Source organism: Ictidomys tridecemlineatus, chromosome X (genome assembly GCF_052094955.1).
Source record: "Ictidomys tridecemlineatus isolate mIctTri1 chromosome X, mIctTri1.hap1, whole genome shotgun sequence".
NCBI classification, from domain to species: Eukaryota; Metazoa; Chordata; class Mammalia; order Rodentia; family Sciuridae; genus Ictidomys; species Ictidomys tridecemlineatus.
The window spans coordinates 4865465-4926412 of record NC_135493.1 but is presented as its reverse complement, the minus strand read 5'-3'; the positions used below and the strand labels follow the sequence as shown (position 1 = coordinate 4926412).

The 60948-nt window shown below is 37.3% G+C and overlaps 1 long non-coding RNA gene across 1 annotated transcript; it reads left to right on the top strand.

Annotated features, from left to right (window-relative positions):
- Window positions 1-1234: 1234 nt before the first annotated feature.
- On the top strand, window positions 1235-10933 carry LOC144371677 (uncharacterized). Its single transcript, XR_013431642.1, has 3 exons — window positions 1235-9697; window positions 10270-10499; window positions 10766-10933. It is a non-coding gene; the product is annotated as an uncharacterized LOC144371677 (long non-coding RNA).
- Window positions 10934-60948: the final 50015 nt, after the last annotated feature.

Genomic DNA, 60948 nt, shown 5'->3' with positions numbered 1-60948 from the left:
CTTGTTATTAACTCTTGTGCTATGGGTGTCCTATTGAGGAATTTGGAGCCCAACCCCACAATATGTAGATCGGAGCCAACTTTTTCTTCTATCAGATGCCGTGTCTCTGATTTGATATCTAGCTCCTTGATCCATTTTGAGTTAACTTTTGTGCATGGCAAGAGAAGGTGATTCAGTTTCATTTTGTTGCATATGGATTTCCAGTTTTCCCAGCACCATTTGTTGAAGATGCTATCCTTCCTCCATTGCATGCTTTTAGCCCCTTTATTAAATATAAGAAAGTTGTAATTTTGTGGATTGGTCTCTGTGTCCTTTATTCTGTACCATTGGTCCACTTGCCTGTTTTGGTACCAGTACCATGCTGTTTTTGTTACTATTGCTCTGTAGTATAGTTTGAAATCTGGTATTGCTATGCCGCCTGATTTACACTTCCTGCTTAGAGTTGCTTTTGCTATTCTGGGTCTTTTATTTTTCCATATGAATTTCATGATTGCTTTATCTATTTCTACAAGAAATGCCATTGAGTTTTGATTGGCATTGCATTGAACCTATAGAGAACTTTTGGTAATATCGCCATTTTGGTGATGTTAGTTATGCCTATCCATGAACAGGGTATATTTTTCCATCTTCTAAGATCTTCTTCTATTTCTCTCTTTAGTGTTCTGTAGTTTTCATTGTATAAATCTTTCACCTCTTTTTTAGGTTGATTCCCAAGTATTTTATTTTTTTTGAGGAGATTGTGAATGGGATATTTTTCCTCATTTCCGTTTCAGAAGTTTTGTCGCTGATATACAGAAATGCCTTTGATTTATGCATGTTGATTTTATATCCTGCCACTTTGCTGAATTCATTTATTAGTTCTAGTAGTTTCTTTGTAGACCCTTTTGGGTCTTCTAGGTATAGAATCATGTCATCTGCAAATAGTGATAATTTAAGTTCTTATTTTCCTATTTTTATGCCTTTAATTTATTTCATCTGTCTAATTGCTCTGGCCAGTGTTTCGAGAACTATATTGAATAGAAGTGGTGAGAGAGGGCATCCCTGTCTTGTTCCAGATTTTATAGAGAATGCCTTCAATTTTTCTCCATTCAGAATGATGCTAGCCTGAATCTTAGCATAGATAGCTTTTACAATGTTGAGGTAAGTTCCTGTTATCCCTAGTTTTTCTAATATTTTGAACATAAAGGGATGCTGTACTTTGTCGAATGCTTTTTCTGCATCTATCGAGATGATCATATTGTTCTTATCTTTAAGTCTATTGATGTGGTGAATAACATTTATTGATTTCTGTATATTGAACCATCCTTGCATCCCAGGGATGAATTCTACTTGATCATGGTGCACAATTTTTTTGATGTGTTTTTGTATCCGATTTGCCAGAATTCTATTGAGGATTTTTGAATCTAGGTTCATTAGAGATATTGGTCTGTAGTTTTCTTTCTTTGAGGTGTTTTTGTCTGGTTTCAGAATCAGGGTAATGTTGGTCTCATAGAATGAATTTGGAAGAGCTCCCTCTTTTTCTATTCCCTGAAATAACTAGAAAAGTATTGGTATTAATTCTTCTCTAAAGGTTTTGTAAAACTCCACTGTATATCTATCCGGTCCTGGGCTTTTCTTGGTTGGTAGTCTTTTGATTGCTTCTTCTATTTCATCCATTGATATTGGTCTGTTCAAATTGTGTGTATCCTCCTGACTCAGTCTGGGCAGATCATATGACTTAAGAAATTTATCGATGTCTTCACTATCTTCTATTTTATTGGAATATAGGTTTTCAAAATAATTTCTAATTGTCTTCTGTATTTCTGTAGCATCTGTTGTGATATTGCCTTTTTCATCCCGTATGTTAGTAATTTCAGTTCTCTCTCTTCTTCTCTTCGTTGGCATGGCTAAGGGTGTGTCGATGATCTTATTTATTTTTTCGAAGAACCAACTTTTAGTTTTGTCAATTTTTTCAATATTTTCTTTTGTTTCAATTTCGTTGATTTCCGTTCTGATTTTAATTATTTCTTGCCTTCTGCTACATTTGCTGTTGTTTTGCTCTTCCTTTTCTAGGGCTTTGAGATGAAGTGTGAGCTCATTTATTTGTTAGTTTTTTTTCTTTTTTTGAGGAATGACCTCCAGGCGATGAATTCTCTCTTAAAACTGCTTTCATTGTGATCCATAGATTCCGATATGTTGTGTCTGTATTTTCATTTATCTCTAAGAATTTTTTGATTTCCTCCTTTATGTCTTCTGTAACCCATTGATCATTCAGTAACATATTGTTCTTTTTCCATGTGATGTAGGATTTTCCCTTCCTTCTTTTATCATTGATTTCCAGTTTCATTCCATTATTATCAGATAAAATGCATGGTATTATCTCCACCCCTTTATATTTACTGAGGGTTGCCCTATGGCATAATATATGGTCTATTTTTGAGAAGGATCCATGTGCTACTGAGAAAAAAGTATATCCATTTTATGATGGTTGATATATTCTATATATGTCAGTTAATTCTAGGTTATTGATTGTGTCATTGACTTCTATAGTTTCTTTATTCAACTTTTCTTTGGAGGATCTGTCCAATGGTGAGAGAGGTGTGTTGAAGTCACTCATACTTATTGTGTTGTAGTCTATTTGATTCTTGAACTTGAGGAGAGTTTGTTTTATGAACGTTGCAGCACCCTTATTTGGTGCATAAATATTGATAATTGTTATGTCTTGTTGGTGAATGGTTCCTTTTAACAGTATATAATGTCCTTCCTTATCCCTTTTGATTAACTTAGCCTTGAAGTCGATTTTATTTGATATGAGGATGGCCTCCCCTGCTTGCTTACGAGGACCATGTGCATGGTATATTTTTTCCCAACCTTTCACCTTCAGCCTGTATATGTCTTTTCCAATCAGATGTTTCTCCTGGAGGCAGCATATTGTTGGATTTGTTTTTTTTTAATCCATGTTACCAGCCTATGTCGCTTTATTGGAGAGTTTAAGCCATTAACGTTTAGAGTTACTATTGATATATGGTTTGTACTTCCAGCCATATTTGATTATTTATCTTTTTTTTTAATTTGGTTTGTTTCTCCATGATTAGCTTTCCCCCCACCCTCTGGCTTTACTAAGGTACTTCCCACTGTTGGTTATGGTTATTGTTTTTCATTTCTTCCTCGTGTAGTGTTTTGCTCAAGACAGTTTGCAATGCTGGTTTTCTGGCTGCAAATTCTTTTAACTTTTGTTTATCATGAAAGATTTTTATTTCGTTGTCATACCTGAAGCTTAATTTTGCTGGATTCAGAATTCTTGGTTGGCATCCATTGTCTTTCAGTGTTTGAAATATGTTGTTCCAGGATCTTCTTGCTTTCAGCGTCTGTGATGAAAAATCCGTTGTTAACCTTATTGGTTTACCCCTGAGTGTAATCTGCCTCCTTTCTCTTGTAGCTTTTAATATTTTCACTTTGTTCTGAATATTGGATATCTTCATAACAATGTGTCTTGGCATTGGTCTACTGTGATTTTGTATGCTCAGTGTCCTGTATGCATCTACAATTTTTACATCCATTTCCTTTTTTATTTCTGGAAAGTTTTCTATAATTATTTCATTCAGCAGGTTGCTCATTCCCTTGGTTTGAACCTCTATACCTTCCTCTATCCCGATGACTCTTAAGTTTGTTTTTTTATGTTATCCCATATCTCTTGGATGTTTTTCTCGTGATTTTTTTACCAGCCTTTCTGAGTTGGCTAGACTCTTTTCAAGATGATATATTTTGTCTTCATTATCTGACGTTCTGGCTTCTACTTGCTCCACTCTGTTAATGATACTCTCATTTGAGTTTTTAATTTGGTTTATAGTTTCCTTCATTTTTACAATTATTGTTTGATTTTTTTAATAATCTCTATCTCCTGATAAAGATGCTTATTTGCTTCTTTTACCTGTTTATGTAATTCATTTTCAATGTGTTCTTTCATTGTTTGAATTTGCTGTCTCATATCCTCTTTAAGATTCCATTCCATCTGTCTAAGGTGTTCCTTGAGTTCTTTATATGACAATTTTTCTGATGCCTCTAGGTCCTCCTGAATATTTATGCTGTCCTGCATTGTTTGTACTCCTTTTCTTCCTTGCTTTTTGAAGCTGCTCATGTTACTTCTTGTTCTGTTTGGCTGCTGAGTTACTGTTTACTCCTATAAATTTATTTGATAGTTGGGAGGAAAGGTATTAGAAGGGAAGGGAAGAAGTCACTAAAGAGAATGAGAGTAAATGGGTAGAATTCAAGGAAGGGCGAATAAGGACATTGAAAAGAAATGAAAAGACAAAAGAAAAAGAATAGAAAATAAAAAAAGAAAAAAATTTTTAAAAATAATCAAAAAAGTAAAAATAAAAAATAAAATTTTTTTAAAAAAATTTAAAAAATTCAAAAAGCAAAAAAATTTAAAAAAATGAAAATGAAAAAAAAACCCAAATAAAAAATAATTTAATAAATGCAGTCTTAGAGTTCGATTAACTTCTCTTCTAGCAGGTGGAGTTGTGCCAACTGGGCCAAGCTTCTCCTCTTAATATGCAGGAACCAATCACTGTGCAGCAGCTCCTCCTCCCAGACGGGGCGGATCTCCAATCCTGAGTGCCTAGGGCCTTTTCTTGTGTCTAGTCACTTCCCCAGTTTTCCTCAAGCCAGGCCCCGCTCACCAGTGACGCTCACCACAATACTGGCTACACGCCAGGTCTGCTGCTCATAGGAGCCCTGTTGTCATGAAGACTTGGCACACTCTCCCTTCTTGCCCTTCCCTCAGACCCTAAGTTTGTGGAGCTTGGGGCTGAGAACCCTCAGCGTATTTTGCTTGCCCTCCGGTAGCCACGCCTCTGGTAGCTGGTGCAAGAGACCTCAGTTGTCAGCACTGGTGGAAGCAGTAGCCGGGAGTTCCGCTCTACGGGTCCTGTGCCACTCCTGATTCCCTCAGTCTGGCTATCATGCTCACGGGAGAGCTGGGAGGGGCCCTTATGGGAGAGCTGGGAGGGGCCCTTAAGGTTTCCCCACTGTGTGGAGAGGGAAGGCTAGGGGGTTACACACCTGTCGCCGCGGGTTTCAATGAAGTTGTCTCCTCTGCCGCATTCTGGTGACGTCAGTTCTCTGCCATGATGGTATCCCATGCAAATGGCGACAGTTCGTTCCCTTTGCTGGGTGACCAATGCAACGGGTGGGTCCTGACTGGCTCTCCCAAGCCCCGTCTCAATCCTGTGGCCACTGCCTATGAAGGCTCAGTTGGTATTAACCTCCGCAGGTTCAGAAAGGCCGACCAGTTGTTTCAGCGGGATCGTTTAGTGCTGAGTCACAGCAGTTTGTCTGCGAGATGCAGGTGAACGGGAGCTTGAATTCAGCCGATCTGGGCTTGGTGTGTGTTCTGAGAGGCACAGACTGTTCGCCCCAGATCCACATCAGCTCAGCATTGCCTAGTGATCCTGAGCAAACAGCATTTCGACGGTTTAAGACTCCCTATGCTCGTGTAGCTGAAGGGATCAGAGACTTGATATCTCCGCGCCTGCCGCCATGTTGGATCTCAGAGGAATGTCTTTTTGACCATGGTCTTTAGGTCTTCTCTTTATACTCTGCTTCTTAAGTATTCTTCCTTTCTTCCCTTCCAAGCATATTCTTGCTACTTGAAGTTGTTTATTTAATCTTATGGGAATTGGGAGCATGACATTTTCTGCTTAATCTCTAGTCTTAGTTATTATACACTGGATGTTAGAGGTATGGAGTGATTATCTTTTGCCTCTCTCCTTATGTAGTTCTGGGCCCAGTGTATATTTCTGCACTCCTTCTAAGAGTAATATTTTTCTTGTTTCCTTCCCCCAGGTGCAGTGAGTTTCCACTGGCATCCTAAGAGTTACAAAGTTTGCTTCCTTTCTCTCACAGAATGAGGCATTTTTTCCTAGAGGAGAGAAAAAAAATGCATGGGAGATTCTTGTCTCTTTTGCATGGCTGGTGTTCCTTTCTCTAAGGTCTGAACTTCAGTGGATTCTTTCTTAATGCTCTTTCTGGTCTTGTTCTTCAAGAATCTAATGGGGTTCATGGTGAAAGATCCTGCAAGAGATCACAGTACCTCCAATTTCTGAGGCCCTTGGAGGCTTCACACTGTTCTATCAGCCCACATTTTACCTTTGCTAGTTCATGAATATCTCTAGCTGACCTCTTCTTACTGATTTTTGGTAAATTTACCCAAGATAAGTGAGAGATGCTCAAATCTCTCTTCCTGCAATGAGCATATCTCCTCATATACAGGGCAAAATTGTTGTCTGCAAACTCAGATCTCCAATGTGTCAGAAATAATCCATGGATTATTATTAGTTGGACCCCTTTATAGTTTTCACTATGGTTATGATTCTTCTTGCTTTCCCACAGTGGAAGCTAGCTCCTAATTATGAAGTTTTGAATCTTCTTGAATCCATACCTCTCTTGCCCTCTGGACAACTGTAGTTATTCTCATACTGGAGTGTGTAGAAGTCTTTCTTCTGTTAATGTTAATGTTGACTGTTAACTGTTAGAATGTTCTGCTGTTCTTTGCAAGTAAGTGCATGTTGACTATTTGGGGGTACTCCTATTTTCAATAATTCAGATGCAATCACTTATTCCTTCGGCTTCCACTTAGTAGAATTAGGTACTATATTATCTCATACCTCTTAGTGAATTGTCTCTATCTGTTCATATTTTGGCTTTATTGAGATATCTACTCACATACTTTTGTTGTAAATGCTGTTTATGCTTTTAAAAATATTCTAGCTCTCTATTCATTTTAAAAATAAGTGATTCAGAGAGATTCAAAAACCTTGATGGCATTGCTGCCACTTCCCATTCCCAAATCTTCCCTTCATTTTTTTTTTCTGTTTTGGTTATTGGGGACTGAACCCAGGGGCACTTGACCACATCCCTAGCCCTATTTTGTATTTTGTTTAGAGACAGGGTCTCACTGAGTTGCTTAGTGCCTCACTTTTGCTGAGGCCAGCTTTGAACTTGCAATACTCCTGCCTCCACATCCCAAGCTGCTGGGATTACAGGTGTGTGCCATCACGCCTGGCTCCCGTTCATTTTTTGAGAGATATTTTTGCTAGGCATAAAAATTCAGTTTTTTTTAAAGAAAGAAGGGGGGAGAGAGAGAGAGAGAGAGAGAGAGAGAGAGAGAGAGAGAGAGAGAGAGAGAGAGAGAGAGAATTTTTAATATTTATTTTTTTAGTTCTCGGCGGACACAACATCTTGTTTGTATGTGGTGCTGAGGATCGAACCCGGGCCACACGCATGCCAGGCGAGCGCGCTACCACTTGAGCCACATCCCCAGCCCCATAAAAATTCAGTTTGACAGTTACTTTCTTGATTTGGTTGATGTAGTTTGAGAATTCTGTAACTATATTGAGGGGGAAATTTGCTGAATATTGAGCTCAGTTCTCTTCCCCCTCACTCTTTACCAGAATCCTGATCCCTCAAATCTCTAATGTCTCCATCTCTAGGAGACTACCCAAGGCTCTGTTGGCTTCTGTGCTCTTAGTAGAGGCCCTCAGTCCAGTTCCTCTCTCATATCCCTACCCACTCGCCTGATGGCTAGAATCAGCAAACATCCCAAAGGCAAAAGTTGCTGCAGAATATCCTCTTTTTCCTGGTTGCCTCATCATTGCTCTAATTCCTTCAATAAGATGTTTTAAAATTTTTGCCTGGCTTTCCTGGTTATTTTTAGTGGAAGGATTAGTCTTATATAAAAGTACTCCATCATAATCATAATTAGAAATCTACCTGTATACTAGGTATTTGATAATTAAATCTATTTTTAAGGAGCTTTAGAAACTGCTGAACCAAGGAGACTTTTTATGTAAAAACAATTAGTTGTAGATAGCCAAAATACCTTTATTTTATCTATCCATTTTTATGTAGTGCTGAGGATCAAACCCAGTGTCTCACAAGTGCTAGGCAAGTGCTCCACCACTGAGCCACAACCCCAGCCCCAGTAAGGAGACATTTCCAGAACTTCTTTTTCAGAAAAATTCATCACTGTTCTTTCAGAAAAAAAAATATTCTCAAAGGTCAACAAATATGACTGAGAATGAGGGAGGTTTATATCACTGCATAATTTCCCTGAACTCTGTTTTAGTATGGAAGGTAAAAAATTATATATGTTAATAGTAGATTCATTAGGCTTAAAAACTAGTTCCTCCTAGATGTAGCAAAGACAGAAATGAGTCATCATTTATGTAGTTTTAGAGTTGGAGTGAATGAGGTACTACCAACCTATGGTCATTTTGAAGCCTACAATAGGGTTGCTGTTTACATTACTTCCTCTTGGTCGGTTAATTGTTCTAGTAAAACACAAATAATCATTTGTTTGTTTTTCAGAGACTCATACATGTGCACTGGCAATAAATCAGAGGAGAAATGTCCCTCTTTGTATATGGTAAATTCTATAATGAGAAATTTACCAGGGAAGGGGAAGTCCCTCAAGAGCAGAATTGGCTCTACTGATTATTGTGCCTTCTACTACAGTGCCAAAGACACCCTTAATTGTATATTCAAAATTGCATAGAAAATTTTCAAGAGAAGATTACATTGTGATTTCTGCAAGGTCTGTATCCTGGAGGCTGTCCAGATAGGGTGATAGGGTTGTAGACAAAACTGAGAGCTTTCTACTGTTCACAAGCCCTGTATTGTCATGAAAGGGAGTGCTTGGCTCGCAGCTCTACTACTAACCAGCTGCATGATGTGACTGCTCACTTACCTCTTTTTTTTTTTTTTTTTAGAGAGTGAGAGGAGAGAGAGAGAGAGAGAGAGAGAGAGAGAGAGAGAGAGAGAGAGAGAGAGAGAGAATTTTAATATTTATTTTTTAGTTCTCGGCGGACACAACATCTTTGTTGGTAATTGGTGCTGAGGATCGAACCCGGGCCGCACGCATGCCAGGCGAGCGCGCTACCGCTTGAGCCACATCCCCAGCCCGCTCACTTACCTCTTTGCACATAAATTGTCTCAACTCTAAAATCACCCCAATGACAATGGCTTTTTAAGGCAGTTGGGAGGATCAACTGTAATGGGGTGGGGGAAAGTCAATGAAAAATTTCAAAGTGCAGAATACTGATTAGGGATTAATATGATCACTGTTTCATTCCATCTAATGCACCTGGGTCCCAGGGTTGCAAGAGGCCTAATCTCACATATCATACAATGCAGTTACCTTCTTTTCAATATCTCATGCAGGGTTTTAACTACTACATGAAGAGTTCTTTTAGAAAAAAAGTTTATTTGGCTCACAGTTCTGGAGACTGGGAAATCTAAGGGCATGGTGCTGGCATATAAAAATGACAAATGGTGAAAAGGTGAGAACAAGCCATAGAGAGAGCTGAGGAAGTCAAATTTTACTTTTATAACAGACCACTTTTGTGAAAGCTAATCCACTCCTGTGATGATGGCATTGATCCATTTACAAAGGTGGAGCCCTCATGACCTATACACCTCCCATTACAGCCCAGCTCCCAACATGGGGGGCATTGATGAATAAGTTTCAGACATGTGAACTTTTGAGGCACACATTCAATAGTAGCACTTATAAACAATGGAAGTTTATTTCTTAGAGCTCTAGAGGCTGAAAGTCTGAAATCTGGGTGCCAGCATGGTCATGGCTCGATTAGAGTCCTTTTTGAATTTGCAGACTTCTATCTTCTTGCTGTGATCTCACACGGCAGAAAGAGAATAGGTAAGTCTCTGGCTCCTAGATATAAGGGCACTAAATCCCATTCAAGAGAATTCCACCCTTATGACCAAATTATCTCCCAAAGTTTCTACCTCCTAATACTGTCATATTGGAGGTTAGGATTCAATGTATGAATTTGAGGGAGAACAGTCTCATTCAGTTCATAACAGATCATTTCATGGGTTTCTTTTAGAATGACTTAGACTCTATTTTGATATATTTATACAAGTACAGAATATATCTTATTCTCTAACTAAAAAGAACAAATAAAAATAAAATAAAAGAATGACTTAGAATCTTTCTCAGTCTACTTGCAATGGGCCTGGAGGTGAAGCAGTAGCCTGGATGGTCTCTCACCTTCCTTTTGGTCTATGACTCTGGCAACGTGTAGAACTCTTATTTCTAGTTAGAGTTTCTGTCAAATTTTAGAATTCTCCATAGACTCCTTCTTGAAGAACTTTGACATTTTAGAGACTGTTGAAACAAAAGAATTCTATCAAAAAATTGTTAAATTATGATTACTGAATTATGAGAAAATATTGTCCTGATAAGAGAACCTTATGTTTCTTTTCCAGCCTCATCTCCCAGCACTTTCCTTCTAATCTCTCTGTAGAAAGCAACATTTCAACCAAGAAGCAAGTAGGAATTGTGACATTTTCTCAACATCCTGAGCTCCATTTCCTACCTCAGAAGGGACTCCTTTGTTCTCAGAAGCTAAAGGAAATCCCAAAATCCAGTTACTTCCCAAGGTCAATTCTATTTGGATATTGAATGTATACCTGCCCAAGCATTGTGATCTCCAAATGTAAGTTAAATAACAAAACAGTCTTCGTGTGTCCTGAAAACTTTTATGTCTCTCTTATCAAGTAATGTGATTGAGTCTCATATCTTTTTGGTACTATTTAGGATGTTTACTAACTTGAGGTTTTAGAGTTACAGTTAAATTGCTTTATGTGGATTATATATATTTCCTTTATTTTTGGGAAAGCAAAGATATATATATATCATGTGCTCTCCCAGGCTGGGAAACTTGGGAGAAAGTAGACACATCTTTAGTTTCCATTTTTGTAGGTGGAAACAATCAAGTGCGGAGAGATGAATACACTAGCCAAGACTGATTCTTAACTTCATCTTTAGGACATTCCAGGATATTTCACAGGATTTCAAAATGCCTCATAAAATTGTTCTAAAATTCTCATGGCGAAGTTCATTTTAATTAAATTTAATTTATTTTGAAAAGTTGCAGCATTTGGGGGATAGAGTGGGTGAATTTTATAAATGCAGACCAAATATAGTTTTGAATAGAACTGATGAAATGTCAAAACTCCAGGCTGAGAAGGCAGTGGACTAGTCAGTATCAGAACAAGTATTGAAGTACCCAGGTCAGGTGCTGAGAAGAATGAGCGTCTGACTCATCCTCCATGGATATCTTTTTCTATAGCCAGCATCTTGTGTGAAAGCATGTTTGAGGATAATTTTCTTCTGGGAAGGGGTATAAAGCACTTGAGAATGATCCTAACAACGTTTTGGGGTGAGTCAATTTTTTTTCACTACTGGAGATGAAAATATTTTAACACTTGAACAGTGAGAAGTTTAGTTTGGCTGGAGCACACATCATAATTGTAGGTTTATATTAAATATATTTGGAAAAGTAGTTTGGGGGCCATGTTTTTGAGGACTTTTTTATGATATACTGAGGTGTTCAACTTTATTCAATAGAAAATATGGAGGCATGGAAGAGTTTTGAGTAGGGGTTATAGGAGAAATATAAGATGACCAGAGTTAGGAACAAGCAAAGACAGAGAAGTCAGTCAGAACTTGCATCAGTTGGATGAAAGGTGCTATGGAAGTTATAAAACTTCTTTATGAACTCTCTTATGCACTAGTGTTTAAAAGTAGGCCAAGTGTTACCTCTTTAATCCTACAGACTATCTAGTTATGTTGACTACTAACTCTCCTAGCTGAACTAAATAAGAGGGAAGGGAGGGATGGATGGAGGATAAAAGGGAGGAGAAATTCTTTGCCTTGCCTTTAAAAGGCAATGGTTCAGAGTGGACTTCTCAAGCTATGTGTCAAACTTTTGGCATCATCAAGTATGTGTAGTCCCATGAAATTCTAGGTCTAGACTATCTTTAATATATTACATAGACTACAAACATCCTTTCAATTAGACCAAGTCAGAGGCCTGTAACCCACATATGCATTCAGATCCACTACATGTGAGCTAAGCAGTGGGGCCTTATTTCATTCTGTTAGAGAAATGGAGGAAGTTTGCTATACTCAGTTCAACAACCACTATCTAACATATATTTGAAGGAAAAACACAAGGGTTGTGTCATTTGGAACTGTGTTTTGTTTTTTTTTTCTGCCATTAAACCCCCCCCCCTTTTTTTTTTCCTAGCTGGGCACAGTGATGCTTTCTTGTGATCCCAGTGACTTAGGAGGCTGAGGCAGAAGTATTACAGGTTCAAGGCCAATCTGGGAAACTTAGTGATCCACTGTCTCAAAAATAAAAAATAAGCAAAAATAAAAAGGGGAGATAGGGGTGTAACTCAGTGGCAAATTCCCCTGGGTTCAATCTCTAGTTTCAAAAGAAAAAAAAATTAAAAAGTCTTGCCAGTGCCTTGGGATCCCCAAGAAAATACTTCAATAATTATTTTTCCTTATTAAAAAGTGACAACAGTCACTAATATGCCATTATGTAAAAATGTGAGTATGTAACAGAAGTGAGTCTGTATTATGTATTTGGGGAGTTCAAAACCCAATTGAGTCGAATGTATGAAAGATGATATGTCTTGAGCTCTGTAATGTTTTGAACAACCAATAAAAAAAAAAAAGTTGTTTTTACATACATTTCATTATGAATTTTAGCAAAGGAGATTTCTTCCACATTTTTCTTGTAATAGACAAATGTAATCATTTTCACACAAAATAAGAGAAATAATGTTGAAAAAATGCTAAAATAATTTTAAAATTAATGGTAATACCATAATATTAATGGGAACTTGGAGTAAGTACCATGAAGGCTGACTCTCAGGGTTCATCTGTAAGCCCTTCGCAATGAGATGAAATGTGGTCCTTTAGTCTGAAACATGCAAACTTGTTGCATCACAGGTAAGTTTATATATTTATGCCATATTGACCATGTTTGTGTCACATCCTTACACAGACAATTTGCGCGATCCCCGTCATTCCATTTGTTGTAATGACTGTGTATTCTTTTTCCAATGATCTGCTTGAACCAGGTTTTATTGCTTTGACCTCTTTACATCACTGACTATCCATCCCCATTCCACTAGATGGCACTCTTATCTATGAGATTTATTACCACCAAGCCATGGAATGGTTGTGCATTCCTGAGAGGATGAAATGCTTCTGAGTTGCTGGTATCCATGCCCAAGTCAGGCATGAAGATACCATTTCACTACCTGCCTGTTTTTTAAAGTCTCATAAATGTTCATTGAATATGTATTCTATGTAAGGTACTAGGGTAGACATGGAAGCAAGATTTGAGCCAAACCACAGCTCTGACCCTTCATGAGATAACAGTTTAGATGGCATAAGAGCTAGAGGAGCTATCTGTGTCAAACAGAATACTTCTGATTAGAGGCTCCACATGACTTGAGGCTCTGAAGGTTTAGGGGTCCATGATCCTAATTTGTGAGGTTGTTGTCACAGGGTGAGGGGCCACCTGGCATGCTGTGAATGAAGAAAACAAAATCATTGCACTGTTTCATTGGCAGACCCCTGATGCGTAGCCCTAGAGACCAAGAGAAAAAAGCAGTGACCATGAATGCTTCTTCATATTGCACGAACTGACTGGGTTCTCCCATAGTTGATAGAGACAGATCAAATGTGCCTGCCCCACTGTAACAACAAGGAGTGGGAATATATATAGCTCCTTCATTTTTTTTTTTTTACATTTTGGAAAATAGCAAATTATATTTAAAAACAACACCCATAAAAGTAATCATTACCCGTTTTCCTGTCAATAGGAGTTTATATATATTTTTTAAAGAGAGAGTGAGAGAGGAGAGAGGAGAGAGAGAGAGAGAGAGAGAGAGAGAGAGAGAGAGAGAGAGAGAGAGAGAGAATTTTTAATATTTATTTTTTTAGTTCTTGGCGGACACAACATCTTTGTTGGTATGTGGTGCTGAGGATCGAACCCGGGCCACACGCATGCCAGGCGAGCACGCTACCGCTTGAGCCACATCCCCAGCCCGAGTTTATATTTTTTAACCTCTGGATTTTCCTGTTTAAATTTTAAACAAAATTACACAGATTTATTATATTATTATATTTATTATATACATATTTATGTGTATTTATTACATTGTTATATTGTTCCTTTTTGGATTGGTTTTAGTCTGTGTTCCACCATTCATCCAAAACCAATTCTTTTTTAATTTGTAGATGGACACAATATCTTCATTTTATTTATTTATTTATTTATTTATTTATTTATTTATTTACTATGTGGTGCTGAGGATCGAACCCAGTGCCTCACACATGCAAGGCAAGCGCTCAACCCTAAGCTACAACTCCAGCCCCAAAACCAATTCTTGGATTTAGTTTTTGGTTGCTAGAATGCTCTGATATAAATGCCTTATAGCACAACTGTAGCAGAAAGAATTGTTATGCTTTTCTATATTTTCTCCTTGCTCCTTAAATGCACACTTAAGTTTTATTTTTTCTTGAGTTTAAAATTACATTGTAGAAAATGTGTAATAATTGGGAAGATGAAAATAATCAAATCACCTGTGGTCCTACTGCTTGGAGAGAATAACAATTGATGTTCATTTTGGTATATTTCCCTCTAGTGTTTTTGAACATATTTAAAAAGTTACCTTGTATTGAACTTATTATTTTGTAATCTGTATTTTCACTTACTTTTCTAGCTCTTTATATGTTCTGCTATTTCAGGATTGTTAGAGTATAAATTCCAAAAAAAAGTTTTTTAGTTGTAGATGGACATAATACCTTTATTTTTTATATTTATTTTTATGTGGTGCCAAGGATCAAACCCAGTACCTCACATGTGCTAGGCAAGTGCTCTGCCACTGAGCCACAACCCCATCCCAAGAATATAAATATTAAAAGACACTCTTTATTGTATTTTTCTTTAACATGTAATACATGCTTATTATAGAACATGTAGAAAACACAGATATACCAAAAAGAGAGCATCAAAGTCACTCATACTCTTCCCATTCAGAGATAACCTCTATTAACATTTTATCATAACCCCCGCCAGTCTTCTTTTCTCTATCCTCTGCATACTCTTCCATAAGCTTTTTACTTAATGAACTTCCTTTTGTCATTCAATTACACCTTCAGTGGTTGCATTCATTTCATTGTATGAAAGTATCACTTTTTAAAAAAACAATCTTCTACTATTTGACATTTAGGTTATTTTCTTCTTTTTCCCTAATATTAACAACACAGATGAGTATTCTCTGCCTAAGTCCCTGAAGAAATCCTCGTTTCCTTTGAATAATTTTCTATATATGTAGTTGTTGCCTCAACACATATCACATTTTAAGGCTTTTGATGGGTATTGCTAAAAGACCCTATAATAATTCTTACCTTAGAGGTAGTGCATGGACATACCTTTTTTCCTGAATTTTTTGTTTTACTATTTTGTCAATATGACTACAACAAATCTGTATCTTATTTTAAATTTTATATTAATTCAATTACTAATGAAGCTGAATGTTGTTTTCTTTGACCAATTTTATCTTCAAATATAGGGTTTCCCCCTTAATTTTGTAAGAAATTATTAAATAATTAAAAATTCCTTGACATTCTTAGATTTGGTTTGCTAGCATTTCAATTAGGATTTTTACATCCATATTTGTGACATTCACCTTCAGTTTTCTTTCTATGTTTGTTTATGTGTGTGTTCATTAGGATAACTTTAGTTTTACAAAATGAAAGGAGCTTATTTCCTTCGTTTACTCTATACTGGAAACCACTTTTATAGCATGGAAATCATCTGTTACGTATAAGTTAGAAAGAACTTGCTCATAAAGCTGTCTAGGCATTCTAACAATCATTGGAGGAAATGTTCTTTAACAGAGTACTTTTTCAATGTTTTCTACTTTGTGATTCCAGTTTGCTGATTTTCCTATGAAGTTGTCCATTTTTTTGACATTTTCAAATTTGTTAGCATTTTGCTGTTATTTAGGTATAATATACGTCATATCAATCACCCATTCAAGATGATTTTTAGTATATGCACAGAGCTCTACAACCATCACCACAATCACCACAATAAATTTTACTATGTTTTCAAAACCTCAGAAAGAAATCCCAGACCCATTAGCAATCACCCTCCATTTCCCTTTAATTCCCCCCATTCCTCAACAACCTATAATCTACTTTCTGTCTTCATAAATTTGCCTATTCTCGATATTTCATATAAATGGAATTACATACAGTGGGCTCTTGTGACTGGTTTATTTCATTTAGCATAATGTTTTTGGGGTTCATCAATGTTGTAGTGTGTATTGGTACTTCATTCTCTCTTTTTTAAAAGTTTTTGTTTTTAATTGGTAGACTATTTTTAGAAGAGTATCAGGTGTATAATTACTTGAGCAGATAGTACAGAGAGTTCCCATATCCTTCTCACTCCTGACCATCTTTTTCCCATTGACATCCTGCATTGGTGTGGTGAATTTGTTTCAATTAATGAACCAATACTGATACATGATTATTAACTAAAGTTCATGGTTTATAGTAGGGTTCACTGTTTGTGTTGCACAGTTTTATGGGTTTGACAAATGTCTAATGCAATGGATCCATCAGTACAGTATCATACAGAATAGGTTTTTTTAAAAATTATATTTACTTTTTATTTATTTATTTTTAATGTGGTATTGAGGATTGAACCCAGTGCCTCACATGTGTGAGGCAAGTGCTCTACTGCTGAATTATTACTCCAGCCCCCAGAATAGTTTTTTATTAGTAGGTAAAGCACAGGGGATTTTTTAGAGCAGTCTTTCTCTCCTCCTCTCAAGCCTTAGCAACTATGAATCAATCTCTTTCTCTTTCTCTCCCCCCCCCTCGTCCCTATAGCTTTTACTTTTCCAGGATTTTATGTAATTGGAATCATACAATATGTAGTTATTTTAGATGGGTTTATTTCCCTAAGCAATATGTATACAAGCTTCCTCCATGTCTCTTCCTCCATGTCTCATAGTTCATTCTTTTCTTCTTCTTTTTTCCTCCTCCTCCTCCTCTTCTCTTTTTCCTTCCTTTTTTTTTTTTTTTTGCAGTACTGAGGATTGAACTCAGGGGTACTTTTCCACTGAGATACATCCTCAGCCTTTATATTTGTTTTATTTTGAGACAAGATCCCATTGAGTTGCTGAGACTGACTTTGAACTTGCAATCTTCTTGGTTCAGCCTCCTGAGTCACTGGGATTATAAACCTGTGCCACTGTGCTCAGTGTTCATTTCTTTTTATAAATGAATAATATTCAATTGTGTGTATGTATACATTTCTTTGAATATATTGGATGCTTTCAAATTAGGGAAATTATAGATAAAGTTGCCATAAATATTTGTGAGCAGATTTTTGTATACACATAACTTTTCAAGTGATTAGGTAAATACCAATGAGCACAATATGGGGTTGTATGTCAAGAGTATGTTTAACTTTGTAAGAAACTGCCAAAATGTGTCCTAAAGTGGATGTACTATCTTGTATTCCCAGCAGCAATAATCAAGAGTTCCTTTTGCTCCACATCTTCCCCAGCATTTGATGTTGTCAGTTGTCTGGGTTTTCCCTTTCCCCTTTCTAATAAGGGAAAGTGTAGTGCCATTTCATTATTGTTTCAATTTGTAATTCCCTAATGTCATATGATGTTGAGCATCTCTTTTTATGCTTATTTTCCATCTGCTTATCTTATTTGAAGTGATACCTACAAAGATATTTGGCCCATTTTTAAAAATTGGGTTGCCTGTTTTATTATTCTTGAAATTAAGTTATTTGTATGTTTTAGATACAAGACCTTTATCAAACAATGTTTTGAAAATTTCTCTCAGCCTACTGCTTCTGCTTTCATTATCCTAACAGTGCCTTTTGTGGAATGTGAATTTTTTCCTGCTAAATTCCAATTCTTTTTATGTTTAATATTCCATTATATGGATATACCATGTTTTCTTTACACTTTTATCACTTTTTGAACACTTGGATGCCTCTTCTTGGGCTTTCCAACTAATGTTGTTGTAAACATTTGTGTATAAGATTTGTTTGGAAATAAGTTTTCATTTCTCTTGATTAGATACTTTTTTAGAGGGATTGCAGAATTATATTATAACTTGAAGTCTAATGCTCAACTTTTCCAAAGTGGCTGTACCATTTTACATTCACATGAGGTAGGAGGAGGGTTTCATTTTCTCCATATCCTCACTAACACTTGTTATTATCAGTATTTTTAAAATTAAATCCATTGTAGTGGGTATGAAGTAGTATCTTTTGTGGTTTGAATTGCATTTCCCTAATGACTCATGATGTTGAACGTATTTTATTGTTATTATTGACCATTTGTATATCTTCTTTGTCTTTTCACTTCTAATATTTTCGTCTATAGCAATATCATGGATGCCAAAATACCGTTGTGCAGATGCTTTGCAATATTTACTTCCAACTCTGACTTTTCTCCTGAGATGGTCTAAGTTTCTCATCTGTTTATTAGACATTGACAACCTGATTGCACCTGAATTGTTTGTTGTAACTGAAACTCATATATGCTTTCATCCTGAGGTAATTAATCTTCCTCTACATGCTCTATTTATGTTTATTATACTGCTATTCCTCTAATCAACCAAACTTAAAATTTGGCATCATATTTGGGCATAAGAGAAATAAAATAGGGAAGAGTTTATTTGTTGCCAAGTTCAACATTATTTCATACCCAGGGATGCTTTATAACTGAGCCACATCCCCAGCCCTTTTAATTGTTTCAATTTTTATTTGCTAGGGCTGGCCTTGAACTTGTGATCATCCTGCCTCAGCCTCCTAATTTGTTAGGATGACAGGTCTGTGCCATGGTGCCCAGCCCAGCATGACATTCTTGATTTCTTACCATCTTGGTTCTCCTACCTCTGATCATCTTATAGCAAGTTATTTTTACTAAACCTCAAATGACCTACCAATTCTTTTCACTATCTTTTACAATAAATATATCTTCTTCCTTGGTTATTTTTATGTAATCACAAGATTTGAACAATTACACATTTATTAACTTTCATATATATATTTAATTTTAGCCCTGAAAATCCTGAGAATTGCAGGCATATCTATCCAACTATCTGTAGGGCATCTTCATTTCACAGACTTGCTAAATTCAGTCTGTTCAACCTGAAATCTTTCCTCCCAACTGCCTGCAAGCTTGCTTCTCCTCCTATAATTCCAGGTGATAGAAACAGCATCTGTCTGAAGTTCTCAGTATAGAAATCTGACCATCATTCCTCCTCCTCCTCCTTTCCTCTGCCCAAAGTCAAACACTCATAAAATCAGTTCTACATTTGCCCCATGCTGTTTCTTTGTCCAGACTTTCACCTATCATTTAGACTATTTTAATGAACTACAATCTTGTCTTCCTATGTCTCATCTCTTACCATGATCATTCAAGCCCCTTCAATGCAATCCACTGACAAAAAGTTATTTTCCAAACTAAAAATTTGTTATGCTATGTCCTTGTAGTATGTTGTTTTTAAGTCCTTTGGGTATAAGCCAAGGAGCGAGATAGCTGGGTCAAATGGTGGTTCCTTTCCAAGTTTTCCAAGGAACCTCCATGCTGCTTTCCATATTGGCTACACCAATTTGCAATCCCACCAGCAATTTATGAGTGTACCTTTTCTCCCACATCCTCACCAACACTTATTGTTGTTTGTATTCTTGATAGCTGCCATTTTGACTGGAGTGAGATGAAATCCTAGAGTAGTTTTGATCTGCATTTCTCTAATTGCTAGAGATGTTAACATTTTTTCATATGTTTGTTGATTGATTGTATATGCTCTTCTGAGAAGGGTCTATTCAGTTCCTTGGCCCATTTATTTATTGGGCTATTTGTTTTTTTTTTTTTTTGGTGTTAAGGTTTTTGAGTGCTTTGTATATCTTGGAGATTAGTGCTCTATCTGATGTGCTTGTGGTAAAGATTTGCTCCCATTCTGTAGGCTCTCTATCCACCTCACTGATTGTTCCTTTTGCTGAGAAGAATCTTTTGGGTTTGGATCCATCCCATTTATTGATTCTTGGTTTTAATTCTTGCACTATAGGAATCTTATTAAGGAAGTTGGGGCCTAAACCAACATGTTGGAGATTTGGGCCTACTTTTTCTTCTATTAGGCACAAGGTCTCTTGTTTAATTCCTAGGTCCTTGATCTTCTTTGAGTTGAGTTTTGTGCATGATGAGAAATAGAGGTTTAATTTCATTTTGTTACATGTGGATTTCTACTTTCCCAACACCATTTGTTGAAGTGGCTATCTTTTCTCCAATGTACATTTTTGTTTTTGTCTAATATAAGATAACTGTAGTTATGTGAGTTAGTCTCTGTGTCCTCTATTCTGTACCATTGGTCTACAAGTCTATTTTGATGCCAATAGCATGCTGCTTTTGTTTATTAACAACACAATTCACAATAGCTAAATTGTGGAACCAACACACATGTCCTTCAGTAGATGAACGGATGGGGAAACTTTTGTATATATACACAATGGAACATTACTAAGCATTAAAAGAGAATAAAAACATGGCATTTCAGGTAAATGGATGGATAGTAAAATGCTAATAAGTGAAGTAAGCCAATCTCAAAAAACCAAAGACCAAATGTTTTTTCTGTTAAGTGGATGCTGAACCATAAAAGGAGAGATGGGAGCATGGGAGGAATGGAGGAACTTTGGATAGGGTGAAGGGGAGGGAGGAGAAGAGAGGGGGCAATGGGGTAGGAATGATGGTGGAATGAGTTCAACATCATTACCCTAAGTCATGTATGAAGACACGAATGGTATGAAAATACTTAGTGTACAATCAGTGACATGAAAAATTGTACTCTATATGTAATATGAAATGAATTGTATTCTGCCATGTATATAACAAATTAAAATAAATGAATAATTTAATAAAAAAATAAAAAAGAAGACCTTGTGGGGAGGCCAATGCCTCCTGCTAAGCTGATCTCTGCTGCCTTGAGGAGGAGACAGTGTCCCATGCAGGGTGTTCTTTCCATGATATTTGTCATGGTCCTGTTATTACTAGCACTCTTCTATAACCTGGATTCTTAAAAAAATTTATAGCATGAAAAAACTTTAAAGGAGGGACACTTGCTATGTATTGTTTGAACCATGAACTATGAATCATGCTTTAATTATTTTACACCATAGATACTTAGGTACTTTAAAACAATATAATAATGTAACATATTCAATTTTAATACATATGCTTACATTCATAATTGTATATTTAATGTATCTTTGAAATATACATGGTGTCAAAATTCAGTTCCTCTTCTCAAAAATATGTACTGGTTCCCACTAAATGAATAAACTTAATTTTTTGTTTGCTTAAAAAAATTAGTTATGCCATTTCACTGCAAAGAACAAACAACAAAAACAATATAAAATAGAAAAATATTTATTATCTCTCTGGTGTGTATTTATTTTCTAAATGATATATTATAATCTTCTTAGGATGGCATATTGATCTGTTTTCTTCATACTTCTTCAGCTTGTTCTCACATCACTCCCCTATCCCCACATTTTATCAGCCTTCAGCAATATTCTTCTGTGTCTTTTAACATGTTCCCTCTACTGAGACATTGCTTCCTGTCTCACTAGTGAACCACTCTTTATCCTTCAAAACATTGTCCTCTTTTCTAGAAAGCTATTTTGAGTGTTCTAGGCACAATGTCTTACATCCACCTCTGAGATCCTTACATATTTTATACAATAACATGTTACAACTCTTTTTGTTTATATGTCCATGTTCTATACTAGTCTCTGAGCCCTTCAATGACACTGTGCTAGTTTTTCAGCAATAACTATTAGTAGGTGCTCAGTAAATATTTACAGAATTAATGATTTGGATGTCCCATACACTGAATTGTGATCCCTGAAAATTTAGCTATGTATCATTGAGGGTGAAAATAACTTAATAATACCATTTTCATCTATTGTTTTCTTTTTTTTTTCTTTTTTATCATCAGTTTAGATTTATTTGATGCATACATTGAAATGAACATCTGGACAGTTAGAGAATGCATTTCATTTGAAGGCCCTTGTAGCATATTTTTTTTTCCATATTTAGAAAATCCCTTCAGAAAACAACCTAAGTAGGAAAATTACATGCAGACAAAGACATATATTTTTAAAAGCCAAAATTATAGATATAGGATTATTAAGATTTTTTTTTATTGGTTGTTCAAAACATTACAGAGCTCAAGACATATCATCTTTCATACATTCGACTCAATTGGGTTTTGAACTCCCCAAATACATAATACAGACTCACTTCTGTTACATACTCACATTTTTACATAATGGCATATTAGTGACTGTTGTATTCTGCTACCTTTCCTATCCCCTACTATCCCCCCTCCCCTCCCCTCCCCTTCCAACATCCCTCTCTACCTCCTCTGCTGTTGTTCAATTCTCTCCCCTTTTTTCCCCCCACCCCCTTGCCCCTCATAAGATCTTATTATTTTGTGTATCACTGAAGGTCTCCTACCATTTCCATATGTTTTCCCTTCTCTCTTCCTTTCTCTCCCCCCATTCGTCTTAGTTTACTGTTAGTCTTTTCCTCATGCTCTTCCTTCCTGTTCTATTCTTAGTGGCTCTCTTTATATCAAAGAAGACATTTGACATTTGTTTTTTAGGGCTTGGCTAGCTTCACTTAGCATAATCTGCTCTAATGCCATCCATTTCCCTGCAAATTCTATGATTTTGTCGTTTCTTAGTGCTGCATAATACTCCATTGTGTATAGCTGCCACAATTTTTTTATCCACTCATCTATTGAAGGGCATCTAGGTTGGTTCCACAGTCTAGCTATTGTGAATTGTGCTGCTATAATCATTGATGTGGCCGTATCCGTATAGTGTGCTCTTTTAAGGTCCTCAGGGAATAGTCCAAGAAGGGCAATAGCTGGGTCAAATGGTGGATCCATTCCCAGCTTTCCCAGGAATCTCCATACTGCTTTCCAAATTGGCCTCACCATTTTGCAGTCCCACCAGCAGTGAACAAGTGTGCCCTTTTCCCCACATCCTCGCCAACACTTATTGTTGTTTGACTTCGTAATGGCTGCCAATCTTACAGGAGTGAAATGGTATCTTAGGGTGGTTTTGATTTGCATTTCTCTGATTGCTAGAGATGTTGAGCATTTTCTCATGTGCTTGTGGATTGATTGTATGTCCTCCTCTGAGAAGTGTCTGTTCAGGTCCTTGGCCCATTTGTTGATTGGATTATTTGTTATCTTATTGTTTAATTTTTTGAGTTCTTTGTACATTCTGGATATTAGGGCTCTGTCTGAGGTGTGAGGGGTAAAAATTTGTTCCCAGGATGTAGGCTCTCTATTTACCTCTTTTACTGTTTCTCTTGCTGAGAAAAAACTTTTTAGTTTAAGTAGGTCCCATTTGTTTATTCTTGTCATTAACTCTTGGGCTACGGGCGTTCTATTAAGGAATTTGGAGCCAGACCCCACAATATGTAGATCGTAGCCAACTTTTCCTTCTATCAGACGCAGTGTCTCTGTTTTTATATCTAGCTCCTTGATCCATTTTGAGTTAACTTTTGTGGCTGGCGAGAGAAAGGGATTCAATTTCATTTTGTTGCATATGGATTTCCAATTTTCCCAGCACCATTTGTTGAAGATGCTATCCTTCCTCCATTGCATGTTTTTAACCCCTTTATCAAATATAAGATAGTTGTAACTTTGTGGATTAGTCTCTGTGTCCTCTATTCTATACCATTGGTCCACCTGCCTGTTTTGGTACCAGTACCATGCTGTTTTTGTTACTATTGCTTTGTAGTACAGTTTGAGCTCTGGTATCGCTATACCTCCAGATTCACACTTCCTGCTTAGAATTGCTTTTGCTATTCTGGGTCTTTTGCTTTTCCATATGAATTTCATGATTGCTTTATCTATTTCTACAAGAAATGTCTTTGGGATTCTGATTGGCATCGCATTAAACCTGTAGAGAACTTTGGGTAATATCGCCATTTTGATGATGTTAGTTCTGCCTATCCATGAACAGGGTACATTTTTCCATCTTCTGAGATCTTCTTCTATCTCTCTCTTTAAGGTTCTGTAGTTTTCATTGTATAAATCTTTCACCTCTTTTGTTAGGTTGATTCCCAAGTATCTTATTTTCTTTGAGGATATTGTGAATGGAGTGGTTTTCCTTATTTCCATTTCAGAGGTTTTGTTGCTGATATACAGGAATGCCTTTGATTTGTGTGTGTTGATTTTATATCCTGCCACTTTGCTGAATTCATTTATTAACTCTAGCAGCTTCTTTGTAGATCCTTTTGGGTCTGTTAAGTAAATTATCGTGTCATCTGCAAATAGCGATAATTTAATTTCTTCTTTTCCTATTTTTATGCCTTTAATTTCTTTTGTCTGTCTAATTGCTCTGGCTAGTACTTCGAGAACTAAATTGAATAGAAGTGGTGATAGAGGACATCCCTGTCTTGTTCCAGATTTTAGAGGGAATGCCTTCAGTTTTTCTCCGTTTAGGATGATGCTAGCCTGAGGTTTAGCATATATAGCTTTTACAATGTTGAGGTAAGTTCCTGATATCCCTAGTTTTTCTAATGTTTTGAACATAAAGGGATGTTGTATTTTGTCAAATGCTTTTTCTGCATCTATCGAGATGATCATATGGTTCTTGTCTTTAAGCCTATTGATGTGGTGAATAGCATGTATTGATTTCCGTATATTGAACCAGCCTTGCATCCCAGGGATGAATCCTACTTGATCATGGTGCACAAGTTTTCTGATATGTTTTTGTATTCGATTCGCCAGAATTTTATTGAGAATTTTTGCATCCAAGTTCATTAGAGATATTGGTCTGTAGTTTTCTTTCTTTGAAGTGTCTTTGTCTGGTTTTGGGATCAGGGTGATGTTGGCCTCATAGAATGAATTTGGAAGAGCTCCTTCTTTTTCTATTTCTTGAAATAGTTTGAAAAGTATTGGTATTAGTTCTTCTTTGAAGGTTTTGTAGAACTCCGCTGTATACCCATCAGGTCCAGGGCTTTTCTTGGTTGGTAGACTTTGGATGGCTTCTTCTATTTCTTCCTTTGTTACTGGTCTGTTTAAATTGTGTGTGTCTTCCTGTCTCAATCTGGGCAAATCATATGCCTTAAGAAATTTATCGATATCCTTGCTATCTTCTATTTTATTAGAATATAGGGTTTCAAAATACTTTCTAATTATCTTCTGTATTTCTGTAGTGTCTGTTGTGATATTGCCTTTTTCATCCCGTATATTAGTAATTTGAGTTCTCTCTCTTCTTCTTTTTGTTAGCATAGCTAAGGGCTTGTCTATCTTATTTATTTTTTCAAAGAACCAACTTTTAGTTTTATCAATTTTTTCAATGGTTTTTTTTGTTTCAATTTCGTTTATTTCTGCTCTAATTTTAATTATTTCTTGTCTTCTACTACAATTGCTGTTGTTTTGTTCTTCCTTTTCTAGGTTTTTGAGGTGTAGTGTGAGTTCATTTATTTGTTGGTTTTTTCTTTTTTTGATGAAAGAACTCCAGGATATGAATTTCCCTCTTAAAACTGCTTTCATTGTGTCCCATAGATTCCGGTATGTTGTGTCTGTATTATCATTTGACTCTAAGAATTTTTTTATCTCTTCCTTTATGTCTTCTGTAACCCATTGATCATTCAATAACATATTGTTCATTTTCCATGTGGTGTAGGATTTTTCCTTCCTTTTTTTTATCATTGATTTCCAATTTCATTCCATTATGGTCAGATATGGTGCATGGTATTATCTCCACACTTTTATATTTACTAAGATTTGCCTTATGGCATAATATATGGTCTATTTTTGAGTAGGATCCATGTGCTGCTGAGAAGAACGTGTATCCACTTGATGATGGTTGGTATATTCTATATATGTCAGTTAGGTCTAGGTTATTGATTGTGCTGTTGAGTTCTATAGTTTCTTTATTCAGCTTTTGTCTAGAGGATCTGTCTAATGGCGAGAGCGGTGTGTTGAAGTCACCTGTAATTATTGTGTTATGGTCTATTTGACTCTTGAACTTGAGTAGCGTTTGTTTTATGTAGATTGCAGCTCCATTGTTTGGTGCATACAAATTGATAATTGTTATGTCTTGTTGGTGGATGGTCCCTTTTAACAGTATATAGTGTCCTTCTTTATCCTTCTTAATTAACTTAGGTTTGAAGTTGATTTTATTTGATATGAGTATGGCCACTCCTGCTTGCTTCCGAGGGCCATGTGAGTGGTATGATTTTTCCCAACCTTTTACCTTCAGCCTGTGTATGTCTTTTCCTATCATATGAGTCTCCTGAAGGCAGCATATTGTTGGATTTGTTGTTTTGATCCAGGTTGCTAGCCTATGTCTCTTGATTGGTGAGTTTAGGCCATTAACATTTAAAGTTACAATTGATATATGATTTGTACTTCCAGTCATGCTTCTTTATTTATTTATTTTAGTTTGGCTAGTTTTACTTTTTTGGTTATTTTCCTCCTCCTTTACTGAGATACCTCTTGTTGTTAGTTTTGGGCACTATTTTTCAATTCCTCTTCTTGTAGTATATTGCTCAGAATGCTTTGCAGTGCTGGTTTTCTTGCTGCAAATTCTTTTAGCTTTTGTTTATCGTGAAAGATTTTAATTTCGTTGTCAAATCTGAAGCTCAATTTTGCTGGATACAGTATTCTTGGTTGAAATCCATTATTTTTCAGCGTTTGAAATACATTGTTCCAGGATCTTCTCGCTTTCAAAGTCTGTGCTGAGAAATCAGTCGTTAACCTAATTGGTTTACCCCTGAATGTAATCTGTCTCTTTTCTCTGGTAGCTTTTAATATTCTCTCCTTGTCCTGTATGTTGGCTATCTTCATAATTATGTGTCTTGGAGTTGGTCTATTATAGTTTTGAATGTTTGGGGTCCTGTAGGCTTCCAGGATTTGGCAATCCATTCCATCTTTCATCTCTGGGAAGTTTTCTACAATTATTTCATTTAATATGCTGTCCATTCCTTTGGTTTGAATCTCTGTGCCTTCTTCTATCCCGCTGACTCTCAAATTTGGTTTTTTAATGACATCCCATATCTCTTGAATAGATTGTTCATGGGATTTAAGCATCTTTTCTGTGTTGACTATACTCTTTTCAAGTTGATAAACCTTGTCTTCATTATCTGATGTTCTGACTTCTACTTGATCAAGTCTATTTGTAATATTCTCGTTTGAGTTTTTAATTTGGTTTATAGTCTCCTGTAATTCTAGGATTATATTTTGATTCTTTTTTAAGATCTCTATCTCCTGGTAGAGCTCGTTCTTTGCCATTTGAATTTGTTTGTTTAATTCATTTTCAAAATATATTTTTATTGCTTGGACTTGCTGTCTCATGTCTTCTCTAATATTCCTTTCCATTTGAGTTAGGTATGCCTTGAGTTCTTTCCCTATCCCTGCTTCTGATGTTTCTATGTCCTCTTGTAGAATTAAGTTGTCTTGCATTGTTTGTACTCCTTTTTTCCCTTGTTTTCTCATGTTGTCCCCGTTGCTTTCCAGCTCTATTTGATTGTCGTGTTTCTACTCTCTTCTATAGATTTGTTTTGGTTCTGTATTACTCTGATGCCTCTCCTTAGTGTTGTTAAACTATGCCTGCTGAAGTGGATTCCACTGTGAAGGAAGATCCGACGTCCGAGCTCCAGTGACGACACTACTTTGCTATGACCGGCCCCAGTTCCTTGCCTGGGTATCCTGATGAGGTGGTGTGACTGGACTGTCTCTGTTTGATTTCAGCTCCCAGTCGCGGCAGGCAGGCGGTCTCTAGCCGCCCAGTATCACAGGCCGAGGGCGGGTGATCGGTCACCTGCGGCCGGGTGTTCTCCTACCGCCCAGCTATGCGGGCAGTGGGTGAACTGTCGCCGGCGGGCCTGCAATTTCCAGCTGCCCAGTCTCGAGGGCCTTGCCTCTAGCCTCCTGGTTTCTCCTGCTAGCCTTCTGTAGCCGCAGGGCAGGCCTCACGAATCAGTGGGCCTGGATCTCCGGGGTCCCACAGTTGGCAATTGGGATCCCAGGCACTCTGTCCTTTGGATTTTCCTGCTTGCCCCTCCCCCAGCTCTAGCTAGACAGGTTTCCTTTTGGCTGCAGATGGGTAGGGGGGGTTGCAGGTCAGGTGCCTCTAGTTCCCCCCTAGTCTTTATGCAGGCTCACTCTGATTCTCCCTCCCCCGGCAAGCCTAGGAGAGAATTTATGCGAGTTCCCGATGTATGGGGGATGGGCTGAGTGCCACACACCTGCTTTGTTGTTGAGATCTGTCGGAGAATGGCGGTGGATATATCAGCTGTTCAAGATGCTGACTGCTGATTCCCTTGGTGGGGTGTCCGCTGTGGGGGATGGGACTGTACCGCTTCCTTCCCTGTCTAAACTCCCGTACTCAGCCCGGGGGTCAGTGCGGGCTTGGCTAGTGGGATTCCACCTGATCGCAGCCGAGCCTCTCCCTGCTTGCTAATTAATGGCTTCCCTGGGGTGCCACACCTTCTGTAGCCGCAGGGCAGGCCTCACGAATCAGTGGGCCTGGATCTCCGGGGTCCCACAGTTGGCGATTGGGATCCCAGGCACTCTGTCCTTTGGATTTTTCCTGCTTGCCCCTCCCCCAGCTCTAGCTAGACAGGTTTCCTTTTGGCTGCAGATGGGTAGGGGGGGTTGCAGGTCAGGTGCCTCTAGTTCCCCCCTCGTCTTTATGCAGGCTCACTCTGATTCTCCCTCCCCCGGCAAGCCTAGGAGAGAATTTATGCGAGTTCCCGATGTATGGGGGATGGGCTGAGTGCCACACACCTGTTTTGTTGTTGAGATCTGTCGGAGAATGGCGGTGGATATATCAGCTGTTCAAGATGCTGACTGCTGATTCCCTTGGTGGGGTGTCCGCTGTGGGGGATGGGACTGTACCGCTTCCTTCCCCGTCTAAACTCCCGTACTCAGCCCGGGGGTCAGTGCGGGCTTGGCTGGTGGGATTCCACCTGATCGCACTCATCTATTGTTTTCTACTCTAATAAAAAAACTGCAAAATTTGAGATTTCAAGGAGATAGATATGATCACTCAGCTTGAATCCAGAGGGGACGATTTATAGGAACCTGCTTCAGTGAATGTGGATCTGCATATATACTGGGAGCTGTAAAGGACATACTTTTACTCCTCCTTGACCGGTTCTTGTCAAGAATTCTAGTAGTTCTTCTGCTCTAGGAGTCACTTTTGGGTCAATCAGAGATTATATTACTGGGGCTGGGGTTGTGGTTCAAGTAGTAGAGTACTCGCCTAGGCACTGGGTTCAATCCTCAGCACCACATAAAAATAAAATAAAGATATTATATCTACCTACAACTAATTTTTTTAAAAAGAGATCATATTCCTTTAGAAGGATGAGTGTGATGTTAATGGAAGCATCGCTAGATGTCTACAGAGCTTGAAATTCTGAGAACCGTCTGTGAACTAGATTTACCCAATAGGATGAGCAACTCTGTGGTAGAGTGGGGGACTAAATAAGGCTCAAGAACCTCTAGTCTAAGGACATTAAACAGTGTATGGTCCCTATAGGCCTATAGGGCATGAGCTCTCAGAGACCAGAGTAGTTTGGTAGAGAATGGCTTATAGCTCTGCTAGGTCTAAATTCCACAGGCTTAGCAAATCTACTTGGTTTCCTTGGCTCTGAGGGACTGACCTTTCAAATGGCTTGTTGCTCTTGGGAGTTACCTCTTCAGGAAAAGCTCAGGAGACTCTGTACTTACCTGAGTAAAAATGCTCAGGATGATCTGGATGAGCATTTGGAAGTCAGGTTGTTTTTATCAGTTTATCCTGCTCCACTAGGCTCCATGCCTTTTACCAGGCATGAGAGAATAGGTTAGGGAAGAAGTAAGTTGACAGAAAAACTGGGGTTCATTGACCTTTCCTCAGTGGTGATTAGCTGTGAAACCTTCAGGAATCTTGAACTGCTACCCTCAGACTTGGTTTTTCACTATGTTATTCTTTCCCAAAATGCACTTCTAATATCAGCTAGGCCAATGCACTTCCTATTGAACCAAGTTGCTTTATTACTCTGATACCTTGGTGAGCCTAATAGAGACTAAAAATTAGTAGTCTTTAGTTTTATGGAATTAAATTGTTATTTATAGCTCAGAGAGACTAAGAAGAAGCTAAAATGGCAGAAATATCTTTGAATTACAGTACAGCAGTTTGCAAAAGCCCTTACATGCATTAATTAATTGATTGTTCAATCTTCAATCCACCAGTGTCTATCCTTTAGTAGACATTCATGTGTTTGTTGTATGAATGAACATGGGGGTTTATTGTACCTCTTTTACAGATTGGGCTACTGAGGACCAAGCAAGTGAATTGAGTTTCTTGAAATTCAAGTCTATACTTTATCAAATGTAGAGCCTTGACATCTGGGTCATTTCAAGTCAACATTTACTGAGTACCTATTAAGTGACATGTACTTGCCTATGCTTAACAATGTATTCCTTGGTTTTGAGAGATTGTAGACTTTTGGGGGAGTCACACACATAAACACATAATTTCAACAAAATATGCTAAATGATGGTGCAGCCTGCTGCCTATGGATTGAGAACTCTGAAACCATGAGCCCCCAAATAAACTTTTCTTTCTCTACAGTTGTGCTGATCAGGTCATTTAGTCTTAGCTTTGAAAAAGATGACTAAAAAGAAATTGGTACCAAGAAGTAGGTTTGCCAATGTGGCTATCTTGACCATGTGGTTGAAAAGCTTTTGGAGCTTTTTGGAATTGGTTGGAGAAATTTTGAGATGTGTAGCAGTGCAACCTGGAAATGCTTTATATTGTTGTAAGCAAAGTTTAATTGCTGATTCTGGTGGGAGCTCAGAATACCAGAATTACAATAGGACTGTGGCCAGTGAAGACATGGCTCAAGAGGGTTTAGAAGAAAAGGAGAACACTATTGGTAATTGGACTAGAGGCCATTCATGTTATGTTCTGGCTGAGAAGTTGTCTGCATTTTGTCCATGTCCTGAGACTTTCTGTGAGGCTGATTTGAAAAGCGACAGACTTCTTAATGCAGCAGAAGAAATTTGTAAGCACCATAGCATTCAAGGAGTGACATAAATATTGCTGATAGCTTTTAGCCAAATTTATTATGATGTTCTGGAACAGAAAGCAGAGCAGAAAGATTTCAAAAACTTGGACTTGAAAGGCAGGAGTAAAATTGGGGCTAAGGAAGTTGCAGTTGTTAAAGACATTACAAAGAAATGTTAATGACTTTGCCCAGAGACAATATAAAAAGATGGCTTGAGGGCATCTCAGGAATTGGCAAGATCATATCCATATCAGACTCTGAGGAAGTAAAAGATTCTCTTGAGAAGAGACCAGTGGGATACCCTTCTTGCACAAGGGGGCCTAGGAAGTTTTTTCAACATGCCTAGCTACCCAGACACTTAGAGACTTCCACACCCAGGGTCCCTGGAGTCCTGGCTATAGCTCCAGATGGCGGCCAATCTTGGCATCATGCTTGTTCTGCAGGAATGCAAGATGCTGGAATTAGGCATCATGGAGGCTTCCACCAAAATTTCAAAGGAAGGCCAGGGACACCAGGAAAAGTGTAGCAGGATCAGAGTCCTTCGGTCATCCACTGAGAGGATGATGCATGGAGATGTGAGGAGGAAGCTGAAGCTGAGCTGGAGACCCCAAAGATTAAGAAATGCTAGTACTATGGAAAGTCTGCTGAGGAAGGCTGCAGAAATTGAGCTGAGACAAGGCAATAAAAAGTCCATTTGTGCTGCAACTAACAAGACCACAGGGGCAGAGCTATACAAACCCTTTGGACAGAACATCATCATGCCATGTGCCCCAGATGCGGGAAGTGGGGCTACAGGACTTGTTTGCCCAGCTGGATTTCAGTCTTACATTGGTTCTATCCCTTATTTCTATACCCTATTTTTTTTTATGGAAATGTTTACTCTGTGCCATTATATATTGGATACTTATAATCACTTTTGATTTTTATAAGCTCTGACAATTTGAGCTTGCCCTAAGTCTCAGAGAAGTCTTTGAACTTAAACTTTTGGGCAATCTTGAACTGTTGAGATTATGGGGACTCTTGGAAATGGACAAAATGTATTTAGCATTGTGAGATGAGTGTGAGCTTTTGGGGGCCAGGGACAGAATGTTACGGATGTGAGTTATCCCCCAAAGCTCACATGTAAGACAATGCAAAAAGATTCAGAGAGGAAATGATTGGGTTTTGAGAGTTTTAACCCAATCAGTGAATCAATCACCTGATGGGATTAATTAAATAGTAACTGAAGGCAGGTGGGGTATGGCTGGAGGAGGTGGAATATTGGTGGTATGGCTTTTGGGTATATATTTTGTATCGGGAGGGTGGAGTCTCTCTCTCTCTCTCTCTCTCTCTCTCTCTCTCTCTCTCTCCCTCCCTCCCTCCCTACCTACCTACCCCTCCCTCCCTCCCTCCCTCCCTCCTTCCCTCCCTCCTTCCTTCCCTCTCCCTCTCCCTTTTCTTCCCTCCCTCCCTCTTTCTCCCTGTCTCTCCCTGCTGTCTGATCTTCATATGAGCTGCTTCCCTCGAGCACACTCTTCTGCCATGATGTTCAGCCTCACTTCCAGCCCCGAGGAATGGAGCCTGCTGTCAATGGATTGAGACCTCTGAATCCATGAGCCCAAATGAATTTTCCTTCTCTATGATTGTTCGTGTCAAGTCTTTTAATCCCAGCAATGAAAAGGCTGAATAAAATAGATGGTAGGTTAAAGAACTCTATACAATGATATGGGATCACAGAGGAGGGGTGCCTGATGTAGTCTAATGAGGTCACAAATGGCTTCCTGAAGAAATGACAACTCAGTTAAGTTTTGAAGTTTCAGTGAAGGTTGGTCATGGGTAGAGAAAATATTCTAGGCTAAGACGTCAGCATTAGTGGAGGAATAGAAGTGTGAGTCAACATGGTATATTTCTAGAATTGCTAAAGCATTATTTGCCAAGGTGAAAATATCAGGAATGATGACTGGAGACAATTCAGATCACTGAGAATATAAACTTTGCCTTATACATCCTTAGTTCCAGAACATTACTGAATCATTCAAATCACACAAGGAACTTCAACATTTTCTTAATCAGCTAAGCCTGATAATCACATCTGGAGGCAATAGGAAGCCATTGGAAGATTGATAACAATGGTTGGAAATAGATTGCCATATTGGATTATTCTGATGGTAATCTACATAGAGGTGGGTATGTTTGAGAGGAATGCTACTGAAGGTAGAGAAACCATTTAGGAAGTTGTTCAATGTATCTTGAGATGCAGTTAGACTAAATAAGGCAATAAATCAGTGAGAATGGAAAGTAAGAGGTGGATGCAAAGACATTGCAAAGCAATGAAATCCTTATGATGCTGTGGGTAAGGTCAGTAAGTGAGGTAAGTGTCTACAATAATTCTCAAGGTTTCTGGTATGGCTACCTGAATAGAGGGTAGTATTTCTAACCAAGATCAGGATAATGGCAAACAAGAGGTAAATTTATCTTGGAGCCTTCAGAATTTAAGGTGTTGTGGGACATACAGGTGGGGCAGTGCCTCTTTTCTTTCAGAAGTGTAGAAAGTGTGTGGGCTGGAAACACAGGTGTGAGTTCCTCTGTATGGCAGTTTAAACCCACAGAATAGCAGAGATCTCTCAGGTAGGGTAAGTAGAGAAAGAAACTTCAGTTATTTTACCCTTTTCCACCTTCAAGGACTGTTCTCCAGGAGAAGAAGCAACAGTTTTTCTTTCTCCTTCCTCCCTCCCTCCCTCCCTTCCCCGCCCCTCTGAGGCAAGGTAGAGTTGGAGAACTTGGCTCCAGCTTTACCCTTGCACTTACTACTAACCAACTCTGAGCAGTTTCTGTGCCTCTCTCAGCCTCTGTGTTTTCATCCATAAAGCAAACATAGCAAGAATAACTGCTTCATAGGATTACCAAGATGGTCCAATGAGAACATGTATGTGAAAAGTGCCACATAAATAAGCATAGAAACACTAAGTTTTTTCCTCAAGAAACTTGGACTAATCTGTAAGAATTACAGGGAGGCAGAATTTGGCCCAATGAAGAAAAGACTATCTAATGCTCAGTTGTTGGATGATCAGGAAGAGCATTTAGATATGGGATGATCTGAGGCTCTGCAGGTCTCTAACCAGAAGCTGAGTTACTGGGGGTTTTCTGCTAGGGGTTGGTTCACACTGCATGACGTCCAAGCTCCCATTCATGGCTCAGATAGCATTTGAGTTACTAGGATACTTCTTTACCCATTTTCTGAAATTGTTTACATCAATAAGATTTTTATTAATTGTAGAAGTAATAGAGATACATGTAGTGTTTCTTTTAAATTTCTTTAAACACTGGACATTTTAGTTCCTAATTAGAGAGTTGATTTTTATACCCACAATAATGAGGCAAATGCTTCAAGTCTTACTATATCAAGTATTTATAGACATTTTCTAAAGGCTCTTAAATGAAGATGCAGTGGATGTGCAAATGGGAGAGTCTGTGGAATGCAGTTAGGCCTCTCTAACAGACAAATGGGAGAGATGGTCATTCTGTTGTTATAACAATGCTGAATTATAGATTATTTTAAAATAATTATTTTTATTATTTTAAGCAGAAATGATATTATAAGCAGCTAACAAAATATTGCCAAGCAGAGATTTTGATTGATGTTTCAAATGAGTAGGAGAAGACCATTTGAAATCAGCACTCTAATTATTTATATGCAAATGAATGTTAGCTTGGAAAGTTTGTTCTCTGAACTGGGTTAAACATCCCCTAGGAGCTCATGTTTATACTCTTAATTTACTCAAAAAAATATTGTTGCTGTTGTTTTAACAGACTGAAGAAAAGTAAAATTCGCCAGCCCATGATTGAATTATCACAAATTTTAAAATGGTATGGATTGAATTATATTTTTCTCTATTTATTTAAATGCCAGTTATTGTCTATACTCCTTTGCTAAATGAGGCTGAATTTTCTTACTTCTCTATTCAGAGATTATTTCTCTAAATGAAATATCTTCACTCATGCCATTGATGAGGAATTATCTTTAAGATTATTGAGGTGACTTCTTGGCTCTTTTTAAAAATCATAACAATTTCCCCTATTAATAGTAATTTCATTCCTTGAAAATATTCTACTGGGGAAAATTTACTGTAAACAATATAGAGGTGAACAATTTTGAAAAGGTAAGATAAGAAAATGCATTTCATTCCTGATTTTGGGTGGAACCTAATTTCATTTTTCTGATGATTCAGTAGGCCCTTCAAGACCTTTGCAAGACCTGTTCAATATTTGATTATCTTTTCCCACTGAACTGTATCTATGACAAGATGTAGTTGATAGAAACTTCAAGTTGATATTTTGAAAGAGTAAAAATATCAGCATGCTCTTACTTCCCCCACCTCACTTCTCATCCTTGGTCCTTATCCACAGGAACTGATGTACCAAGAGAGAGGGGATATTCTGGCTACAGCCTGGATTTTGAATCCTGAAATTATTGAGCAAAGTGGGGCAGAAGTAGCATGGAAGATTCAAGGACAGGAACTATTGAGAGAAAAAGTTGGGAGGGAGTAAGAAAGAGCAAGAATCTATGAATAAACCAAAGGGAGAAGCTTAGGAGTGTTAGATCTTGACCCAAATCACAGGAAATTGTGTCAGGGTTAGGGATAACAGATACAAGAAACAATGGGGCATAGTTCAAGTTTAAAGCCACCCAACCCTGCTTAGATCATGAAATACAACCTCTTTCTGGGCTTCTCAGTGTCTCTGTTAATGCAGCAAGTGGCTAAGCTTTGATCTGGCCCACAGGGAGGTTGAGAAACTCAGTCTGTCCCATAAAAGCCTTGAAGTGTTTGTTAACTTATATCCTCACACATCTTCTTATATTAGCAAATTACCCTATAAAACTCATTGCCTGGACTTTTTCTAGCAGCATGACTCTTGAGTATGCTAGAAAAGAGCCCTGTCTGGGAGTGGGGTGAGTAAGAAGCTTGGGTGTTAGTAAGTGCCCTGCCACATATTGGCATTGAAATATTAGAACCTCCATTTCTTTACATATAAGATATCCTAGAGGCACCAATATATAGTACACTCATCAGTTGAGTGTTCTAAGCATAAAAATAATTCTGTGACATTGGATATTTGATTTGTTTATCCTGAGACAAATAAATATACCCTAAGCAATATATTTGAGTGGAACCTAAAAGAACTCTGAGAGTCAAAATCAATTATAAATAGTCAAATCCTTTCCCTAGCTTGTTTATCAGAGCCAAGGGTGTTGGAGATGCTCAAATTTTTAGCGTTTGAGGAAATGGCAGGAAGCAAATTGAACAGGTTTGAACAGTTGTGCTCCTGAGCCTCTGCAGATGTGATAGCTTGCACGCTGGTATTAGACCAGAGGTTTGCTATGTTCCTGGGACTCTGATGAAGCAGATAGACCCCTTGTGATGCATGTACCATCAACAAGCAGGAAACCTTTTGTCTTTTGCCAAAATCACATATGGATCCTTTGCTGAGGGCTCCAATAAGATTAAATACCTCTTCTGAACAGCCCATCCTATTGGTTCTGTCAATATGGGACAAAAGACATAGGGGCTTCAATTGGACTTTAAAATGTTCATTTTAAAAAAGCTTTTAATTATAAAAATATAACCTTAATATAAAAATTACTATAAGTAGGCTACTCATTTCTAAATAGTTTAATAAATAAGAAACTAAAAAAAATAGCTGATAAGTGCTGGTGAGTTCATTTGCATGGTGTCCAACACTCAAATTGTAATACTACAACACCACAGTTTTCAGCCAAGTTACAAGCACAACAAATTAACACAATTTGTTAATTTTTAATTGCACTACAAACAGTAGTACTTCTGTCTTTTGGCTTCTTGACACAAGGATTCATCTTAAAAGCAGAAAGACTATAATATAGCTCAATTTATGTCTATAACAAATAAAGCTTGTTTTAATTTTCCTCACCCAGTTAGCTAAGATTTGGACATTAATTATTCAATTGATATGTCTTAAACATCTCAGTTAAAATACACGTTGCTGGTCAGAAATTGTTCAACTCCTAGCACACATTTGTTTGCCTATAAGGGATAAATACTTAGAACTGTTAATGGGTAAACTCGATCTTTCCATGCAGTAAAATCAAAAGAACTCATGGTGAACATACAAAGGATGGGGGACTAATTATTACTGAGATGCAGGTAAGTGATTTCTTAGGCATTTTAGCTATCATGCTGTGGAATAATTGTGAACCCACCAGGAAGGAATTGCAAAACACAACCTACTTATCCTTTCCCCAATGGCTATATAGATTTTTTTTCTGTCCTGCAGTTTGTGCTAACTCTCTATTTAATCATTAGACAAAATGTTATTTTAAGTATTGCTTCCTCAATAACAGTGTTTCTGACACCCTATTGATTGGTGATTTTGCCCAGAGTGAGGCTTCAATATGCTAGCATGATTTGAGGTAATCAGAATTATTAGTAATGGAATACAGAGCTCTAGCAATTTTACTTAAAGTTTTGCTTAAGTTAATATTACATCTGACTAATGTAACCATCTGTATCCAGCCCAATCAGTGACAACATAAAATTGTTAAACACCATTTCACAGGCATCGAGTGCTTTGACTTTGATATAATTGTATGATCATGCCTTATTGTAGTACTTTATTACTATCATTTAAATATAAGCAAGTGTAGCAGCAAATATTCTAGGCATATCAGAGAAATCAAGGTAGTGTGTTTCCCAGCTTTGTGAAGAAATTCTTCCTGCTTATAAGGCCTTACATGGTATGTTCCCTTGTTCAGGAATGTCCTTCAAATATGGGTTTACAAGCCTTTTCATAGATAAGTATAAGTAAAGGAAAGGGAACAGGGGTTGGGAGGAGGAGAGGGAAAAGGGAAGTGCTGGGAATTAAATTAGAGTAAATTATATGTCATGCTTTTAAAATTATGTCAAAATGAGCCCCAAAATTATGTATAGCTAAAAATAACTAATACAAAAAATAAAGTCAAATATACACTAAAATAAATAAATAAATAAAGGTGAAAAGCCTTTTCATGGATGTTTCCCTTTCAGCCTCTAGCATAACCAAATATTTGCTGAACATTTCTACCTGGTAACCCTCCAGACATTTCACAGTTGACATTCCAATTTAAAACATATCCTCTTACCTCTCACGTAATTTTTTCCTCCTCAGAGTCATAGTTTGGATAATGACACCATCATGCTTATTATCACCCAACTAAGAGACTTGGCATTCAATCTCCCCTTCCCTTCTACTGAAATTTAACATAAGGTTTTGACAATGTGTCCTGAATGTCTCTTGGATTTGTCCTTTCCTTTCTGTCTCCATGGACATGGCCTTGGGTCAGCTACTCATAATCTCTTATCTAGACTACTGTGAGTACTTCCTCCTCTTCTCTGCCTCCCTGAACCTATTCTCTAAAGACCACCTGCCTCCCCTTAAACAAGAAAATATTATTCTCTTTCCCCTGAACCAGAAGTCAGTAAGGGCTGGCATTGTGCAGAAGTAGCTGGAACCTTACTGAGTAAGAGATATTCAAAGATTGCAGGCGTATGATTTCTTCAAGATTTATTTCCTTTTTGTTTTTCTGCAGTGATTCCAACAGAATAAGTTATTAAGATGCTTTGAGCTTCTGAACGAAAGCACAGAATCATGCCAGCAGGAACAACATAAAGGTTTCCTTTCTTTATTTTCCTCTAGCATCTATCTGTGATGGATGATGTGACCATGAATCTTCACTTAAATATGGAATCCTAAAATATCATAAAAATCCCAGAGCGTCAAAGCTGGACAAAGGCTGTCTGGATATTATGTCTGGGGCTGAGAGAAGGGAAGGGCTTTATTTAACATCAGAGTGAGTTAGCTACAGAATTAGGACTCGGACCTTGTTCTTTGTACTCCTTAATTTATCATAGGGCTTCATTTGGATGTATTATCAAAACATTTGGCAGCTCTGTGACCCACTCCCCATATCACTGTGGCATGACTTACTTCCCTCATCAGATCAGTTTTTGCTTCTCTTGTGTCTGAGTGCTAATCAGAGAGATTAGGGAGAAGACTGACCTTAATAAAGCAATATATGCTCAAGTGGTGATTTTTCAAATGAGGCACCTAGAAGCTCCAGGGATTTCTTGGAATCACCTTGAGGACCTCTTGTATGTATTTTCAAGCTCCAGTGCCACCAAATTGCATCCCTTCTCTTCAACCTCCTAGCTCTTCAACCTCCTAGCTCTGTCTCATTGGGATTCTAAGTGACTAGGACCCTGAGCTGCCAACCTTATTTCAACCAGACAACTATGATTTTATGTTTTATGTGGGCTTGTACTATCACTGGATTTAAAAAAGTGATTCCATGAGATAAAAGTTTTGAAAACTATTGTGCTTCAAGAATGAATTTTATGGTTGGTTACCTAGATGAATATTCCAATTAAACAATATTTTTTGGTTTTTTGTTTATTTTTACCTTTTCCTTACAATAATAAAAAGACTGGAGAAATCCAGGTTTGTTTATGTGGGTTTGGTAATTAGACTATATAGAATGTCTGTGACTAGCCTAAGGCTGGAGTTTTATGGATTTTTGTCTATGTATTAGTATGGGTAGGCCAGGTCCACATAAAGGGTCCTACCCTCCCACTTCCTCAGGAAGTACAAGTGATGGCTTGATGGAGGGTGTATTGTCATTAAGAATCTAGATCTTCTTTCCAGCCTACTTGAATTTTAAATCTTCAGTCTTTGATGCTGACAAATGCTGAACAAGATGGAATGTATTTCTGAGGTCCAGACTTTGTTGCAGATAGTATACAGCATGTGACAGTCCATAGAAAGGAACAATCAATATTCAAAATTGATGGTATATAGCATTGTAAAGAGTTTGAGGGGGGGGGGGCGTAATCTTCTAGTTTCAGGTATGAGGTGATAATGGGTGAGAGGAAGGGGTTAGAAACAGGAACAAATGATTATACTCCACTTGATTGTTTTCCTTTGTTGCCCACAGATGGTTGGCATACCTCTGATACTCCTCCTTGGCAAGAAGAAAGGCCATTCCTAACTTTGGTGGCCTGGGTCAAGGGTGCAAAATACAAGTTCACTACAAATTGCATCCCTTCTCTTCAACCTCCTAGCTTTGTCCCTTACCCTAAGGGCTCGAAAACACTAGTCTTGTTTCTAAAAATGTAGACCTGGGCCCAGAAAATCCAGCATTACCTGTGAGCATGTTAGAACTGCAGACTCTGAAACACACCTCTAGGTCTGCTGAATCAGGACTTGGATTCTAACATTATGCTAGGTAATTCATATACTTTTTAAATTATGAGAAGCACCACCATAGCCCACATTTTCAAGTTCCAGTACCACCAGCTGGAAGAGCAGTAGCTGCCCTGTGGCCATCCCTTTGTTACTCCTTAGGGTAAGATGGTTAGTCCATCCTTAGTAAGGCAGAAATAGAGAAGAGGATCACACAGTCTGAAAGCAGGATTGGGGCACATGAGCAGGGAATTCAAGTCCTAGGTATTCTGAGAATAAACTAGAAGAGGGAAGTATGGATTTTGTTCAGTGATATTCCTTGATCCTGTGAACTCCTTGCTTGTTGAGAAGCCTTATGGCTGAAGCAGGGTCAGAGCAAGCCCTATAAACGGTGGGGCTTAAGGCATGGATTTGGATGTTGTAGTCTATGAGTGACACTCTTGAAAAGTATCCTAAATGTCCATGGGGCTGGGGGGTTTGTTGGGAGTTGTTCTCAGCTCCTCGAGGTACAGGCTGGCTGCCAGTGCCTTGGTGGCTCTTTGGAATGTGGGGAAGTTGTGGTGGTGGGACAATTACTGCTTTAAGAAGGAATTAAATTTGGATGTTATAGGCAAACTCTTTAGTAACTAGAGAGTAACATTTATTATTGACTTACTTGTAGAAGGTGTACTCTGAAGGCATTTCCTTCAGAAATGGATAGACTAGCTGTTAGCCTCCATCAGGAAATAGGTGAATGTTGGTGTGAACACTTTGAACAACTTTCTCCAAATCTAGGATACAAGTAGTTTTTCCTTTGTAAATTAAAAGCAGTGCCTGGTGTTGTTGGAGTGGGTGGCTGTTGGAAGGGCAAAGTATGCCATTTTGTGTCCACCACTTACCACCTGGATCATCAATGCCATGTCTGTGGGACAGAAGCAGGTCTGAAATGATGTCCAATAGATTGTTGTCTCAGCTGTCACATATCAGCTTCTTCACTTTTAAATGGGTCTAACAGTTCTTGTCCTGTGTATCTGGCAAAGGTGTTATATGACTTTGGTGCAATAATGGATATAAAATGCTTTATAGGAGCTGGGGCTGTGGCTCAGTGGTAGAGTGCTTGCCTAGCATGTGTGAAGCACTGGGTTCAATCCTTAGCACCACATAAAAAATAAATAAAATAAAGATATTGTGTCCATTTACAACTGAAAAAATATTTTAAAAAGGGGCTTTATTACTTAAATTAAATCAATGACAGCCTAGATAAAAATGAATAAACTTTTTATGTTTTAAAAAAAGATGCTTTACAACCTGTCAAGTGAGACTCACATGAGGAAATGATGATCATTCTATCATTTTTTGTCTTTATTTTGTGAGTATACCTTCTTCTGTGCTTTAGTTTTACATTTAGGTTGTCCTCTCCTCAGCATTGCAGCTTTCGGGTCTCAGCAAAACCCAAGATTCTGTGTAAAGCCATCCCTTCCCCACTGTCTGACACCTTCCAGCCCCTCCCATGCAGATACACTGCTGTGATTCTTGTTTTTGAGTTCCACAGGCAAGGGGAGGATGTGGGATTTTATATTGGGAAACATTTCTAAAGAGACAAATAATCGCCTCTGGAAAGAAACTTCCTTTCTGTTCCAAAAATTCGTATTTGCTGGTTTAAATTGATGTGACTTTATTTTTTGGCTACAATTCTACAGTGTTCCACTGAGCAGTAATTATTCCTTTGGTGTTACAGGAGTTTACTGAGAGAGAGGAACTAAATCTAAGAGAGTGAATCCATCTGGTACATATGTTGAGGCTCTCTCTGAGGCCACTGACACTGAAATATTAATGCTAGATTCTTATCTGCTGGTATCATTGAGATATTGATATAATGTGAGCTAGTGCCATTGGTTGCTGAACCAAAGACTGAATTCCATTTCCTTACATGGCACTGGATGCCCCACACAGTGGATTGATGACCTTCTAGGCAAAACACAATGGTTAGATCCTATATTTTAGTCTTGCCACTTAATTGTTAGACCCTTACTGATCAAATGTTTATAATAGAGGTCAGCAGCTGGAAGATCCAGTACCTCCTTGTACCTGAGGTATCAGGAACTAAGCTGGTAGGACAGAAGTTCACCACTCCATCCAGTAGGTGACTAATTCTATGTCTGAGACTTCAGGTATTAAGTACCCCTGAAGAGCCTCTCAGGGAAACTCACTAATTTGCAACCTTCCTTTTTACATTATGATGAAGACAAGATGTGCTCTAGGACCCTACTGATAACTATCCTATTTGGTTGGGGCTCTGGCATCCAGCCTAGCATTTACTAGGCCTTTCCCTGTGTTGTGAACTTTGTCTATATCACTGCCACCTAGCTTTCAATCCAACTAAAATCTTTTGGAAACAGTACTGCCACCTGCCTTATAATTAGTATTACCACTGCACCAGGTCTTTCTTAACCAGATTGTCACTTGAAATATCTTGTATTTGTCATGGTTTTTTGATCTTTGATATTTGGATGCTCTATCAGCCCCTTTAGGAACAACTCTGAAGGTATTGGAGTTCTGACTCTGCTTTGAGATGTGCTCATTCTCCTTTAATTGCTTTCCTGGCATTGAAGTCTTGAGAGTCCCCATTATTACTATACAAATTTGCCTGCAAAGTACAGAAAATTACCTACTTTATTCTGTAGTCCAGTTACACATTCATGATAACCTGTGGATATTTCACTGTTCACTTGTGGTTGAACTCAGAGTTCCTGCCTCACTTCTATAGAAAGTATTAACCAAAGAGGCCACAAGGGATTTGCCAGTCCTCCTATGAAATAAATACTATGAGATACCAAACAGTTTACTGTCTAGATTTATTAGCAAAATCTGACTGCTTTTAGCTTTTTAGCATTTTTTTTCCTTTTTCTTCTGTTGTCCAGTATAAAAGAGACTCTCCAGGGAAAATTGTCACTGGGAGGAATTCAGAGCTGTTGTATGTCATTGGTACATGGCAAAGGAGAAGCCACCAAAGGATTACTACAATTAAAAAAAAAAAGCTATTAGAGAAGGTCATTGATTATTTTCTAAATAACTTCTACCTTTCTCACAGGATATTGTGATCACTAAAGGGATACTGTCATATATCTTTTAAAAAATAGTTTTCTCCTTTTTGTTAATATTCAATTTGCCCAGATTACTCTTAATTTTTTCCATATTTTATTGGTACATTATAATTGTACATAATTGTGGGATTTGTTGTCAAATATTTCTACATGCACATAATTTAACAATATAATTTGGCCAATATTATTCCCCAGTATTTCCACTTTCCCTTACCTACTCCTTCCCCTTGGTCCCCTTCCTGTACTTTACTGATCTTTTGATTTTCATGAAAGCCTTCCATCAACTTTCTTCCCTACCGCCAGGTCTCTCTTTAGAGAGCGAAAGTGATGTTTTTTTCCTTACTTCTAAGATTCATCCTTGTCCTTCTGGCAAAGGGATTTGAACTGCTACAGCTACTGCCAGCTGGAAGCTGGGTTTATTTCAAAGTCTTTGGGTAGGCCAGACAAATCCAAGTATATACATCATCAATGCCCGTTACCAACTTGTTGTCCCTCCCTCCTATACTTCTTATTCTACCCCTACAGCCCACTGCTTTCTATATAGGAGTGGAGGTGTTGTTTTTTTCTTTCTGAACTCCAGGAGTGTTTAAAGGTATGTCAGAAAACTTTTTGATGCCATTTAAAGTAGAGCAACATTTAATCTATCAACTAACCAGTCCTCCATATATAGATTATCAACAGCATACCTAATTTTAAAATTCTTAATGGTATCCATTTTGTTTAAGCCCTCAAACCAATTAATGGGGGGGAGGAGTAATATAACATTACTGCCTTATGAGTGTAGTAATTGACTGTTTAGTTGGCTCCAACACCATCCTTTAGTGGAGCTTCACTCCGCTTGTGTTAATGGATAAAGGTATTTTTCATGTTCTCTTACTCTATTCATTTCAACACAGTGACTCATTAATTAAGAACAATTGGCTATGTTCTCTTGCCACATTTATAATTTTTCAATGCTCACCTGAGAAACAGAATCCTATCTAGAGTAAAGCAATTTGCTTCAGGCTCAGAACACATGGAATGCCTAGAACCATACAATGTAATTTTGCTTCAGAGATGGAAAACTTCCATGGGATCTTGAAGACTTCTGAACAAATAGAAGAAATGTTTTGAGAGGTGAGGTTTCTTCCTTTTTTAAGGATGGGATGTAAGATCATCTCAGTCTAATTCTTTGCTTTTTTTCGTTTTTAGCTCATAGTAGGGAATGTAATCCTTGGCGTTGGCCATTTGAAGCATCATGTGGAGTGGCATTCTTCAATTGGTGCGTTTGTTACTTTAGAAATCAGAAAATGTTTTAGTGGCTATGAAGATTTATTCAGTATATATTTATTAAGTACCTCATATGAGCTAGGTGCTTTGCTGGATGCTAGGGGGGCACAGATGAGACAGACACATTCTCAGCTCTTGGGTTGTCTCACAGTATATTGGGAGAGACACTGTTATGATTTGGATCTGGAATATCCCCCCATAGTTCATGTGCTGAAGACTTAGTCCCCAGCTGATGGCACTATTGGCAGGTGGTTGAAACTTTAAAAATTGGAGCTTAGTTGGAGGAATTAGGTCATAGGAGCATAACTTTGAAGGGTATATGGGGACCTACTTCTCCTTTCTTCTTTGCTTCCCTGATACCATGAAATGACCAACTTTTCTTTACTATATACTTCCATCATGCTGGACTGACTCACTCTAGGCCCAAAGCCACTAGGCTAAACTATCATGGACTGAAACCTCTGAAAAAAATGAGCAGAATAAACCTTTCTTATAGAAAGTTGACTAACACAGAGAGAGATTAATAACTACCTCTTTGCAAGGAACTAGATTAAAAAACTCCAGGTCAAGGCATTTGCATGAGCAGTGGTTGAGAACAGGTAAATACATGGTTTATTCAAATGATTACAAGTAATGAGATAATGTGGATATTGTCAGGAAGTGATCAGAGGCAGAACTGGAAAGTAGATTCAGGCCAGATTTTGAAGAGTTGGGGCGGAAGAGAAAGTTTCTAAAGCTAAAACAGTGATCCTTAGCCTTAGAGATTGTGTGAGTCAGAAGTAAGAGTATCCAGCATGGATTGAGGCCAGAGGTCTTAATTGTTCTGAGATTTATGTAATATATATTCAGCATAGGGAAGGGAGAGATTACCTGGTTTGGAGGAGGATTGGAAAGGAGAACAGAGCTGGAGACTTTTACAGCAGCTCCTGTGTCAAAATAATATAATTTGATTTCATTATTCTCTTGAAATATTGTAATATCCCAGAACATACAAAGATCCATTTTCAAGAGTAAATATGAACAACTCAAGTCCAATTTAGATATAAAGGACAAATTTGGTTTATTTTTGTGATTCAGTTTTATTAGCAGTGATGATCAAATGATGATTAAGATCATAAGAGCAGTCAGAGGTCAAGCCATTTAAGAGTATACTGAGCAATATAGCCAGGAGAGTTTTATTGCAGTATACCTTCATCCTAACATATATATCAATGCCCTCTGGTCCATAGCCACTGTGCTATCCTTGTCCCCAAAACACCATATTCCAAATGGGTGTCATGGTTATAACAGGGCATGAATGGATTGGTATAGTAGTCCATGTGGAAACAAAGTTTTTACTAGAGGTCCTTTCTCCTGGTGGTGTTTCTGTAGTGCTTTTATGATTGACAAAATGGGCTGCACCATGAGTCATCATTCATTTTGTAGCATCTGTATGTGAATCTGCTGTGAAATGATTGAGTTCTTCTTAGACTACACTTCCTCATTTGTTATTGTACTACAGGAGATATTACTCTTCTCAAGAAAGACAACACACTTCCTTCCAACCATGAGAAGATAAACTGTCTAAGTAAGAAAGAATTCTGGAATGAGTTATCAATGGACTGTTATCCTATTGTGAACAAGCTACTATTGAAAGATTCTTTTTTGCTCAACCCTTGAACAAATGTGTTTTCTTGGATTTAAGGTGATTTTTTATATTACAATCTCCAAATCCTTCTCATATACTGGTGCAAAGTATTCAAGATTTCTTTAAATAAAAACTCTTCATTCATCCATTCACACTGTGTTTTATCATTGTTCTTTTCAGATTATTGTACTAAAGGTAAAAGTCCCACAAAATAACTAGAGTTAGCCTTTAATCTGGAGGGACATATTTCAAGGGTCTGGTAGTAAAACAAAACAAAACGAAATGAAATGAAAAAGGCCCCGCTTCTTCATTATGAATCCTGAGCATTTATGAAGAAATTCATATGAAAACCCTGTTGCTACCAATGTCTTATTCCTAGAATATGCATATATAGAATGGTTTGAATTATTTTTAACAAAGTACTAGTCTAAATACTGTTTTAATTGAACTTATAATAACACCAAAAACAATAACAATCAGGTCAGCAGTGCTTTCTCCTAATCCTGTTCTTGTGGAGTAACTGCTTTTTAACTGTTATTTTTTTAAAGGATCCAATCTTAGCTATTTTAAACCAGTTATCCCTTTTCACTTAGCTCTTCTCTGAAGACATTCAAACTCCACAACCAACTTTCATAGCCTAAATCATTAATGATCACAAAGTATTAAGTGATCCTTCACATTAAGTAAATTTGAGAACATCTCCATAGGCTAATACATTCATTATTTTGTTATTAATGTCATAATCATGCTCAGCAAGTATCTAATATAATACAGAGACAGTTGACTATACTTGGTCAGTAGGTATGGTCTTTTTCTTTTCTAATTTTATTTTCTTTTATTTTTTTTGTTTTTTAAATTAAAAGAAATTCCACAATCTTTATAATTTGATAGCAATATTTAGAATACACACCATTGTCTAGAAAACCTTAAAGGTATGATTTTTTATTTTACCTGAGTAGATTAAATGACATTAAATATTGCTTGACAGGCTCAAATGAAAAACATATCATTATTGAGAAGAGGTGGAAATGCTTTTATCATTAATTATACTTGGTAACCAGAAACGGACATGTAGATGGATTCTTTAAGAAAAAAAAATTTATTTTTCCCATTCTGTGGGTTCTCTCTTCATGTTCCTGATTGTTTCTTTGGCTGTGAAGAAACTTTTTAGTTTGATGCCATCCCATTAATTGATTTTTAAAATTTTATTACTTGTGCTTTAGGAGTCTTGTTCAGGAAGTCAGTTCCTGTACCAATATGTTGAAGTGTTGGGGCTCCCTTTTCTTCTGATAGGTGCAGAGTTAGAAGATCTTTGCCACCTGCACCTCAGATAGGGTGTTAATTTTCAGGATACACAAAGAACTCTCAAAGAACTAAAAAAGTTTAACACCAAAAAACTGAATAAATGTGCAGAGGAACCGAACAGGTACTTCACAGAAGAAATATGAATGGTCAACAGATATATGAAAAAGGGGTTCAACATCTCTAGCAATTAGAGAAATGCAAATTAAAACTACACTGAAATTCCATCTCATTTCAGTCATAATGGCAACTATCAAGAATACAAATAACAATAAATGTTGGTGAGGATGATCAGGAAAAAGGTTCACTCATATATTGCTGGTGGGAGTGCAAATTGGAGAAACCATTCTCCAAAGCAGTGTGGAAAATCCTAAAACAAAAATTAGGAATGGAACCAACATTTGACCCAATTATCCCACTCCTCAGTTTATACTCAAAGGACTTAAAATCAGCATACTACAGTGACACAGCCACATTAACGTTTATAGCAGCTCAATTCATGATAGCTAAGCTGTAGAATCAACCTTGGTGTCCTTCAACAGATGAATGGATAAAGAAAATGTGGTATATATACACAATGGAATATTACTCAGCCATAAAGGAGAATGAAATTAGGGCATTTGCAGGTAAATGTGTGGAACTGGACAACATTACACTACATGAAATAAGCCGGTCCCAAGGAAAAAAAAAGGCCAAATATTTTCACTGATATCTGGAAGCTAAACCACAATAAAGAGTTGGGGGAAAGGAAGAAGAGAAGTTCAGAAGTTTAGACAAAGGGAAAGAAAAGAAAGGGAGGGGAATAGGAATAGGAAAGACAGATTAAATCTAACATAATTTCCCTATGTACACATATAAAAATGCCTAAGTGAATCCCACCACTGTGCTTACCCACAAGAGTGGGGTTCTAATTAGAATAAGATATATCCCATGCTTGTATAATTTTATCAAAATAGATTTTGTTGTCATGTATAACTAGCAAGCATCAAAAAAAGAGACAAGAGCAACAAATTTCAAAGCAAAGAGAAGATGAACCCTTCATGTCACAGAAAATATTTGCTTATTCAACTAGATGTTCAACTGATGTTAAATATTAACATATTTAGATATGAGGGTCCCCCAAAAGCTCATGTGAGAGACACTGCAAGAGATATTGTTAAATATTAACATAAGTACCTGGAAAACACTTCAATTAACTTTTTTGTAAATTTTATTTTTGTTTCTTTTGTTTGTTTTTATTAATGTATTATAGTTATACACATTAGTTGGATGCATTTTGATATATTCACTCATGCATGGAATATAATTTGTTCCATTTTAATCCTTAGTACTTCCACTTTCCCTGCCCTCTTCCCACTCCTTTTTCCACTTCCTCTACTTTATTCTCCCTACTATTTATTTGTTGTTTTTTAATCAGTGCTTTATAGATATAATAAGGGTGGAATTCACTCTGGTATATTCATATATGTACATAGAGCAATTTGGTCAATATTATCCCAAAGTTCCTCCCTTTTCCCTTTCCTCCTCCCTCCCCCTTAATACCTCTTCTCTTTCACTAAATTGCCTTTTATATTCATGGGACCTCCCTACTTTTTAAAATTCCTTTATTTATCTGCAGCTTCCACATATGAGATAAAACATTCAAAATTTGAATTTCTCAGTCTGGCTTATTTCACTTAGCATGATTTTCTCCAGTTCCAAACATTTACAAACAAATGCCATAATTTTATTCTTTATGGCTGAGTAAACTTCTATTGTGTATATATAACACATGTCAATTATCAGTTTATCTGTTGATGGGCATATGGACTGGTTCCATAACTTGGCTATTGTGAATTGAGCTGCTGTAAACATCAAGATATATTGTAGTTTAGATATGAGGGTCTCCCAAAAGCTCATGTGAGAGACAATACAAGAAAGTGTAGAGGTGAAATGATTAGGTTTGAGAGCCTTAACTTAATCAGTTAATTGATCCACTTGAGTGGATTAGCTAGGTGGCAATTGTGGGCATTAATCCATTTGAAAGGATTAACCAGTAGTAACTGCAGGCAAAGTAGGGTGTGACTGAAGGAGTTTGAGTCTTTTATTTTCAGGATTTCTGTTTGGTTCACTTTTAAAATCTCTATCTCTTTGCTGAAATATTCTTTCAATTCCTGTATTTTCTCTTTAAGTTTAATCCTTACATCCTCTTTTAGTTAATTTAACTATGAACTTTCTAAATTCTTTATCTCACATTTCCTTCATTGTGGTGTTGATGGGATCAGTTGTTTAAGTGTTGTGGGATTTTTGAGATTTTTTTTCATGTTATTTGTATTTCTATGTATGTGTTGGGATAATTGTCTCTTCTTTTATGCAAGGGACTATTTAGTGAGCTTCTCTCAGATGCCTTTGGCTGGGTAAATATCTACATATTGATTGTTCTACTCAACATGTACTCATTGCTATGGCAAGTATCCAGCACCACTTTGAGAGAAGATACTAAACCCTATTAACTGAAATCATTTGAGAGCAATGCCATATGCTAATGCACAATAAAAAAAAAGCTTATTGAAAAGTTCTCTAAATTCGTCTACCCAAGTGTAGAATTGAAGTAATGTCTTGAATAGGTTAAGAAATTATTTATTAAAGATAGTAGAATTACTATTAAACTATATGTGGGTTGAAAAGGGGGGAAGAGAAAATTGGATAAAAAAAATGAAAGAGAAAAGTGAAAATAATAATACAAAAATAAAAAGAAGAAAATGTGGGAATTTTCTGAAGGAAGCAGGTTTAGAGACAGTACAGGAACAAGTATAAACCTGAGGTAGGAGAGCAAAGATAGAATAAATTATTCCAGTTAATATTTTTTTTGGTACTGGGGGATTGAACCCAGGGGCACTTTACCACTGAGCCACATCCCCAGCCATTTTTAATATTTTATTTAGAGACAGGGTCTCCTTGATTTGCTTAGGGCCTCACTAATTTGCTGAGGCTGGCTTTGAACTCACAATCCTCCTGCCTCAGCCTCCCAAGCTGCTGGGATTACAGGCATGCACTACTGGGACCAGCTGTGATTAATATTTTCAATCATTAGAAGAAATATCATCAATTAGGTTGAGGACTTCAATATCAAATAATTGGGGAATATCTATTGATTCAATATGAAAAGTAATGTCTGTAAGATCAAAACTGAGTGTAGAGGTATCAATGATATTCCACTCTGAGATATTTGAGATGGGGAGGTTTCTTATTGAGTCTTCTTGATTTGGATTTCATTAGGATTGGGGTCTTTTAGGAGATGTCCACTTCTCCTCATTTTACCTCTATGTTTTCCTGGGTGTTTAGTTAGTGATCTCAGCAGCTCACCTCTGACACAATTCTAGGAGGCCCCTTCAATGTTTGGTGTGTTCAGGTACCTACTTGCTTTCTGATGCATTGCAGCAGATTGTCTGTAATTGTTTGTCTTAGTCGCCATTACAGTTTGTTAGGGGACTCAATCTTATTTGCCCTCCTGAAAAAATGTTTTGTGTATCCAGCACTATCAATTTCAGCATGGTTCACCCATGTATATTTCAGTATATGGGGCATAGTTAGTCTGAGTAGAGGGATTGTGGTCTGGTTCAAGTGGTGCTGGATGGCCCATGGGAGGTTTGGGGCTCCTCCATCCTCTTAAGTGTGTTGCAGGTTGGTGGGCCTCTATCTGTGCACGCTGAGCAGTACTTGGTGTCTGGGGATGCTCCTCTGTAAGCCCTTCTGTTGGGTGTACTGTGTTGCACACATGCAAAATTTTACATTGCTTGGTGTTATCCTCAGGAAATGCATTTTATGGATCCATGTATCTGAATGAGAATTGAGTTAACTGGCAACTCTGGTATTTACAGCTGTCGACCCTCTGATAGGTGCTGGGGCACAGGAGCCTCTTCCCTCATTGCTATGGTTCTCTCACCAGATGGTGATTGTTAGTCAGCCCTGAGGCCCAAGTATGTGTGTTTGGAAGGTATTTCATTTTCTGGTTCTTTCTGTTGGGTGTGGGGACACAGGGCTCAGGGCTGTCACTGATGCTGTGGATCAATGAACGGAATGCCCACTCCCCTCCTTTGGGGCCCATTTGTAGTGGTCTTTTATAAACACTTGGTAGCTATCTGCAACTATGAGGCTTGTGAATGCAGACTCTCAGTGGGTGATTTGTGGTACTGAATCCTCCACCATGGATCCAGCAGATCCAGAATTTTTCCCATCACAATGACAGGAGAAGGATATCAGGTGGCCCATCTTCACCTAGGCTCCTGCAAAGGCTGTAGTGAGTACTGAGGTGGGGTTAGCTCTCCTCAGGGGTGATAATCTCTTGGGTTATCTCCACCCTACTTCCCTTCTTCTAGGCAAGAGAAGGGGGCTTTCCTACTAAACAGATTGCTGAGACAACTGGTTTCAAAGGCATCCCTTTTTTATTTGTTACTATTGGTAAGTGGAGAAAAGCCGTATTGGTTTAATATCTTCTAGGGAGGTTGGCTAGCTGTGGATTCTACAAACTGGCTTCCCTGTCTGGCACATTTTTCTGCCAACAATTTGGGTTAAATTGTGCAATCTCCTTCACTGTATTTTCTGCTCCTATCCTATTTTAACTTGGTCTGCATTTCTTTCCAATATTGTTAAGGAAATAAGCTTATGGGCTTTTCCTTTCCTCTGTGTTACCCATCTCCATGACTCTACCCTAGGTGAGGTTTAGGGTCAAGAATTCCGTCCTTGTTTTCTGTTCCAGTAACCAAATTCCAAGTCCATCCAAATCTCTCTATGTTTCAAGCTGTCCAATATTGAGTTTTAGAGTATTTATGTTGTTGTCCTCCTCTATGGTCAGCTGTTCTTTCACTGCTTTATTTCTGGGCAATGGAGGAGTCAAGAATTGCTGCCTAGATATGTCCTAAAATCTTTGGTCCACTCCGTTATATATTTTTATTTTTAATTAGCACAATAATTTTACATATTTGTGGGGTACAGGGTGACATTTTAATACATGTATACAATATGTAATGATCAGATCAGGGTAACTAGCATACCTATCACCTCATACATTAATCATTTCTTTGTGTTGTGAACATTTATAATCCTCCCTAGTATTTATTTTGAAATATGTAATTAACTATTATTAACCATAATTGTCTTACTGTGCTATAGAACATTAGAAATTATTATTCCAATCTAAATGCACCTCTGACCCCATTTATTATCTTCTCTCCATCCTCCTTCTCCTATACCATTTCTTTAACTATTTTAAATATCACTTTGGCATTAATTTCTACATTTTATATAATCTGCTTATCCTCCTATTACTTGATTCATTGTTTTAAATGTTTATTGACTTCCTGTGATTGTAAATGAAAATCTAGCTGTCTTATATCCTCTATCAGTCATATTTGGCTGGCTTACGCACATAACAAGCCATTCCTAATTCCTAGTGGCTTTACATAACAAAAGTTTACTTCTTATGACATACATTCAACATAGTTGAGCATAGAGCTTCTGTCTCATCTTGGTCACTGAGAGACCCAGGCTGCTGGAGGCTCCATCTCAACATCTTGTTCTGTGATCTTTGAAGCAAATAACGGCAAGATTATACACTGGCTCCCAAACTTCTGCCTAGATATGACAAAAGTCATTTTCACTGGCATTTTATTCATCAAAGCAAGTTGCATTGCTACACTTAATCATAAAAGAGGTTGGGAGTATAATCCTACCATGTGCCTGGAAGCAGATACCATGAAATATTTGTGACAGCCCTGATGACTGCACAGATTCTCTTAATTTTCCTTCCCCATGGCTCCAATATACATAAACCACACATTTTTTCAAAATCAGTATTTGATGTTCATATTTTTATAGCTCTGCAAAAAATGTACACAGGTAAGCCAAGCAATGCATTATACTTGCATTTCCTTTTTTCAATATTATGTTTTCCCCAGAGTCAATCATTGCCTAGTTTTTACTTGTCTAGTTTTCTTTATATTTATTCCTTATTTTCTCTATAACATCCATTAGCTTTAACATCTAGTCCTCAGTATTATTTTCTAAATACTCCAATATATCTCATAACCTATCACTTTTATTTTTTTTCTGTAGTCTTCCAGTTTCCTGTTTCAGTATTGATTTATTTGTTCTCTAGATCTATTGAACAAGAATCATCCTGAGACCTCCCTTTGTCAGTTCCTATATTAGGGACCTCATTTTCTGTGTCCAATTTTTTCCTTTTTTTTTAAAAAAAATCTTGTTATCTTTTCTTGTTTTGCTGGAGTACATGCTATAACAACTTCCTAACTAAAACTAAATTTATTAAATAAAACTGTTATGGTTTATATATGTGATATCCAGAAAAAGCTCATTTGAGAGACAATAAAAGACAGTTTAGAGTTGAAATGATAGGAATATGAAAGTCTTAACATAATCAGTGCATTAATCCCCTCAAATGCATTAACTGGGTGGTAACTGTAGGCAGAGAAAATGTGGCTGGAGGAAGTAGGTCACTGAAGGCCTGCCTTTAGGGTTTATATTTTGTCCTTGGTGAGCAGAGCTTTCTTGGCTTCCTGATGACATATCCTGAGCTCTTTCCTCCACCGCACTCAACTGCCACAATGTTTTGCATCATGTTGGACCCAGGGCAAATGAACCAGCCATCTATGGAATGAGACCTCTGAAACCGTGAACATCAAATAAACTTTGACTTCTCTAAAATTATTCTTGTTAGGTCTTTTGGTTATGGCACTGAAAACGCTAACTAAAATAGGAACTATTCCAATTAGGTATACAGCAATGTTCCTTTCTTACACATATACTATGTCTTTCATTGGCCAGCTATAACTCTACACATGTCTGCTTTATTGTGGGACCCAGTTAAAGGAGCAACTCCTCTCAGGAAAAAGCAATATCATGACAGAGGAAAAGGAATACTGGCAAAGCCAGTGATGGATCTCAAACACGCTGTTCACAAGTGGTACACATTACTTCTGTTCATATTTCATTGTCAAAATCAAGTCCATGATCAAGCCTGATATCAATTATTGTGGAATAATGATCCTTATATAGATAAAATAATATAACTTATTAGAGAAAAAAGATAGCTTACTGCATAAAATATTATAGAGTGACTTTTTCAAGAATTTTGGAATCATTGCTTCACTGATTCCTAGTTTTTCATTGTTTAAAAGTCTCATGTCCCTCTGACTCATGTTCCTTTCTAGAAGGTTTTTTTTTTCTTTACTTTGAAACCTTTTAGGATCTTCTTATATACCACTATTCAAACATTTAATGATGGCATGATTTGGTATAGAACTTTATGCATTTATTTCACTGATCCCTCTTTGTGACCTTTATAAGTAGAGATTTATGTTATTTTCTGAGACGTTTTTTATAGTATTACTTTGATATTTTTTTCACTTTTTTCTTTCTGTAATTTTAGTTATTTAGATTTACTTCTTATGTCATACATTCAACATAGTTGAACATAGAGCTTTTGTCTTATCTTGGTCACTGAGAGACCCAGGCTGATGGAGGCTCCATCTCAACATCTTGTTCTGTGATCTTTGAAACAAATAATGGCAAGATTATAAGTAGACCTCCTTATTGTTTCTCTACTTTTCTTAAAATTTTCTCTTTTGATTTTTATGTTCTACTTTTAGAGACATTTCCTTGTTTTAATTTCCCTATCCCACTTGTTTTGCAATGTGAATATCGTATTTTCAGTGCCCATCAATTCCCTTGTTTTCTGTCTCTTCATCTTCCATAGTGGCCCATTCATTCATATGGATAGAAATTTTTCTCTTCTCTCTTAATAATTATAGCTTTTAGTTTTAGTCTTCTGTTCTTATCATCTGTTTTCTCTGGGTTCCACTTTCCAGTTTGTTTGTTTTAGCTGCTTTCATGTTGGAGACTCCCCTGAAATTTCTTATAGTCCTTGGATGTCTATTCATATTTAAGAAATGAGCCCTCAAATGCTAAATGGAAGTATTAGATGTGAAGGTAGAGCTTGTCAACTAGTGGGCTTTGCTGTGGTATGATTGGGCAGCAACTTCCTTTTTGTTGGAGGACTTCCAAATGGCCAGTATATGGAGGACTTTCCCCTGGTGCCCATAACTTATTTAAGGATAGAATCCTCTAGTCTCTTTTTGATAGGGTAGGCTGGCTGTATTCCTGCCATTCTGTATGTGGAATTTCACTTAGTCCCTCTATATCCTGTCATTTGTCTCACCCTATCTCCTATTACACTTGATGTTCCTAGTGCCTTGAGTATGATCTATTATCTTCATAGGATACATCTCCTGTTTTCTGGTGGCAAGAGCTGTGGATAAACTAGTCACATGGCTAGGTGGATAGATGAGGTCAGGTGGATAGATGAGGTCAGGGAGACAGGGGACCCTGCTACTCCACATATAGATTTTAAATTTCTGCTTCCCTGAGTCTTCCCCCTAATTTCTGCCATACCTGGCATTTCTAAGTCCTGTATCTTTCTAAAATTTTTTCAGGGCTACTTGGTTAACTTTTCATTGACACCACTTTCTGTAGGCACTTATGTCATAACATTCTCTACTCTCCTAAATCAGTATCCATTCCTCCAACAATTTCCCTCCTTTAAAACATTTATGGGGGCTGGGTATTGGGGCTCAGTGGTAGAGCACTTGCTTGGCATGTGTGAGGCACTGGGTTCGTTTCTCAGCACCACATACAAATAAGTAAAAAAAGATCCATTGACAATTAAAAAAATAAAAATAAAAAAAACATTTATGAACAATTCTCATGTACAGAAATCTCCTTTCTAAGCTGGGCATCATGGTGCAAGCTTGTAATCCCAGTGGTTTGGGAGGCTAAGGCAGGAGGATCACAAATTCAAAGTCAGCCTCAGCAATGGCAGGGTGCTAAGTGACTCAGTGAGACCCTGTCTCTAAATAAAATACAAAATAGGGCTGGGGATGTGGCTCAGTAGTCGAGTGCTCCTGAGTTCAATACCTGGTACAAAAAAACAAACAGCCTCCTCTCTTATTCTCTTAGTCTGTATGGACTTGTAATACCCTCCACATACAATGTTTATATTTGCATTGTTTTAATTCCTTTAATTGGCTGCAGGAGGAAGATATTTGCATGAAGTCAATCTACTATGTTAAACTGTGCAAGGGTTTTTAAAATGTAGTTTTTTAATTCATAGTAGGATAGGGAGTGGGAGAATGGGAGGAATAGACAAATTCTAGATAGGGCAGAGGGGTTGGAGGGGAAGGGAGGGGCCAGGGGATTAATATTGGTGGAATGTGGTGATCATTATTATCCAAAGTACAGGTATGAAGACAAAAATTGGTGTGAATATACTGTGTATACAACCAGAGATATGAAAAATTGTGCTCTATATGTGTAATAAGAATTGTAATGCATTCTGCTGTCATATATAAAAAGATGTTAAGATAAATTAAATAACTGAACAGATAAAATGTTGCTTCTGAATGGAACCATTCAATATTGTAATGCTGTCTGAAAGTATATGAGTTTAATGCAAGTAAACAAAGATAGAATTTAAACATCTGAAATGCAGAAAGTTTTGTAATCCTTAGATATGCTAAGATTTTATCAAGAGAATGAAAGTGTGAGAATAACCATCGGGTATTTGGAAATAAAGACTAATATGGAGAATACCCCTAAGCAGAAAAAAAAATGTAGTTTTTCATCTCATTTTAAACAGGCCTTAAAATCCTCTAAATAAAAATAACATTATACTGGATAGAAGACATATTGTAAGTACCAAAGTTTAAAGACAAAACTTAATATTAACATAAATTAAAATGTGTTTCACACTTCTTCATACTGACCATGATAAATGAATAAATAAATGAATCAATGAATAAAAGGAAAGACTCTAATGGACATTCTCAATTTACCACACTAACTCTACTCTCTACCCTTCTCTACCCTGTTCTGGGCCCTTGGAAATAGGCTTTGCTAGACTACATCATCCAGGGTCCTTTGTCCTATGGCTTCTAGTTAAATTTTACTGTGAGAGATATCAGTGGGGGAAAGGGATGAATTGGAGAGATAAATTCAGGAGATGAGAGGAAAGAGAAATCTGAGTATTTATTTCTCCAGTTCCCTCTCTGCTGGGTCACATTTAGCAGTGACTCTGTTCTTTTGTTTTATGAAACACTATTTATTGGGTTGTCTCTCTCTGACAGTCACAACTTTCACCAGATTTTGGTACCCAGTGATCTCCTTCCCAATTGAGGCCTAGGAACAGTAATGGCTTCTTCCTGCTACTGGTTGGTGCTTTTAACCCTGTGCATACCTTTTATTACACATTTTGCATATTTTGAATGTTCCGTTTCCTGCCAGGACCCTGGTTGATAACAAATTCTATAGCAGAACTTTCGTATTATTATTCGTGTATTTTTGGACAAAGTGCTTCACTTTATGGGAATCAGCTGCATATGAAAAGTATTGAGGTGGCGATGAGTAGTCTGATATCTAATCTGAGAACACCTTCCAGTGTTGACATCATCTATAGTTCTATATGATCAGCAGTGATCAGTAGCCAGTTCTAACTTTACTTTTGTTGTTTGGACTCTGTTGTAGATAATTTGAGTGGTGGCTGATCAGGAAACAATTTCTTTCTGCCTTGGGGAGACAGTTTTGATGGAGAGAAAATCATAGACTTTGGAGTCAGAACAGGGTTCAAATTCAGGCTCAGCTACTTTTTATGTGACCTTGATTACATTACTCAAACCTTCTGTTTCACATTCTTCATCTTAAGATGAGGGTATGTGACAGACACTATTAGTAACCTAACTAATAGCTATTTCCTACTTTGTGAAAAAATATTGATTTCATTTAGATATGGAAATTACATTTAGTTGGATATTTTAATAGTTACAGCTTGTGGTACATATTACTGGTGTTTACTAACATCTGGTTCTCTCCTTCTGGGACTTTGAAAGACTAACTTCCAAACTTCTTGTAGTGGGTGGGGCCATGGATTAAGTCTGGCTACTAGGCTGTGAGGACAAATGACTTGTGTCACTTCTGGGATGAAAGAAAGAAGAGCCAAGATGTAAGCTCCATGTGCTCCCTTACCTTTGACAGGGTAACTAACAGCAATCTCTGTGGTGGAGTCTCCATCAATTGTGAGTCCCTAAATGACTGTATGAAACATAGACTCCCATCAACCTACATAAACATGTGGTAAGCCAATTGGGATATAAAGTTAATTTGTCAGCTAATTCAGAGCTGAGAGTGTCCCTACATGTATAAAAGAATATCCTTCTGGCAGAGTTCTATAATCAGACTTTGTAGATTTTATTCCTAGCTCTGTTATTTATAACATTACATGACCTTGGTCAAGTTACATAACCTTCTTTTGCCTTGGTTTCCTCATCTTGGGCATAGGGTTAATAATATCTCCTCTCTATTGGAGTCAAAGTAAGAACTGAAGAAATAATATACAGGAATCACTTAGAACAAGGCCTGACATATACCAACTGCTATGTAGTGTTTTTTGTCAGGTAGAGTAACCAATATGGGGTCTGGCTCTCACACTGCTTTATTCATTTGGTAATATTGTAAGAGTTGGAATGATCCATGTCAAGTATTGGGCATGTATGATGAGGTCATTTTTATTTGGTACATATATTTTTTAAAGCAATTTACTTATTTATTTATTTATTTTAATATCTTTATTTTATTTATTTTTATGTGGTGCTGAGGATCAAACCCAGGACCTCACATGTGCTAGGCAAGCTCTCTACCACTGAGCCATAACCCCAGCCCTGGTACATATATTTTTTACTTAATTTTGGATATCCTTAGACTGATAAAAGCATTGCCTTCTCAGACTTCCCTAACAATATGGGAGGCAGTTAAATTGTGTGGATTTTCAAGGATATTTCTGAATACAAAGTAAAGACACTGAAATGGCACCAAAAACTTCATTAAGTTGGGAAGGCACTAATCAGAAATGGTGATGAACATCAGTTTGAAAACAAAGCAACCCACATAGAAGCTACACTTGTAACAATAGCTTTGGATAATAAAGATGTGATTGTATTTTTTGTTTAGAGCCCTTAAACACTGTCTTTCCTGCTCTTCATTTCACATGAGGAAACTAGGCTCAGAGAAGGGAAGGGGCTTGTTTAGGATAACAGTAAATTAATAGCAAAATTCCAGTCCACATTTCTTTTTTTTTTTAAATTTTCATGAAGAAGATTTATTAACTGCTGAATGATTTCTTAAATACAGAAATAAAATATCCCATATAAAAGTAATGTTATAAATGTATCAGGAAAGAAAAGTATTTTAAGGATCATTAAAGTAGCAATGGACAGAATTAAACATTACTATGATGTTGTATGTTCTTATTTTAATTTTGAAATTATAAATTTAAAAATCTACTAGATGAGCTTTTGAATAGTGAAGCTATAAGGGATGTGATGAGAATCTTTCTGCATGTTCAAAATTGTGGCATTGGCTACATTTAATAATCCAGTACAATTATTTATTATTGAAGGTAAATTATGTATTTTTGTCAAAGTTTATTTTACTTTTATTCAAGTGAAATAAGTCAATCTGAAAAAACCAAAGGCCAAATGTTTTCTCTGATATGCAGATACTAATTCTCAATAAGGCGGGGGTACTAGGGAAGAATATATTTACTTTAGGTATAGAGGAGAAAGGGGAGGAGTGGGGAAGGGGTATGGGTATAGGAAGAATAGTAGAATGAATGTGACATTATTACCTTATGTACATATATGACAGCATGACCAATGTGATTCTACAACATGTACAACCAGAAAAATGAGAAAATACCCCATTTACATATATCAAAGTACATAAATGCATTCTACTGTCATATATAACTAATTAAAACAAATTTTAAAAATTAAAAATATAGAATTATGCTATATAGATCTTTTTCTAGAAATTAAAAAAGAAAAATAAACTTTAACAAAAATATAGTCCATGTCTCTTTTTTAAATATATACTTTTTAGTTGTAGTTAGACAAAATACCTTTATTTTATTTATTTATTTTTATGTGGTGCTGAGGATTGAACCCAGGGCCTCGCACACACTAAGCGAGCACTCTGCCACTGAGCCACAACTCCAGCCCCCAGGTCATGGTTTTTGACTCCACATTTATTGTCTCTTTAGTTCTATAAAGATGCATTTATTTGTATATAGATGCATTTTGCATCTGTAAGAAGTACTTTGTTGCCTTCCACTACTTGAATAAGAAGAAAACTGATTTCTTGTTTAAAAACTCTTAATGGCTTAGTGGAAATTCAAAGTTATGAAAGGAACCAGAAAATCCAGGTGATCAGTGTAAGGTGGCAAAAGTTAGGCTTGAAGCATTAATATTTGTGCCATTTGGAAACCATCACTGAACAACCAAAGCCCTGGACTTGATGAAAAAACTAAAATAATCTGCAAAAAAAAATGCACTGTCC